At 40.6% G+C, this 72,089-nt stretch overlaps 3 protein-coding genes across 7 annotated transcripts in view; 2 read left to right on the forward strand and 1 right to left on the reverse strand.

Moving 5' to 3' along the window:
• Positions 1-19,235, reverse strand: part of sim2 (SIM bHLH transcription factor 2) — a 21,624-nt gene extending 2,389 nt beyond the window's left edge. For 2 of the 3 annotated variants that reach the window (XM_029449049.1, XM_029449047.1), the window contains exons 1-10: positions 18,486-19,235; positions 12,056-12,138; positions 9,238-9,327; positions 8,908-9,016; positions 7,959-8,044; positions 5,216-5,415; positions 4,765-4,871; positions 1,397-1,544; positions 1,158-1,311; positions 606-930 (exon numbers count right to left, since the gene is read on the reverse strand). In XM_029449049.1, the coding sequence (XP_029304909.1) occupies positions 606-930; positions 1,158-1,311; positions 1,397-1,544; positions 4,765-4,871; positions 5,216-5,415; positions 7,959-8,044; positions 8,908-9,016; positions 9,238-9,327; positions 12,056-12,138; positions 18,486-18,726 (1,543 nt within the window). In that variant the 5' untranslated portion in view covers positions 18,727-19,235. The remainder of the gene's footprint in view (positions 1-605; positions 931-1,157; positions 1,312-1,396; positions 1,545-4,764; positions 4,872-5,215; positions 5,416-7,958; positions 8,045-8,907; positions 9,017-9,237; positions 9,328-12,055; positions 12,139-18,485) is intronic. The other variant, XM_029449048.1, reaches the window with a different exon arrangement.
• A 6,487-nt stretch (positions 19,236-25,722) lies between these two features.
• On the forward strand, positions 25,723-38,454 carry riox2 (ribosomal oxygenase 2). 3 transcript variants are annotated; one of them, XM_029449058.1, is made up of 10 exons: positions 25,723-26,244; positions 30,791-31,243; positions 31,772-31,891; positions 32,565-32,693; positions 32,801-32,904; positions 33,200-33,302; positions 34,590-34,755; positions 36,069-36,157; positions 36,247-36,357; positions 38,176-38,328. In XM_029449058.1, exons 2-10 carry the CDS (start codon positions 30,797-30,799, stop codon positions 38,326-38,328), a joined length of 1,422 nt encoding a protein of 473 aa, XP_029304918.1. In that variant the 5' UTR covers positions 25,723-26,244; positions 30,791-30,796. The 3 variants fall into 3 exon arrangements, with proteins under 3 accessions (XP_029304918.1, XP_029304919.1, XP_029304920.1); XM_029449059.1 differs by lacking the exon at positions 25,723-26,244 and adding an exon at positions 30,587-30,678; XM_029449060.1 differs by lacking the exon at positions 25,723-26,244 and having other exon boundaries at positions 30,797-31,243; positions 38,176-38,454.
• A 7,862-nt stretch (positions 38,455-46,316) lies between these two features.
• bhlha9 (basic helix-loop-helix family, member a9) lies at positions 46,317-47,189 on the forward strand. The gene has a single exon (XM_029448808.1). It carries the CDS (start codon positions 46,317-46,319, stop codon positions 47,187-47,189), a length of 873 nt encoding a protein of 290 aa, XP_029304668.1.
• The last annotated feature ends 24,900 nt before the right edge of the window (positions 47,190-72,089 follow it).

Genomic DNA, 72,089 nt, shown 5'->3' on the forward strand with positions numbered 1-72,089 from the left:
CAAAATACTTTAAGCACTACTTGTTGGGGAAGGAGTTTATACTGTGTACTCACTGTAGCTCTCTCAGGTGGCTACACAACTGTCAGGGCTCAGAAGGACAGCTGACTAGGTGGGTTGAGCAGTTGGCTAGTTTCCAATATAAGATCATCCGTAGGCCTGGAAAAGCACATACCAATGCAGATGCTCTTTCTAGACTGCCCACTTTTGTAGGTAAAGTTGACATTCTGGGCCCTTTGCCAGAGATAGTTGGTAAGAATAAATATATTCTGGTGAAAGAGACTATTTTGCAAAATGGACAGAAGCTTTCCCCCTGCCCAACAGGAGGCCTTCACCATTGCTAATAGTGCAAAAGCCAACTTTCTGACTGCTGTGGTAGAAGGACATTATTTTCCTCCAGGCAGTTTGGAGTTGACCAGTGATTCTAAGATTCTAACAGATAGCGGCTAGTAGTTTTTTCGGTCACAGGTATCACCACCTTTGTGTAATGGAAATACCAGAGCTGTTTTGCAGTACAGGCAACAAACAAACACATCTACAGAATGTACAATTGGCTCTTAATGAGGTTTAATTGTGGTAACTTAAATTTAGTTAGATAAAGAGTGTACCTGTGTATTTGTTGGGTGCGGCGGGGCTGCTGATGTTCCACCCAACAGACCCTCTGCTGTGCAGGGAGCCAATGATCTGCTGAGCCAGCTGAGAGGACGGACCTGAGCTGGGCAGCTGGCTCTGAGCATCCAGATGCCGGTGATTGTAAGGGTAGTGCAGGGTCAGGTTGTAAGTGGGGCCACAGGATACCTGGCCTGCTTCAGGACTCAAGCTGGAGCTCTTCTCCCTGCAGGGGGTCAGTGGGTACTGGGATCTCTCCTTCCACACCCCCCTCTGTGGGGAGCAGTTTGAGCGGTCTGGCTGGAGGAGGCCAGCAGCCTGCTGCTATCCATAAACAAATACAAAACAGCATACAGATGGTTACTGAAACAAAACTACTGCTGCAAACACACTTCTGTGTTTGCAGCAGAACTTAGTTACATTCTCAAGATCTGAATTACATGCTTAAGATGATGTTATTTTCTTTAAGATGGGGCTCAAAACATTTTCCATCATAACTGTTTGAAAACATTCCCCTTTAGTTTAGTCAGTAAGCCAAGTGAAAGTCCCACCTCAGGATAGGGAGCTGCTCTTAGTTTGGTCTTCATCTTGACTGCTTTGGTTCTGAGTTGTTTACGGGGGTCCTGAGTGGAAGCAAGACTGAGAGCAGGCTTACTGGCTCGACTCTGGTCTTCAGATAACTGCAGCTCCCTGCATTCGGTGTCACTGTGTGCAAACAAGCAGGCACTGTGTATGTTTATACTGGTTTAACTGGAGGTTTCAAATCGACAGGGGGAAGGCACCTACTCACGTGAGGACGTAGTTCACACTGACAATACAGTGAGGTCTGGAGGAGCGGCTGTTGTGGACAATGGTGGCGTAACTCTGCACCCACACCCATCCTCCATGCTTTGATAACATGCGGTAGTATTTAGTGGTGACCTGCCCTTTCACCAGTACTACAGGAAACACAAAGTTCAGGATCAAACAGAAACATTGTCAAATCTGACCTCGGACCCTAAGAGTCACACAGGAAGGGCCTCTTTTTATAACCAGCATTATGCAACGGTCATTCAAAAAAAGAAAAAGAGAAATTCACAACGAACTGTAACTTGGGGGCAGCAGAAACAAGCTGTGAACAAAACATTGACATTTTATCTTTTTAGTTTATATGGCAAGCTTTAGAGATGCACTAATTTCGAACTATACACAAACCTTTTGTTACTTTTCTTTAGTGAAAAATTCAACTGTAGGTTCATACTGTATCTATCAGAGAAGAATCAGAGATAATATGATTACATATACTATGTGTATTTAGGCCTATTATAGAGAATCAACTGTTTATTATCTGACACTATGTATTTATTTATAAATAAATAAAAATCTTGGTCCTCAGTTCTTCCCGAAAAGGTCACAAAACTCTACTTTAAGGCAACTTGCAAATTTACTTTATCGGTCACAACATCAGCCAGTTCCTAGTATTCTGTTGCCTGCTCTGTTTTCCTTGCAATGTACAAACTAAAATGTACATTTCCATCACCCGACCATCCCTGTCCACCTTCTCACCTGTTACCCATTTCCTTCATTGGTCTTGCAGTATATATAACAGCAAATTTCCACTTTTTGCCAGATTGTCTAGTTTGCATAGACCCTAGCATTTCAACCTTTCTTCTCCCAGCTCACTGGTAGAGCTAGGGACTGGGCTACTGCGAATGGGAGTGAGAATGTGCCGTCTGTTCCTCAGAGAAGCTATTCACCTCCAAACTCAAGAACGTTTTTCGATTATGCCACTCCGTGAAGTGAGACAGCTCAAGGTCTGTTTAAACTGGTTCAAGGAGGGAGAAGCGTCACCGACCATTCCATTGGATTCCAAACAGTAGCAGCTGAGAGTAAATGGGATTCTCTTTCTCTCAACCATGCCTTCTATATTGGTCTAACTGACGTCATTGCAGATGAACTGGCGGCCTCCCTCGGACATGGACACTCTGATCGCCCTCGCCATACAGGAAAGTAACAGGCATGTCTGTCAGCCTCTGAGGTCTGCCACGCTTGCCACCCTCTTCCCCGGCTTTACTCCAGCCTTGCATCGACTATCGACGTCTCAATGACACCACAGTCAAGAACATGTACCCTCTCCCACTAATCTCTTCTGCCTTTGAATTGCTTCAAGGGGCTACCGTATTTGCAGACTTGACCTCAGAAACGCATATCATCTTTTATGTATCAGGGAGGGGGATAAATGGAAGACTGATGATTATGAGTATTTGGTCATGCTATTTGGGATTAAAGGAACGCACATTCTTTTTTCCAGTTTTTGGTGAATAACATCTTCAAAGACCTGCTCAATTCCTGTGTGTTTGTCTATCTCAATGATCTACTAATCTCCAAGTCCAAGCAGAATCATGTGCAGCATGTGCGATGCATTCTCCAGAGGCTTCTTAAGAGGCTGTCAAGGTCGAGAACTGTGAATTCCATGTCTCAGAGTTGTCATTCCTGGGGTTTGTCGTCAAATAAACAGTTTCCAGATGGATCCTGCCAAAGTCAAGGCAGTCTTATGGCCAATTCATACTTTCTGCGTCTGCATGTCCACAAGGCCACAAATGTATTTGTTGAACTCCTGGCAAACATCTTAACAACACCGTACCAACTGGAATGGAGTGTAGGACCGATGCAAACCCTCAATTGTAGTATGAATGGAATCTTAAGCACGTCTGCATTACCTTAGCTGTCCGCAGATGCGGAAGGTATGTATGAACCTTTGGACTGGCCCATCCCCTCCACTGACAAGTAGCTAAAGCGCTTCCTGAGCTTCACCAATTTTGGTTTATCTAGCGGTTTATCAGGAATTACAGCTATGTGGCCACTCCTTTCATGGCCCTCATCAACATCTCACTCTCCTTACGCCCAAAGTTCAAGAACGTCAAACCTGATGCCCTCTTTCACCACTTCCAATCTAAAAATTCTTCTCTTTTTTCTTCCACCTGCTTCGTAGGTTCCATCACCTAGGCAATAAAGGAAAAGGTAAAACAAGCTCAGTCTGGCTTTCCTGCTCCCAGTGCCCACTAACTGTCAATTTGGGCCAGCTAACCTCCACTCCCAGGTTCTGTAATGGGGTAACTCTTCTTGGCTGGCCTGCCATCCAAGTGTCACACCAATCCTGCGACAATGTTTCTGGTGGACCTCAATGGAGTAAGTCACCAGGGAGTTTGGTGCAGTTTATTTAATCTGCCCTAAGCACAAACACTCATGCCAGGCTTCCGGTTCCCTTCTCCAAATGAAGCAGCTTAATTTTTGTTGAACCATGTTTTTAGCATGCAGGGTGTCATTGTCTCTGAGGGCCCGCAATTACCTCTCGGTTCTGGAATAAGTTTTGTAGCCTCATTGGAGTCACCGTCAGCCTGTCCTACCAGCTTTCTACCCTCAATGTTCCAGACCGAACATTTGAACCAGAGACAGGTCTGTGTGGCCTCTCTTCTCTCAACCTATATGGAGAACCATTACACTCTTCTTCGAACCTCTGACGCTACCAAGAGAGCAGCAAACGTTGCTGTATTCTTGCTCCCTGGAACAGAACAACTGGTTCTCCACTTGGGACTTACTTTCTCAGAGTGGAGTCCAGGAAGTTGGCTCTACAGTCTTATTCGTCTTTTCCCTATCTCCAAGTTAATCAACCTAACTGCAGTCCGCCTCTGTTTTCCTCGCTCCATTGGGATCCACCCGACATTCCACGTCTCCCGGCTCAAGCCAATCAAGGAGAGCTTGCTTCATTCCTTTGTTTGCCTTTTCTGTTTTCCATATTATATTAACTCTCCTGTCATTTCAGATGCAGCCACTCCCCTGTCCTGCAGTAAACCCTTCTACTGCCAAACCCATCACCTGACCATCCCCACTGACTTGCTCTCCTGTTACTGTTCATCAGGATCCAATCTAATCTACACACACTCACACACCGATGGCTATGCCTTTGGGAGTAAGCGATTACTCGACGACCTGCTACCTCCTGAACCAAAGTTGTTGTAAACCCTGTTTAATTGTATCTTCTGCCTGTGAGTCATATTATGGGGTTCAAGCTTGCTGTTTTTCTGAACCATTACATTATTCATTTATTCATTGTTGATTTGTAACTGAACTTTGACTTACCCTCCCATCCAAGTCTGACTAAGGATTTTGAGAACTCACATAAATGGTGAGCATAGCGTAGATGGAAAACGTCACAGGCGTGGATGTGGTGGTAGAGAGTCTTCTCTATCAGGTCCTGAGGCTCATAGCCTGTCAGCTCTGCCACCCTAGCTCCAGCACACAGGACAGAGGGCACAAGCTAACAGTCAGTGGTCAATTTGGACATCAGTGTGCTCAAGTGCATTATAATGTTATGTTAACAATTCAACAGTCCACATATTATAAAACAGCTAACTATTTCATATTGTGTAGATATTTTTATATTCTTAGAACAAGTTATCGTATGCATGTGTTGTATAAAGGGTTTATTTGTTAATACAAATGATTCTTTTAGTTTGTTTTCTGATTATTTATGATAGTTTTTTAATCATTTTATATTCCATACGGGAATCATCATGATCTCATGGCTTTCATCTTTCTTTCCACCTGCTCGGTAAAGCGGCTCTGCTACCTTGTGTCCAAGAAAATTAGTTTTAAGTCCAGGCTGGCCCGGAACATGAACATGTTGCTGTGGAGTTTGATCTCGGTGATACCACTGGGGGGCAGGGAGTGACCGACTGCCACCAGACCCACAGTCTGATAACTGGATTCATACAGCGTCATGTCCATCATGTACTGACGCACTTTCAAGTAGCCGCTGCAGTGGATAACCTGGGAAACCACAGCATGACATAAATGTCATTACACATTTACATATTCAAAGGAATTCAGAGTGACATAAACAGTTAAAAGGGTTTGTACCAAAAACAAGATCCTGGTACTTTCCAAACCAGATTGCACTATATTCATATTAATTCATATTGCTTTACTATGCAACAACTGCTACCAATTGACCCTGGACTGTGCAGCTCTTGCTATATTATCCAACCATGATCACAATACACATTGGCAGATTCCTGTACACATTCCCAAATCTCAGTATGTATGTATATTTTTTTTTACACATTTACAAATCTGATTATGCAGATACGGATTAAGTAGTTAAGTATTAAATAGTTCTGCTAAAAAATGTCCCCATAGTCATGTCTTTGCTAAAGGCCCTGTCACACATATCTGTATGACAGAAACGTATGCCGGCGCATATGAAGATTTGAGTCCAAATACGTCCAACTTTTCATCGGATCGGAAAAGTGAACATATACAGATACAAGTACTTGTAAGTACAAGTACTTACAAGTACTTACAAGTACTACTTGTAAGGTACAAGTAGTATTCGTTAAGAACAGGTGGTGTTAGGCTGGGGTGCGTTGATATAAGGTAAGGTATAAGTAGTATTCGTTAAGAGCAGGCGGTGTTACACTGGGGTGCGTTGATATAAGGTAAGGTACAAGTAGTATTCGTTAAGAGCAGGCGGTGTTACGCTGGGGTGCGTTTATATAAGGTAAGGTATAAGTAGTATTCGTTAAGAGCTCACTGTGTTACACTGGGGTGCGTTGTTGAACGCTGATGTTTTGAGCATGTTCAAAATTACTGGACGTACCCGACGTGTGCTTCATAAGATATGCAGACGTTACGTTAGACATACGTGAATACGGAAGATGTACGTGAATATTTACCTACGTAAATATAGTACGTAAATACCTATGTGAATACCGACGTGACTACGTTAGAGGTACGTTAGGCTACGTCGGCTGACGGTGAATCCTTCAACCAATGTATTGATAACGAGTGGATACCCTATTCCTACCCTATGTTAACATGATGCCTGACGACGGAGTAACTTATTAAACGTGTTTCTACAGTACAGCTAGCGTTGAGCATTTTAGCCGTTCTCCAGCATCAGCATGACATGAACCAAATGGCACTTTTCCAGCTCCGTTGGCCAGACGCTCTGATACCTTTTAAATAAGTAAGTGATACTCTATCAATGTTTGACATACGTACAATAATTTGTTATGTATTCGCTATGTAAACGTCAGCTACAACACCGCTGTGGAAAAGTTGGACGTACTTGGACTGAATTCTGAGCTAATTTCCATATACGCCGGCATGTTTCTGCCATACGGAACTGTGTGACAGGGCCGTATGTCTGCCGTGTTCGTCGTATAGTCAGCGTCCTTCAAACGCTCATAACTTACCTTTAATTTATATCAACCTATTGCCAATATTTCGTATGTGCCGGCATACGTTTCTATCATACGGATATGTGTGACAGGGCCTTAAGATCCACGGTTTTGTGGTTAAGTGTTTCCCTCATAACATTGTGAAGCAGAAAGAGGTCATGTTTGTGTGCTCACCTGATATGTCAGCATGTTTTTAGAAGGCTTATTAGTGCAATCACGTTAGCTAGCTAACCTGTGCTAAATCACTGTGCGGCTACGTATTATTATTTTAAAAGCTTAGTAATGTATCCACCATACAAATATATGTTTATACGTGACACTTTATGCTGCCTTTCATAATATTAGAGGCCTAGTTTAATATGCAACTCAATCTTATACACATGTCGTAGGTCGGGGGTTCTTGCTTGTGTTCCGTTGGTTGTGTGCATGTATAAACAAGCAGCTATACTCCTTTACAGTAAAAGTACTTCCAATGCATTGATCTGTCTCATAGTGCAGAGGCAAAGCCACAGTCGGCGAAAGTCACTGATGTAGCTTGTTACCTGCAGCAAACCTCTATCTTCTGAATTAAGCAAAATAGGAATGTTTTGTTACTTAAGATATTAATTGCGTTTAGCAAATACTATTTATTTTTATGACAGAACGACGTTTGTGCGATGAGGAGACAGATGGTATTTTAGACTCGTACAGAGCTTCTACAATATAAATTATAAGAACTAAATTGTTTATTATATACTAGTAACATTACCCATATTAAGATATTAGTATGTATTTAACAGCTTTACAGTACACCAGCATATACAAAGCAATGAGCCAGATATTTTCACATCCTTCATGCATCCATTTTTCTACTGGTTTGTCATAAATATGTCATTTCAAACAAGCCAACATTATTTTCATACAGGAGTGCTCGCTCTGTCTTTCTAGTCTGTAGCTACTCTTTCACCTGTTGCACAGAACATCACATGTGTGTGCTTGTAATGATTTTGATGGGTTTTATTCATTGAAGTGATTGGACACACATCGGACCAATGACTTGTTTATGTACCACTTTATGAAATGAAATCACTTCCAGACCCCTAAGTAACCATAGTAACCATGAAGTCATAATGTGTGTGTTAGAGCACCTACCTTGTATCCCCCACATGTAAGTCCTGCATTCCGTTTAGCAAGAACACACTTCATCCTCAGGAAGAAGGAGCGCTCTATTTCATACTCTGTCACACAAACACCCATTACAGACGCATTACTCACATGTGATAGTACGTTGTGTTTTTACAATACAATATCCCAGTGCTGTGGCCAACAGTAACATTTCTTACTCTTAAAATTATCAAAAATGTAGCCTTTTGTTTTTACAGACCAATATAATCAAGTGTGCACCCTACCTAGCAGCAGTAACTTGTACTGGCGCAGTAAGAGGGACCAACAGAGACATCTCTTCTCACCCTGTTGCCACCACAAGCCAGACACAAATCAGTAGCTAAAACACTCCAGAACTTCCAGCACAGTGTGTCATCTAAAATACATCTCATGAACCTAACACATTGACATTTACATGTATTTATTTTGCAGACACACTAGTCCAAAGTAACCAACGAATGAGGTACAATCCAAGCCACAAGCACAAATGTAACACTGTAAAAAGCTGCTTTACTTAATGACGGATGGATGAAGTCTGTATCGCTCCTCCTGAGGTTGGACAATCAGCCAGAAACTTTTCTCCAGCACCAAGGCAAAAGCTGACTAGGATCATTTCACGTTATATGAAACACACCGTACAGCCCATATTTATAAAATGAAGACCTCTCACTCTGTCGACTAATCCAAGAACAATGTTTTTCAAGTGTATTAATGTAATGTATGAATATATGTCTGTTTTTATGCTTGTACGGAATGTTTCTAAATTGTAAAGATTAAATAAATTACATGCACTATTATTTTGCAGACAGACAGACATACATACATACAGACAGACAGACAGACAGACAGACAGACAGACAGACAGAGACTCCTTGTTACATGTGTGTTACACCATCACATGTTCATGAGGGCCTGGACACTGAGGATCTTTAAGTACCTGGAGAGAAGTGATGGTGTGGGGGCTGGCAAAGACCCAGCACTGCTGTCATCTCATCATGGTCTGATGGGTGGATGTACTCAAATATACTGTTTCCCGTTAGCTCCACCTGCAGCACACACACATTTCCAGCATGTGCTCTTAAATGTGCTGAGTTGAGTCGTGATCAGCTACTTCACAACATAGTAATGTGTTGAGTCCATTAAAAAAATTAAATACGATTCTATTTCTGCTACATCCCAAATGTGTGTGCACATTACTTGTTATATATTACATGCTCTTATTATACTTTATGTCTTATATAATTGAGGTCAAAGAGAAAGGTCTTACCTGGGACAAGCCAAGGTGGACTGATGCTGTTTCAGAGATGTACATTATTTTTCCATCAGAGGCAACAACAAACACGAAGCCATCCAGAGTCTGAAGGAGCGGTAACAAAGTCGTTACTGTTAAACACAAACTAGTAATGTTACATATTTGTTGTTATGTAGCTATTCTGCATTAGCAATTTAACAATTTAGTTTGTGTAGACTGTAGACATTTCTTTCTTCTTTATTTATTTATTACAAAATAAAACTGTATGTGACTAAATACATTTTTTAAAGTGGGTGCAACATTGATATAAATAATGCAAAAATCATGGTAAAAATGTATAATTGCCAGTGCAAACAAACTGTAATCAATAAGCAGCTCATTTGCATTTTCTTTCACCTTCTCTGCACGCTGAGTGGTACTCTTAACTGGAATAGTGGGGAATGTGCTTTCAGTTTTTGATGCATTTTAACATGACAGGAGAAATGTATTAAATCTACTATTATATCTACTTAATTGAAATAAAATAAATAAAAATGATGAGTCTGACTTATTCAACTATATTAAACTGAAAACTACGGGTAGTGAACATTTTGCAGATAATTTATAATTCTCACATGTGTGGCATATTAAATGCATTTCATTATTAGTATTATTAGTATTTAGAGAAAGATCAGTATAATTTATTAAATCCAATTCTTAAATTGGAATAAAGAAATGTGTCAGTAATCTAAACTAGCAGCCTGCATAGTGCATGCAGCACACAATGTGTGCAAGAATTCATTATTTGAGGGTACAAATAATTTGTAAAACAACATTTCTTTAATCTGCACAAATGATCAGAAATTAGGCTCAATACATGCCAAGCAGAACTCTAAACTCTTATTCAGCCACTTTCCACCTTAACTAGACCACATGTTGTACCTCATAGCAGCAGGCCTATTGTACTTTACACTTATAATTACACAATGAGCACCTACATTTATTAAAAAGTGACAGTACCGAGTAATATCTAACAGAACTCAACTGGACCATAACAATGTCATACTGCTGAGTACAGTAATGACCAGGTTTAAGCATTTAACTATCCATTTTATTTGTAGATGAATAATAATAATTAAAAATAATGTCAAAGAAAATGTATTTCCTGGAAATGCTGAAATGTAATTATTTCTAAAATAAAGGGGGTTAAATTCACATTTGGTGTGAAAGCAAACAAGTGGAAAATGAAATATAAAAGTATGAACAGAAGCGCTGGCAGAGGTAAAGCTTATCTGTAGCGTTTTAAAACCGAAAGAAGATAATTAGTTTTACTGTTACCATGTAATAATAACTTTATTATCAGCAGTAGTTTTAACCGTGGCTGGTGGTATCAGCATGAATACAATAGTACCAGAATGTATATTTAAAGGAGGTTCCAGGCTACAGAGGTGATACCAGTACAATGAGCAGCATTGGCAGTAAAAGTGAAGTAAGTGTAGCAGCAGTGAGTCAAGTGATGTGAATACAAAATACGCGAGAGCCTGGAGGATCAGAAAGAAAGCATGATCATTGGGGGGGTTTTAGAGGCCGATCATCCACTTCTCTCATCCCCTTTAACCTCCGGGCTCTCCACGTCATGACGAAACAACCCCGTCAAGAGTTTTCCTCAGAGGAAACCTTTTACTGTCCTGAAGAGTGTCAAAAATAAATACAGCAACTTAAATATCCTGCCAAGAGCAGCTGATGACTCCTTTAGAACTGACTTCACCTTTCTGAACATGCTGGAGACATTGTTTGCGTGCGTAATAGTTTTAAATGGAAGCTCAACGATCCATAGAGTAACACTCTGCACTTGATTACCACCGCAACGCCATACATAAAATGAAAGTAGAATTTAAAATGTGTTAAGAATCACTCGGAATCGGAATGAAACAACTGGCCAGATGGTTGAAATTAAAATGACCAAAATACTATGGAACACAAAGCGGGCGGCGGGCCGGCAGGACGCGCTCTCTCTCTCTTGGCACCCAGATTGGAGTATGCCGCTGGACTGGCATTGTTGCACCCCCCACAGAGCCACTCCTCCTACTGGGGCGTCACTAAAATACCAAACCAACGCAATTGTCGAAATAAATTCAGAGCCCCTCGGGAAAATGTCAGTTCGCGGAGCTGCGTTCCTCACCAGTGCACCATATCAGAGCCCACAGTGTACATGGTGACCTGTGTGATTACCCGCAATAGACCAAAACGTTGCAAGATAACCTAGCTACATTTAAATATATGTGATCTTATTAAACATATATCTTTCCCACTGCAGGAACTTGATGATTATTATAACATAACGTGTATCCGCTGTCACTGGTTCTGCTCTTGTTTCGGGGTCGACGCGCACGCAGAGCCCTGAGTACAGTTAACGGAATATTGGTAACCATATCAGCAGCATTTCTTTTTAGTATGGTTGGTCCAACTGCTGCCTTTTTACTTAAAATACAAAAAAAATGCAAAATACATACAGTAAAACACATTTTAGACAACTTAACACTGCCTGTGCTAAATTATTTACAGTATTTAATTGTAAAATACAGCATTTCATTGTTATTTTAATGGTGCAATAATGAAGGCCCAAAATCCTTGATTGTAATTGTGGGCCTTAATATTTTGGTGTAAGGCCAGATTTAGGCTATTTGCTGCTGTTTGCTGACCCCCACTCTCATGTTGCATCACATAGCAATAGCACAGCATGCACTAGCATACAGTGATAACATTTGGCATAGAGCAGCAGTTTCATGCAGCACATCGCAGCATCCCACAGAACAGTGCAGTGACTACAGTAGTGTATGTTTCCTGTACTGACTTGTAAAAGGTGGGAACCCAGTTCTTTAGCCATGCTGTCCAGAGGACTGAACCTTGATGACTGACCCCATCCTTCACCCAGACCTACAGAGAGAGAGAGACACGGCAAGACAGTCAGGGAGACAAAGACTGACACTCCATCTATCATGCAAGACACAAATACTAATAATAACTAATAATAATTAATTAAATTGATCTTTAACCCTAAATATTCCAACCTCCACACCGACCTAACGCACTTTGAACTTCCGGAGTTACGTATCTCGCTCAAAATATTTTACAAAAACATATCAGAATATATCACAGAGCAGGTGGTACCAGGTTTGAAATTTTATGTTGTTATAATTTACATATCTTAAAATGATTTTATTAAAATTTCACAATAAAAATAAGCAAACAAACATCAATCAATCCCAGGCCACACCCATTCCACAAATGCATACATACTATCCAAGCATGAAATAAAGAAGACAAAAATACACTTTAAAATTGAAAATACAAGAAAAGGTTGCTGTACTGTTATTTTATAAAATATCTTATTCTGGCTGAAAGAGTCGTCTGCTTTAGCTGTTGGAGTTTTGTTTGTTGGAGTGTTTGTGAGATGGTCTTTGACTCCACAAAGGTTTTATGTTTTAATACTGATCCAATACTTTTCATTTTAATGCTATTCACAGTACTGGGCTCACAGTATACACTTAACTTACAACATGCCAGCGTTAACATTAACAAAGCAATGTGTATGTAACAGACAAAAGAAAAGTTATTTCATGGTTTCCTGTAATGTTTTGAAAATGTTCTATAATACTTTGTATGAAGTCCACAAACACAACTGTTGTTTTCAACAGCAGCATTTCAGAAGTGTGGTTTCTCTGCAAAATGTCACTGAAATAGACGATCATTTTAGGATGTAGATCATCACAAACCTTATGATTGTAACTGATTAAGAGCCAGCAGCTTTAATAATGATATGACAGCAAGTAAAGTAGTCCGCCTGCAGACTCTTAAATTTAACGCAGTACCTAATTTAGACAGGAACATTTTTGTATTACCCACAAATGTACCTCTATGGGCACTCCCCACCTCCGTTGTAGAGATTAGGGCCAACAAGTATTTGCAAAAGCATCTCGCCCGGTTCCCTGTTCTGATGGCTTATCCAGAGACTGAAGCCTGACAAATCCCATTGGCTTTAGTGATGCCTGACTGAGTCTGTGTGTGTGTGTCATCACGGCAAAATGTGCTCCTGGAGACTCGTACTGTAGCAGGAACTATCATAGGAGGTTTTGAGTAAGTGTTTATGTTTCTGTGTGTCTGTCTGTCTGCCTGTGGATTTTGTCACCACAATAGCGCCACAATCATGCAAAATGCGATCACAAAACTTTACAGGTATATAGTTGAGATCAAAATGAAGGTTGAGTTCGAAGATGGGTGTGGTCCGAGCAAGGGGGCCAGAAGAAGAGAGGTAGGAAGTGGGGAAGGGCCCATTGGTGCTGCCACTTTACGCCCTTGGCCCGATTTGGAGTCACAGCTGGCGTGATCCCATCATACAATGGTCTCTAGTTTACAAATATGAGCAATTCTACATGCTAAAGTAAGATGGTGAACATGGTGTTCATTATACTAGATTAGCATCCGCATGTTCAAAGCACTGCTGTACCTATAATGGCTGGAATATCTCAAACATGTTCAAGTTCTACAAATGAATTTACATTTACCTCCTTTTTATTGGGAATACCTCTAAATGTCTCTAAACCTGGACTAAATATAAATCAGCATGCAGACACACAAACAGTGGTAAGTGAGAATTCATGTTTTTACGTCATTTATTTGATTTGAATTACTTATCAACCACACCAATACTTCATTGGTCAGACTTGCTGACAGATAGTTAGCCACCAATAAAACAGTCAAACATGCAAACAAGCTATTAAGCTAACGTTTAGCCTCTTCCCAGTCAGTGACAGTGTTGCCTGCTGTGTGTGAAGAAGGATCAGATGGATGAGGATCAGTTCATGGCAATTAAGACTCACAAATAAGCTTTTACAACATCTGTGCATTTTCACTATCGTAGAGTGACGGCTAAGAAAAGACCGTGATTACAGTTCTGAAAAGGCAAATACGCTCCAAGCATCCACCACCCCGTCCTCCACACCGTTACTTTCCTTTTCTCTACATATAAAGAACATTACTTAATGCATTGGAACTGAATGTTGCCATGTATATATATATATATACATATAGCTTGGATATAAAGTCTCATGTAAAATGTCATTGTTGAAATGTCTGCTTTGTATCTGTGTCCACATCCTTGTGTCCAAAGCAAGACACGCTCACTTTCTACTCTAAGTGTAGAAGTAGAAGTAAAGAAGGACAGTCATGGACGTGCACAGTCGGTAGTTATGAAGTCCACTGCTTGGGACACAGAACTGAGACATGCTTTGTGAAACATGCCAATAGACTGAATGGCATCTCTGTTTCTTGGGATACTTTCCAGTGTACCAACCCCACTTTGTGCTTCAGGCTGAGGTAAAATAAATATACAGGTATAAAGAAGGAAAATGTATGAGAAAACAATGGGTTCTGTCATAGCCTGACTGGGAAGGACCAACATGTTAATCTAAGTGGTTTTTTCCCCCCCACAATCCATGTTGACATTCAGAGACCTTCTGAGTGTCTCATCATTAATGGGACTTATCATGGCCCAGTTAGTTCTCAGTGCTTATTCTTTAAAACGCATGTGTCACCAATGTTTTAGGATCTGTACAAGGTGTTACGCTTGACTTCTCAGTGTCAAAAGCATTTTTTTGTTTCTGTTCTGTAGTCAGCTACTGGCTGTGTGTGAGTCCCTCGCTCACTGATTTTCCAAGACACAAATGATAAAATACAGTGATAACAGTCAAAGTGCTGAAAATAAATACTGATAATGTATCACATAATGGAATATTACCAGATTATTCTAGACAAAGTGTGAACTTCTTTAAAAGCTAAATAAACACATATGTGCACACATCTATAAAATTGCCCCACATTAGGACGGAGTTTATAAAGGCAGGATCAGTGTTTTTAAAGCTCTACGAGAATATAAAGTATTTCATTTCTACGGAATCATTTCCTGCAGAGAGTTGACAGAATTTCAGAACAGTGTTTCTGCGAGGTCAGTTTGTTAAATCAATTTAGCTTTTCACATAAATTGTAATATCATATCAGAGCTGCTGGAATATTCACACTGAATTTCTGGTTGCAAAGAAAAAGGACATGAAACCACTAAAGCTCAATTATTTTTCTATTTTAGTTGGAGTGAAATGGGTATGTCCTAAATGAGCATTTTAATGAAGCAAAAGTTCTAAAGTATTAGCAGTGAAAGTATTAAGAGTAGGGTACTTATACTCTGCCCTACACCTGAAACTCTTTTAATCATGTGTGGAGGTTTTGTAAAGCTGTGGCAGGTTCAGGCCTGACTTATTCATTAGACTGATGGATCATTTAAACTGCCGCGACACATCATTTAAATATAAAACCTTAACGCATAAAACGCGAAAAATATATATTTTTATGTAAAGTCTCTGATTGCAAACGTAACTAATAAGAACTGCAGCTCTAAGGGAGGTACATGGAAATATGCAACTAAAGCACTTGTACTAATACAGTGCTTTAGTAAATACTTTATTACATCTACGAGAATGACATTATTATGGCTATGACGTGTATGCAGAATTGTGACATATATTTCAATATGTACTTTTTTGTCTTTAGTATTAAAATAACTTTTTTGAAAACCTTATAGAAAATAACTTTTTCATCCGGGAAAAAACCAGCAGAAATGTTACTGAAACAGAAACTCTTCTTAACAATACAAATGAACACAAATTAATAATGTAAATCTAATTATTCTTATCAAAATGATGTTTTAGAGCTGCTAATGAGAGATTTGGCCCAACTCGTTTGGGAATATGCTGCATTCCTGACGTTCTTCTTCTCATAATAACTCCAACAGCTTTACCAGAAAAACAAAAGTCTAAAAACATTACCAGCATAAAGTAAAACGAAATGTAATATGCAAAGACTGAGAGTCTGCAGGCTTAAACTGAAGGCCCTTCAGTTTGTCGCCGTTCAGTCCATATTTCCACTAATAGCAGTTTTTATTAAGACTATTTTTTTGTTTTGTTCTTTGTTGTGTTTTTTTTGTGGAACCATGTGAATCAAATAGCAACGAAATCAGCAGCCGAGATACAGCTACACATCGCAACAGGCCGACTCCTGTGCTGCAGGCGGATGGATCCGCTTTTCGCTCGGCTGCAGTTAAACATATCCACAATAATAAAAGCTACATTTCAGGGTAATCACCTACTTTTCAAGTGATGAAATACCTTCAGTTGTAGGACATTCTGCTGTCCCCCTGGCGGTAATATTTCATGGACCAACCTGAGGGAAAGCGTCCTGAAACAGCATTCAGGTCAGTCAGTCAATAGATTCAAACCCTAATGACGCTTGATCCACTCCAGGCTAACAACGCTACTATAACATGCACAATATGTGCAGCTAGAGATCAACGAAATGTGTGCCTTGTGTCTGATCCTATCTGTATTATCACATATAGTGTTCTTCTTCTGAGCTTTAAAACAGACGGCGAAGTCCTAATGCTTTCAATTAAGTGCTTCCGCGCCTCGAGATAACTCCAAGTTTGTTTTAGTGATTTACAGACGTTCCCATATCCCGCGGCTCTGCATTATGGAGCTTTATTGGGATTACAGGGATACAAAATAATCCACCACAAATTGGATCTATGACATGCTGTGTTCTTGTGTTTATGATCATTTCACAGGCTAATGCAGTGAGGACATGTGCAGGCCTGGTGTCGCTGAGGCGGCGCGGAGTTAGAGGTTGTGATGACGGCTTCGCTGGACTCTAACGGGTGGCCCGGCCACAGAAGGCCGTGTGTTCACTCTGACTTTATGAATGATGACAGAGAGGAAAGGCTCTGTTTTCCTGCCCTCTAACCTGCCCCAGTGTAGCTGTATGCGGCCTAATGAAATAATTCACCTTGATGAATGAGTGAGGTGGTTAAACTAGACATCAGCTTTTAATCAGAGTGGGAAAACAACTTCAACACTTCGATGACACCTTAATTAACAAAATTGGTTTAACAGCCCAAAGATTATGATTGAGTGAAGGAGCAAACTTTCACTTTTACTACTGCGAGCAGGACCCAAAGTGATTCTGCGTCACGGAAAAGAAGGCTATTCATAAATAATAGGCTTTAAAAAATAAACCGATTATTATTATTATAAGATTATTATATTTCTGACCAAACTCATAATGGAGTACAACGGTTCCAATATTTTATAGCAAGCTCTCTCAGGGAAAAGGATCAGCAAAGTAGTGTAACACTGACATTTATTTGTTATGATTGTTAAATGTGTATTTTACCTTTATTTAAATAACAATACAACAGAGCGGTATTAATAAGGCACCCATTACAAAGGCCTTATACGATATGACTTGTGGCATTATAAATGGTTCATAAATCATTTACTTTAGAATCTATTGACAAGAAAAACGTCGACCTTATCAGGTTGTGAACAAAATTTTGCTTTCCATTTAGTAGTAATGCAGTTATTTGCGCTGATAAATTATTACATGGACGTCTCACTTATAAGCTGTATTAAGCAGTAGTAAAAAATATTTATTTAACATTATTAAAGCAATACGGTATTACATACGTTTCTCCCCATAGTCCACATTTTGATGTTTTACAAACTATTTAAAAGAGATAGTGTAAAAACTCCTCCCTATTAAATGTTTAAAGACACGGAACATCCTTATTCCTCTATGTACACATGGAAAACCACAACGGAACACTATATATATATATATATATATATATATATATATATATATATATATATATATATATATATATATATATATATATATATATATATATGCTGTAGGCTCTTACGAATATATATATATATATATATTTATACCAACAAAATAGATTATTGCATAAAAGTAAGTAAATATATAGTTATTTGTACCATTTTAATGTAGTGTGGTATAAAGCCTATGGCATTAAAATAATACTAATCAAAAATGCAATGGAATCAAAAATGCAATAAACTAAAGAATATTTGACATATTTCAGTTCCGATATATTTTAATTTAATTTAAATATTTGTAATCTGATTAAGTAAAAATGGTGAATTTTTTGAAGGGGTAATTTCTACAGAATCGCTATGAATTGACTACGACTATATGCACTGCTCTATATGAAGTGTATGTTTTTCACATAGAGTAAAGATTTATATATGTCACTTTACTGTAAATTACATGTTTGCTCGTGCTCGTCAGACTCTGACATTTCAATGACCTATGGATACAGTAATAATCCTGGTGCCTGAGCGCGCAGCTCTCTGCTCGCTCAGAGTTCCTACCGTCGGGGAAGACTGCCCTCATCTTGAGGTAGCTGCTGGTCAGGCGGATGATGGAGGCCTTGTCCAGCTGGGAGGTGATGGCGGCCGGCAGAGGCAGCAGCTTGGCCAGCTCATAAAACTCTCCGTTCTCTTTCTCTCTTCGCGTCTTCGCTGCGTTCTTGCATTTTTCCTTCATCTCTGGAAGTTTCAGATAAATGATTCCTGCATAAAAGTAATTCTCCGCTGAGCTTTTTAGACTCATGTAACAAATAGGCTACATGTGTGTTACTGAGCGATGGAAAAGTGCTCCTGTAGCATCCCTAACGTCCAGGTTCCTATAAAATAAAATACAACTTTAAATAACAAGCAGGATTGTGTTATCTGAATCCAGAGGACAGACCAGGCTGCATGTGCTTCGCCGCTCAGCGCACTCCGGAAACCAGAGAATTAAGAGCACATGTCCGAACCATCCTTAAAGCTCAGCTCCCCAGCTTCACCTGTCCAACAGCAGCAGACCGAGGCGCAGAAACCCTGGCGCTGCACGCCACGTCCACTTCCCGGTGTTCTCACGGTGCTGTCACTTCTCCCGGCGTCTATGCATCCATACACACATCCAGTTTCCTGCTCGTGCACATCGCACTGGACATCGTGCAGAGACTATTGTTGTCAATGAAAAACAAAAAGAGAACTGACAGAAGTTATAAGATGCGTGTTGTAACCCAAAGTACAGAGAGCAGAGCAGCAGAACGCTGCGAACTGGACTGCTCTGAAAACCCCTCGGACCAGTTCTGCACCAGGGGAGCGCGAGCGCGCGGGGACGCGCGGCAGAAAGAGGCGCGAGAGCGAGCGAGCGCGATCGCGAGAAGCTCGAGCGGCGAGCGCGAGAGAGAGAGAGTAGAGAGAAAAGTAGCAGAGAGAGATAGAGAGAGAAGAGATGAAGGAGAGAAAAAAGAGAGAGAGCGAGAGAGAGAGAGGAGAGAGAGAGAAGAGAGAGCGAGAGAGAGAGGAGAGAGAGAGAGAGAGAGAGAGAGAGAGAGAAAAAAGAGGGAGAGAGGAGAGAAACAAGAAAAAAAAGGAGAGAGAGAGGAGAGAGAGAGAAGAGAGGAGAGAGAGAGAGAGGAGAGAAAAACAAGAAAGAGAGAGAGAGAGAGAGAGAGAGAGAGCTGAGAGAGGAGAGAGGAGCCGAGAGAGAGAGAGAGAGAGAGAGAGAAAAAACAAAGAGAGAGAGAGAGAGAGAGAGAGAGAGTCAGAGAGAGAGAGAGAAAAAAAAGAGAGAGAGAGAGGAGGAGAGCGGAGAGAGAGAGAGAGAGAGAGAAAAGAGAGAGAGAGAGAGAGAGAGAGAGAGAGAAGGAGAGAGGAGAGCGAGGAGAGAGAGAGAGAGAGAGATCGATCGTCGATAGACAAGCTAGAGAGAGAGAGAGAGATAGAGAGAAGAGAGAGCGATAGAGAGCGAGCGAGATAGAAAAAAAACCAGAGAACAACCAACCACCACCCCCCCCCCCCCCCCCCCCCCCTCTCTCTCTCTCTCTCTCTCTCTCTCTCTCTCTCTCTCTCTCTCTCTCTCTCTCTCTCTCCCCCTCTCTCTTGGGTTACTGCTGCTTCTGTATGATATGTAAACTTAATTGAAGAAAGGCATTTAAAAAGGTCAGGTTTGGCTCCAACAGATCGAGTTAAGGAGAACTATGTTTTCAAGATATCACAGGTAAAAAGGGCTCCAATGGTTGTGAAGACCATTAAAAGGTAAAATACATACAAGCAAACAAACATAACTCCAAACATAAAATAATATATTTTATCACTATATATTGAAATCAGTCATCGTCTGTCTGACAACATGACGTTTAACTAAGTGAAGTTTTGTTAATCAGGCCTATGGTTTAGAATGTATGAGCTGGATAGTAACTGGAGCAAAAATGTTCCTCGCACTCCTGAAGGCAGCTTTCATAAGAGTGTAATCAGTCCATTTATTTGCATTGGCTTGTAATAGTATGGCTATCACTTTCTGCATGGCTGTCAGTGTTGATGGATGAACATTGCTCCGGCTGTAGAAGGAAAATCTTACTGCAGGACTCACTGTGGACTTTCAGATTCTCTGAGTGCTCTCAACTAGTGGAAGTACGACTGTTTTTGTTGTTGTTTTGGATATCAGTGCTGTATATTCCTCTCAATATAATGAAGTTCAACTAAACTGGACCTCACACTACAGCAGGGACACTCAACCATGTCATTATAAACAAGCTCTATAAGGGTTTTTTAATGATTTTTTTAATACAATCTGGCACCTTATTTACAATAAAAGTACAAAAAAAACAGTTTCCGATGAAGAACAGAAGGTTTATTGTAGCAGCACAAACAGTTTTTGCTAAAAGTGAGATATTCTCTACCAACTCCTGACTAAATGCTCCACTGTGTTCCCCAGCGAGTCTCTAGCTGTGTCTGCCTGCTGTTTGCTGCTGAGCAGGTAGTTCACAGTGTGTTTATTCATCTTTTTATCTGAAAACAAACCAAAACTTTGCTATGAGAGTCAACCAGAACAACACATTTGTGGGCCGGAGAGCTAAACAATAAGCTGAAACAGATTCAGGTGATAATTATTTGTGTGACTCGTCATTCATTGCTATTATAAAAATAAAGTAATTTTCTGTATGTCATATAGATAAGAGTTTCTTTTCGATGTCAACCTGAATCTATTTCTAAACGTCAACTGATTGAATATTATGAGGTTTGTTGTATTACACCAAGTTATTAACTTTGTTGGTAAAATTACATATTGTCCTAATTCCTTTACTCAAACTCTGGTTTATGTTTAACACATGTATCTGTGTTTTACTTGTGTAGACTGTGAGATTATTGTTCATCACCATTGTGTCGAGCAGAGAGCTGTGCATTGTGTGCAGGATACAGAACGACCAAAGATTTGGGCTCCTTTAAGAACTGGTAAGTATTTTAGCGATACATTCAGAAGGGGATATCGGCCTATACGAGGAATGTACAGTGTAAATCACACGCTGTACATTTTGCATTGGGAGGGGGCTTGTGTGTGGTGCTGTATGCAAATAACATATTGGCAAAACTCTGTGAACAACTCTCAACATATTACTCTAATGGAGATGCATGTAATGGTAACTTTTCATCAGCAAAAGTGTAATAAGGGAGGTGTAATAGGACCTGCTAAAACTGTGCAAGAAAAACATTTAGTCTTTACTCTGTATATTTGGTAGCTCCTCTGGTGTTGCTCGACCAGGTCTCAAGTGAAAACACAACTGCTGTTGAGAGCTAACATTTATTACCAATAACCACAACTGTCCACAGGGTCAACATGTTGTTGTTGAAGTAGGTTGGTGTCTGTGAGTGTGCATGAGAGGAAGGAGGGTTCAGGTTAGACCTTTATATGAGTCTGCAGTGCTGAACAGCGGGCAGTAAAGTGTTCAGTAGCCTGTGGGAGAAAGCTGTTAGACAGTCTTGTGGTTCTGGCCCAAACGCTGCTAAACCCAGTTCCAGATGGCAGCGGGGTGAACAGTCCATTGGAGCGGAGCAGTCTGATAATGATGATGCGCTGCTGCTGCGGCGTTTTTAGCAATTCAAGGCAGCCAGTGATCTTGTCTGCTGTCCTCTCCAGCTGCTGTAGGCTCTTACAGTCAGAGGTGCCATACCAACAGAAATGCAACTTGCAGCACTTTCTATAGTGCGCCTGTAGAATGTGGTAAAGGTGTGTGTGGTGTTGAGAGATTAGCATCTTAGGTTGTTTGTGATATAAACCTCCAGGAATGGGCTGCTATGAACCATCTTTACTGCAGTGTCATGGATGAGAAGTGGGCTGTGATCAGTATTGTTCTGAAGTCATTTACTGTCCAACATTAAGAAACAGATTATTGTACTCATTAATACATATTTCATGTCACTATGCATATCCACTATGTGGTACAGATTCAGTGTCAAATGTGATGCACATTGGCTCAATGACGGGACACAATCACAAGTTCTCAAACTATGATGTTTATTTGTACTCTAATGGTGCCCTCTGGTGGAGTGCCTGCAGTTGCATATGTCTGTCTCTATTTTGACAAGGTCACCACAGATTACCATTTACACTGAGTTTACCTCCGGCTTTTAAAAACTCTCATTGATGTGTGTTTGCACATTTGATTGTGGGTTCGTGCCCCAGACGTTATGGCTCAATTAAGGGTCTATATTCATTTTGAGTAAGGGATGGCGGATGCATCCGTGTTTTGCATCAGCTGTGCACCACAGTCCTCTACCATTGTCGTGAGGTTGTTAACTGCTAATGTAAGAACAGCAGATATTCCTTCTGAGATGAAGACACATCTGGTTTCAAAAGGTTTCTTGGAGGGAAACTGTGACATTACGGTCACTGTACCCATTGAAAAATAATAATAATACAAACACATTTAATATGTGTTTATATATATGATATTCCAAATGTTTTAACTGGATGTGTTTGACCAGTGGTGGGCCGTCAGGGCCAGTAAGGCCTTCTCTGCTGGCCTAAACATAATCAGAATATGCATTTAATTTTTATATATTCTTTCCACAAATATGTATTAAATTATTCCCCATACGCTATCCTCTTCATTTCATAGCTTTTCTCTTGGTTGCGCCAGCTAGCAGGCGTACGATAACTTCAGCATGTGCACGTCTTTGATTGGATACGCACTATTGAGAGGCAGAGCTATGCAGAGCTAGCAAACTTTGAACGAGCTAATTTGTGTAGATTTCTATAAGCTGTTTTTTTTCAACCCACAATGGCTGAAGGAGGAGAAGAGATCGATGTGGTCGCAGATATAATTACAACGGCATTTTCAAGACAAACTTTCCAAGAAAAGATAGACATCGTGAGAAGAGAACGGCCTTGGCCGGGTTTGTCCGCCACTTTCAAATCACTAACTACGAGCGGTACCCCCGGCTCACAGCCTCCGAGAGGCACTGAACATTGTACTGCTGGGAATGCCTTCTATTTACAATTAAATGTTTCGTAAATATTAATATAACTCTGTTGTTAGGGTGATGCAACACCCGGTTATACTGCGTTTCTGTCTAAATGTATAGTTTCTAGAGCCATGGCGTCATAATGATGGTATTAAGAGGGGGAATAATTCAGGTAGGACTGTGTAGGACATCACTGAAGGCCTAGGTGTGAAATGCACGGCCCGCCACTGTGTTTGACTATACCAGTAACTATATGAATGACTGTATTAATAAACTAAATAGAAGAAGAGTTTTGATTTGGTGACATCACAAATAATTTGGAGCTCATTCTGGTCCAGTATTGAACAAAAGTGTGCGGTGGAAACTTGAAGCCTGCAGGTCACATACACTGAGACCTTTCAGTGAAATACATCTTGTGTGAAGCAGTTTAACTTTTGAAATGAAAAATATGTTCATATTTATAGATGGATCTGTCAGTGAAGGAATTTAAATTTGTAATGAGAGCCAGACAAGCATGTTTGTGTGCTCGTGCTCCGAGGGAATATCTATTGTTTGTCATAAACTGATGATTGATGTGTTTCGGACCAACAGTTTTTGAGAAAAGTCAGGATAAGTAAAGCCCTCCGCCTGTGTACAGAAGATCATAAGACTGAACGGTGTTCTGTACAGACGATTAACATGATTTCAATGGCGATGAATTACATTAAAACATTTAATATATTCAACTGATTAACCCAGTTATTAACCCTTCTTTAAACAACGGGTGTAACATCACCATTGCGTGCAGGATTACGTGCAAACAGTGTTCACAGACTTGCTGCTGGCGCCAAGCAGTCGTTTCACAGCATTGAAAAGTTTAACCAAAATTTAACCAAACTGCTGAAACTCGCTATTTTATCATGTTCATGTGTGGCCTCAGCTTATGTTAGCCGTCTGTGTGTGTGCCACTATCCGGGCTGTGAAGTCTGAATACGCTTTGATAGTTTGTTTAAAAGATTCAATCCAAAGTGGCCGAAACGTAAAATACAGCACCATCATTAGGTTTAACCAGCGCTGGGGTTTATGCTGGCTCCCTCTGTACTGAGGCAGACTGCAGCAACACTGACTCACTATCACCTCTAGAGGAACAAGTGGTATTACAGATTGGACGGAGCGCAGCTAGCTGTTAGCATGCTAACTTCACTAGATAATTCTGAACACAACACAGAGACGTCTTTGATATAACGTCGTCACTGTTACCTCTTCACACTCTGTTGATAATGTTAGTTCATGTTTTGGAATGATATAAACACATTCTGGCAGATCTCACACACTGCAGCTTTAAAGGTTTTGGCACATCCACATTCATTTGATTGTATCATCATAACCTGCTGAGGAATTCTTTAAGGATTCAATGATTTCTATAATGTGATTGTTTAGAAGGATCACATTAATTGAAGGATGAGTAATTGTCTTTTATGAAATCTAGCTGTGTTTGTAATTGTGTTTGCCATGGAATGACAAAATGTTAACAAAAAACATAATAAACAGTCATGGCAGTGGGAATTTTAAGCGATTTCGTTCTCTCTGTAATAACTGAACTGATAGTTGTCCAAGTTGTTCTAATATTATTCTGTGATACAACAAATCTATTAATATAACATTTGAGCATTATTTATCTGTATGAAAGAATGTGTGTAAGGCTACATTAAGGTGCAAGCCCCCTACAGCCATCGCTAACACATCACAGATGCAGGCATGACCTCCATGAAAAGAGTGTCCTTTGCAGACACTCCACCAGAGGACAGCATCAGACAGCATCTATAATTATATATATATATATATATATATATATATATATATATATATATATATATATATAGTATGTAAATTAATTATGAGTTTCACTTATAAGACAAATTATCTTGAAAAACATTTTTTACCTACCTACCTGGTTTCTAACTTACGAATATATTGACATTTATTTCAGTATGATTGCTGTGCAACTTATTTGAGCTTATTTGCATTTTAAACGTTGCAGTTCATTGTAGATCAGTTGAGCTGGAAAGTCTACATTGGAAAAAAGTAGGTTGGAGTTGCCAGGGCTATTGTTGATGATGTTAGAGTAGAAAAGTGACCGTGTGTCTCTGAGGGACTTTGCGTATGCCTGTCTGTGAACAGTGAGTCCTGAAGCCTTGAGGCGCCGCTCGAGGACACGCCCCGCTGTCTTCATCTTCCGCAGCTCGCAGGTGTACCAGGGGGCTGAGCGTGAGAATGTGACTGTTCTGGTTTTGACAGGGGCGTGGAGATCCAGGAGACTGCTCAGAGATTTGTTGTAAAAGTCCACAGATTCATTGACTGATGTGAGATTTATAGTGGAGAGATGCTGGAGATCCGAGGTCATGGTGTCCGGGTTGATGTTTTTCAGATTTCTGAAATCGATTTGACGTTTTGGTTTGGTGTAGGGAAGCAGGAGTGGCCTTGTGATCCGACACACCCAGATCGTAAACAGATAGATTACGGATGGGGGCAAAGTTCTGCATTTAAAATATTTTTGCATAAAAATGTATCAAAGATACAAAGAAGCCTACTCATTGTGCAGAATGGTCAGGGTTATATGCATTAGTCTATATATTATTTGATTACTATTACTTATACATTAATGTGTAGGCAGCAGCATATTAAAGTGAAATAAAGCTTATTTTTACTACTTTATATACTATTGGGTATGTTCATCCGTAACATATGACACACTTTACTTTTCTATGCTGGTACCCGCTGGTAGGAGTTTCCCGTCGGACATATTTATTGAAACACAACTCTGTTCACGTGGGATACAGTGCCGCTGTAGAAGGTGAGTTGTTAATGTCTAACACAAACATCACATAACGAACTGTATCAGTTAAACTGTGACTGCTTCAGGTGCTGAGAGTTGCATATGAAGCTACACTGTCGGACATCTTTACTTGTTTATAATGCGAAATACTGACAACACAATCTTCATTGTCCGGTTCACCGGTCACGACAGCCGATCTATAGTTTATTTCTATTTAGATCTATTTGTTTTTCTACTCTGTTCATGAACGAACTTTTATTTATTAGACTCGTTAGAAATAGAGATCCCCCTGTTAGTCAGAAAAGACCAAGGGTTGCTTAATAATCCCGAACTCTTTCGTTGATATTATCAGACGTAGACTACATTTCAGACAAACGTTATAACTTAATAGATTTTACATACAGAGCAGACAAATGAACGTTACAAGTATCAAATTCACACTGTCAAGTCAAAGTCTCCCTAAATAAAGTCTGTTGACAACACCATTTACGAAATTTTGAAGGGGGTGCATTATTTGGCAGAGCTAATTTCTGATACCAGAGCCATTCAAAATGTGGGTTGTGTGTTGACTTTTATGAAATTAAAGAATTAAAGTAATAAAGAATAAAATATATTTGATCGGTAGAGTCACGTTGCTATTATAGGCTTTCCATTTCCAAGCCATCACCATTTACGCCATATTGAAGGGGGTGCATTATTTGGCAGAACTGATTTTGCAGCCAAGATGAATGTAAGTGAAAATGTTATCAAAATATGTTCTGGTGAGAACATTTGATCCTAAAGCATCTAATTTAAGGTGGAGTTCTGTAAACAAGATCAACATCCCGACCACCATCAGATCACTGGAAGAATAGAGTCATAATTCCTAGATGGACTAAAGTACTGCTTTTAGAACAGAGCTACTGGACAGTGAGTTACTGGAAGTGAAAATCACATTCATATTCTGAATCGAGGATTTTGATTATTAGCCATAATGTCGTAACCATCCACAGTAGAGTTACATGCTCCTGTAGAAGCCACACTTCCGTTTGATATCAACCTTGTTGTAATTAACATGTTTTATTTGTTTTATGTTATGGAGAAGTAAGTACCGGTACTAAAGTACACCATAGCACTAACCTGAAGTGTAACAGCGACGTCTCTGATTGGTGGAGCTCACTGTTACCATGGACGTTTGACGTGCTTGAGAACGGCTTGTTTGGAAACTTTCTTTTATGACATTTGAGCAGAGAAATAAGTCATGTAGTTGTTGAATCTGTCTTCATTTTAAATGGACAACCGTTAGTGTAAATGTTTTTCGGGAGTTTCCAGAGGCACTGAGGCCCCATTCACAATGGTTTATGCGATGTGCAGTTTCTGCACCCTTAAAATAATTATGTACAGTCCTTTGCCTTTTTTTCTGTTTTTTGCTCCCAATCAAATGTTTTATGTTCACTTTTCATTTCGAAGTTGGTTGGCTTACTTACTTACTTGCTTTAAATGTTTTATATAAGGATTTTCTGAAATGTCAACGGAGTAAAATTAATGGAAAATAATTTCTGATACCGTTCAAAATGTGGGCTGTGTGTTGAGTTTTATGAAATTAAAGTAATGAAGAACAAAATATATTTGATCAATAGAATCACATTGCTATTAAGAGTCTTTCCATTTCCACTGCGGTTCAGAGCCTCTAACATGGGGAATAGCTAACCACAGTAAATGCATGCGTTTTATTTTCATTCACAAGTAATTCCTGACAGATGCGTTTACGCTCATTCCATTACTGCAGCTCAGAATAGCATGAGGTAACTTTGAAGATATTGGAAACATAAACTTAACCCTCTGCTGTCTTGTTATTACAAAATAGTTTTGCGAAGTCGGTTTTTTAATATGATCGAGGGTTGAGGAAGAAGATCCAAATGCAAGAAATTTGAATTTGATGTGCTTTAACCAGGCAAACATGAAGAGCGTTCTCCCTCAGTTCCATCAGCATGTGGATTTTGCAACCAGAGGCTTAAATACACTGGATCTGGCCTACACAAACATTAAGAAGGCATTCAAGGCAGCCCTCCGCCCCCACCTCGGCTCCTCAGACCATCTCTCTGTTATGCTAATTCCTGCATACAGGCTCCTGCTCATCAGAGAAAAGCCCACGGTGAAGCAGGTGAGGATTTGGCCTGAAGGAGCCATGTCAGCGTTGCAGAATTGCTTTGAATGCACAGACTGGGACATGTTTAAGGAAAACCACCGAATTAATGTGGAGGAGTATGCTGTGACTGTACCTGCATACATCCAGAAGTGCATGGAAGATCCCTCTGTCACCAAGTACATCACTACACGTGCCAATGAGAAACCCTGGATGACTACGGAGGTGCGTGACTTGCTGAAGGCACGGAACGCCGCTTACAAATCTGGTGACGTGGTTGCTCTGAGATCAGCAAGAGCCAACCTGGACCGTGCCATCAGAGAAGCTAAGCACACCCATGGTCAAAAAATCCAGAGTTTCTTTAATGACGCCATGAATACCAGGCGCATGTGGCAGGGAATTCAGACCATCACTGGATACAAGGCTGCTCCACCACCCTGTGAGGACAACACAATCTTTCTCAACAACCTCAATAACCACTTTGGACGCTTTCAGGCACTAAACAACACAACTGCAATAAAAGCTGTTCCCAAGCATGATGAACAATCACTGATCCTCGACACAGCTGATGTCCGGAGGATGCTGAAGAAAGTTAACCCCCGGAAGGCGGCGGGCCCGGACAGTATTCCAGGACGGCTGCTCAGGGACTGTGCCGACCAGCTGGCCCATGTCCTCACAGACATCTTCAACACCTCGCTGGACCAGGCTATTGTTCCATCATGTTTCCAGTCAGCAGCCATTGTTCCAGTGCCTAAAAAATCCCCAATCACTTGTCTGAATGATTACTGGCCGGTAGCACTCACCCCCATCATGATGAAGTGCTTCGAGAGGCTGGTCAAGGACCATATCATCTCCATACTTCCCCCCAATCTCGACCAGTTCCAGTTTGCTTACCGCCCAAACCGCTCCACAGAGGACGCCATCTCCTCTGCACTCCACCTGAGCCTGGCCCACCTGGAGGAGAAGAACACCCATGTGCGAATGCTGTTCCTGGATTTCAGCTCGGCATTCAACACAATCATCCCCCAGCATCTGGTAAGCAAACTGGGACCCCTCTGCCTCAACACCCCCCTGTGTAACTGGCTGCTGGATTTCCTCACCAACAGACCCCAGCATGTGCGGATTGGAAACAGCACCTCCAGCACCATTTCTCTGAGCACCGGCTCCCCACAGGGCTGCGTTCTGAGTCCACTGCTGTTCACCCTGATGACCCACGACTGTTGTGCCAGGTTCAGTACGAACCACATCCTGAAGTACGCGGACGACACAACTGTGGTGGGACTCATCAGGGACAACAACGAACTGGCCTACAGGGAGGAGGTGAAGCATCTGACAGAGTGGTGTCACACCAACAACCTGATCCTGAATGTTGACAAAACAAAAGAGATCATTGTTGACTTCAGGAAAAAGCAGCACTGTCACACACCACTCCTCCTCAACGGCACAGCTGTCAAAACTACAGACAGCACAAAGTTCTTGGGGGTGCAACTCACAAACAGTCTGACCTGGTCCCTTCACACCTCCTCACTGGTGAAAAAGGCACAGCAGCGCCTGCACTTTCTGCACAGGTTGAAAAGAGCACAGCTCCCCCCTCCCATGCTCACCACGTTCTACAGAGGCACCATAGAGAGCATACTGGCCAGTTGCATCTCTACCTGGTCTGGAAACTGCAACACCTCAGACTGGAAGTCTCTGCAGAGAGTGGTGAGGACAGCGGAGAGGATCATCGGGACGTCTCTTCCTTCCATCAGAGACACTGCTAATAAACGCTGCCTCACCAGAGCCCAGTACATTATAAAAGACCCCACTCACCCCCACCACGGCCTGTTCTCCCTGCTGCCCTCTGGCAAGAGGTTCCGCAGCATAAAGAGCAGAACAACCAGATTCTGCAACAGTTTCTTTCCCCAAACCGTCAGACTGTTGAACCAAAAATAACTTTTTCTCCTGAGCAATGTGATGTGAACTCCACTCTAAGAACTCTTAAATGTATATATTTAGAGTGTATATATGTTATTTATATAAAGTATATTTATATATTAAGTACACATTTTATTTAATATTTATGCATCAGCACCACGACACTTTTAAATATTTATGACCAATTACTCAGTCACTTTTACAGTAAGCCAGGACAACAAAATTTCATTTGAATTGTACATTGTATAATCTCAAAATGACAATAACATTTTTTGATTGATTGCTGCAGATATTATAGAAAGTCTTTAGTTGAGGGGACTGGCTGTCCCCTGCTGGGAGGCTGTAGTGAAGCATGTCATCAAGGCTTCACTTTGCACACAACCTGATATGTTACGGCCTGTTAGTAGCAGGTACTGTAAAGCTGTAGCTTAGTGGTAATTGCTTCCCGAATAAAAGATGAAGTCTGATTTTAGTTCACTATCTCATTGATCATGTTCTTTGAATTTTGTTTCCATTTCTCAGATTAAAATGCCTAAGAAAAGCAAAGCAAAGACTGTAAAGAGACGGAGCAGCGATGATGAGCAGCTCCCTCCGAAACAAAGCAGGATAGCAGAGCATAGCAACACTTCCATATCCCCTCTGTGCTTCAACAGCCCCGTCAGCCTGTTCGAGAGCCTCATCCAGCCCATTGGGACAGAGCAGTTCTTCAGGGAGTACTGGGAGAAGAAACCCCTCCATCTGCAGAGGTCTGATCCCGACACAGCCTCCTACTACCAGTCTTTGTTCCAGCTTTCCGACCTGCAGAGCCTGTGTTCTCACGATCTGGAATACTGCAGCGACGTCAACGTTGTCCGCTGCATCAACGGCAAGAAAAAAGTGTTCAACAAGCAGGGGCAAGTTAAGAACAGTGATCTCAATAAGAACTTTGTTCGAAATAAGGCCACCATCCAGTTCCACCAGCCGCAGAGGTTCAAGGTGAGAGTCCTTACAGCAAAGAGGAAATCGTGGCTTTGATGTCTTTGGGAGGAATGATGCTAATGTTAATGTTAGTCCATCTGTCAGTTACTCATTTCTAACACCAGATCACTTGACTGTGTCATGTGATCTGGGTCATTTCACACAGCTTCTCTTGAAAATAGCCAGTTATCAGCTATGTTATGTGAGGCTGTTGCTGTTTGCTCATTCAGACCAGACCGCATAGTGCTCACTGTACACAGCTGGTACGTAGTGTGGAATTGAGGCACGGCTTGTTGTGAAGTTCTGCAGTCTCAAAGTGGTAATCACTTCTGAATGCAGCTGTCCAGTTTTCAGATGCTACTCTGGAGTGTAACCATTTCAGATTGATTGGAACAACAACAGCAACTTGATGTGGATTTCTCATTGAGAGGAGTTTTATGTGACCTTTGTTATCGTTAATACCAGATAAATCTAAAGGAATCTGAACAGTTGAGTGAGCGTCTGTCAGGAGCAGCTCTCATGTCATTTTTTTCTGTGTGTTGTCAGGATGAGTTGTGGAGGATTCAGGAGAAGTTGGAGTGCTTCTTTGGAGCCTTGGTGGGATCTAACGTCTACATCACACCGGAGGAGTCCCAGGGCCTTCCAGCTCACTATGACGACATTGAGGTAAAACAGCAGTAAAAGCCTCTTCATATTAATATCACACCCTTATTCCACAAAATATTTATGACTGAACCACTAAAATTCAAGGATGCACAGATTATAATATGATGAAAAGAGATCAAAATAACAATTTGGCCGTTAACGATGTTTTTGTGGTTATTTATTCCCCTTTTGTGCCAGGGAAACAAAACAATCTCAATTATAAAATAATGATAATAATAATGGGGAAGTGATGACCTAGTGGTCTAGTGGTACGGTTAGTGGTGCAGCTACCACATACAACACTAGAAGGTTGTGAGTTCAACACCAGGCTTCCACCATTGTGCCCCTGAGCAAGGTACTTACCCCTGAGCTGCTCCAGGGAGATCGTCCCTGTAGTTAGTTCACTGTAAGTCTCTCTGGATAAGAGCGTCTGATAAATGGCCTGTAATAAAAAAAAGAAGAAATATTAACAATCTGTCAGCATTTGAATGAGCACAAATTAAATCATACAAATATATGAAACAGCCTTCTTTCAAATAAAAAAGCCTTTTTAGCTGCGACCTACTCAATGAGCAGAAGAGGGAGCGAGCTTGCTGTAAAATTGTAAATAGGAACTTATCAGCAGACAGCAGAGCAGGTACAGTGTCAGCAACATGCATTTTCCCCCGATGCTGATTGGGTGCTCTTTGTCCAGGTATTTGTTCTGCAGCTGGAGGGACAGAAACGTTGGCTTCTCTACACTCCTACTGTCCCGCTGGCATCAGAGTACAGCGTGGAGTCAGAGGAGAGGATCGGCAGCCCCACCCATGATATTATACTGAAGGTACAGAGCTAGATATTCAAACACAAAAAATGAACCAAATAACATTTAGCTGTATAAAACCGAGTTACGTGTTGTCTGTATGAGTGAGTCGTCTTCTCCCTCCACAGGCGGGAGATCTTCTGTACTTTCCCAGAGGAACCATCCATCAAGCCAGCACACCCGCAGGAGTGGACCACTCCACCCACTTGACTCTCAGCACTTACCAGAGAATGTATGAGAATTCCTTCACTTTAACACTGTGTCCACACAGTATTGAACTGTAGTTGCACGTATGTGCACGTATGTGTAGACGGCTGTATTGATTAAAATAGCATAAGGCAAATGTGTTCCACCTCCTGTTCAGAAACGGTCTAACTCTTTGCTCCGAGTATGCCATTAAATCAAGTTTCGGTAAAGACAATTAACTAAAACAAACTCTGGGAAATCTTTGTGTATTTCTCCGTCTTTGATTTGGTAATAAAGAATGTCTCTCACCTTGCCTTTCCTCTCTCCTGTCCTTTCCTCAGGTCATGGGGAGATTTGCTGTTGGACATATTTCCCAGATTGCTGTGTGACCGCAGCAAGACTGAAGTCAGTCTGAGAGAGGGCATGCCCAGAAGACTCTTACTGGTAAAACTGTTTGTTTGGATTACTGTGACACAACTAAACTTTGTTTAGCCTAAAGGGTTTGTGTGACGGAAAGTTTGCCATCTGCCCCAGTTCACGACAGATCGACAGACTCAGAACTAAGACTGGTGGATTTTTCACTCTCAAATTGACTGACAGATGTTTTATTGTCTGACCAAACACTGAAGAACAGCTTAATCCAAGATGTTGTTGTTTTTTATGTTAATTGTGTACATCACGATGTTTTGTGAAAAACGGAAATAAGAGAAGTTTTTAGTTGCTTATCACTTGGGGCTGGATTCAGAATTGACGACCTGTGGAGTTTTGGAAACTTGTGGCACTGCAGAGGAATGTTTTGATGAGCAGGTACTTGTATTCTTACTATCTTGTGTTCTACCAGCGTGGGCAAGACATGGTCTCTGTCTTCAGGCCACCACAAAGACGACGATACGTGAAAACAGTCACAATGCTATATATATATATTTTTTTTATATATATATATATGCTATATATATATGCTATATATATATATGCTATATATATATATATATATGCTATATATATATATATATATATATATATATATATCTTGTTTGCTACAATTATCTTAGACAACACAGACCATCAGGTTGACATAAAGTGCAATTTCAAATCTGGCATAACATCTTTCATTGCACAATAAACAATATGTTTAAAAGTTGTGTAATCTGACGCCATGTGTAAAGCCTCCGTTAACCCCCTGTCCTCTACCACCTGCAGTCCATTGCAATACATTTCTTGATGGAGTTGTTAATGTGTCTCAGGTAGACCGACTCATTCTGCGTCTGAACGCCTGATCGAGAGATGACGAGACGGGTCGCTCACTTTAGCATCAGCGGCGGTGCTAGCTAGCTCCGAGCTAGCTGCTAAGTGCTTTGCGTTGAGCTGATATTTCACCTTGAAGTTCTCAGATGGTTCGAACATTCTTTGCTGCAGGAATCTCACAGAACGGAGCATCAACAGTTACATCCGGGAGTTTATTAAATGTAAACTTTACATTCACTGGGCCAAGTAACGTTTTTTCAGTGTGTCCATGTATCGGTCTTGCCCGTTTGTTAATTTCCTGAGTCCAAACAAACCAACTCATATGGAGGTGGGTGAAGTGGAGCCACTGAGATATGCAGATCAGGCAGAATGTTGGGAGTCATATTTCCATGCAACCAGTAGCGCAAACAGCCATTTTTACAGCATTTATTCACATCTTCAGCAACTGACTGTCTGGATTTGGCGGCTGTGTATTTGTGTGTGCAGGGTAACAGTGAAGGCCTGGACACCGGCATGCAGATGGCCTCTCGTCTCAGATCTCTGGCTGATGAGATGGAAACAGGGAAGCAGGAAGTCCACTCCACCCACATGAAGAGAGACTTCATCATGAACAGACTGCCCCCATACAGCCAGCAGGACCTGCTTACACCATGTGAGCTTGTGTTCAAACTAGGGGTGTCAATCGATTACAAAATTTAATCAAATTAATACATGATAATCTGATTAATTAAACAAATTAATTGCTATTAATCGCATATATCAATATTTTCTTGGAAAAGGCCCTTAAATGAAGATATTTCAACTAAAAAAACATTTAACATGAGTAAATCATTGAATAGAAAAATCAAGAGGGAGTTGGAAATCAATAAAAAAAATGATTTCCTATTAAACTATTCAACATGTGCAAGTCACCGGTTACAGTTGGTGACGCTGTCAGACAGGTGTGTTGATAATTTCCCTCTGATGGTGTCAGTGCTCTCGTGTCATCTTAGAAAATAAGAACGCTGCTCGCAGAGGCCGAGCCGACCGTCCGCTCCAGCTGACGGGCCGGTTTATGTCTGAACCCGTCAGTGTGGCCACATGCCACAGTCGGCTTATTTGGCAATATAGGTAGTGTTATTCAACATGCAGCAACTTACAGTAATAATCATTTTAATAATAAATTTTATTTATTGAATGCTTTTAATAATAATCAAAGACACTTTATATTTACAAGTTAAAATGATCATATTAACGACACGCTAAAAAAGCACATTAGAAATGACTTTTAAACACAATAAACGCAGTCACTCCAGGTCCTGAGTGGTGGAGACGAGAGGTTGCCATCAGAGGAACGGAGGCTGCAGGAAGGAGTGTGGTGGTGGAGCAGATCCATGAGGAAGGAGGGGGCCTGGTTATGGAGGGATTTGAGTGAGGAGAAGGACTTTGAAATGGATCCATTGTTGAACAGGGAGCCAGTAGAAGTTCTGGATGTACTGCAGTTTATTAAGGATTTTGGATTATGTGCCATAAAGAATGCTGTTGCAATAGTCGACTCTGGATGTGATGAAGGCATTGATGAAAATGTTTGAGAATTGTGTTTTTGTGGAAAAGAGAGTCTTGTGTTGGTGCAGCCAGAGTGTTTAAGGTGGAGCTGTGCTGAGAGCGTCTTTGTATTGTTGAAGATAGTCTGTGTAGAATTGGAGACACACTCTGAAACCTCTTGGAGAGTTTTTCAAGCTGGCACTTACAAACTTTCATTTGGTGGATTTCCGGAGTATAACAGGGAACAGTAACATCGATATATCAATTTATTAACGTCAACATTACATGATATGATTTGCTGATTAATTAATCGAAATGAAAATGTTAGTTTGACAGCTCAAGTTCCAACATGTACAGTGGACTGTATACTATGTGCACATTAATACAATTTGCTTAGCCATTTTGTGCATATGTACATGTAAGTGTGTGTTTGTGTCACAGCAGGAAGGATTCCTGCCTTGGAGGATATGGTATGTTTGAGGTTTAAAGACCATATGGTGATAACAGTGGAGCCCAGCCAAGAGAGAACGGTAAGTCTGACACTAGTCCGATATCCTGACTAACACAAGATATAAAAACTCAGTGACGTGTGTGTGTGTGTGTGTGTGTTTTTTTTTAGGATGAGGCCACAGAGCTGGTCGTCTTTGTCTTACATTCTTTGAAGAACCAGAGGGAGAGCCACATGATGGGTGAAAGTTGCGATGAAGAGGAGGAAGAGGACATCTCCAGGGTAAGCTGTGACTCACTCAACCCTGTTCTCCTCACTGCGTGTAGTTTTCATTCTTCACTCCTTTTTAAAGGCTAACGGTGCCCACTGTACGCCTACTGTCCCCTGACCTGCCGGTCGCTCTCCGCTCTGGGGATGGGACTGAGATTGTACCTTGTGGGTGTCTCTGTGAGTTGGGCTTTGGAGTGTGGTCATGCTCTCTGCCTCTTTTGGTTTGGGTGGGTGCCTACGGCTTCTGCATGTTTCTATAACTATTTAGAAATCTGGGTAAATCACTAAAAGGCTGAGTGTAATGCAACATTATTTGAGAAAACAATATACTGTATAAATGATCCTGTTAGTATGTATATGTACTCATACATTTGGATTTATTTTATTTTCTTATTACATTACAGCTCATTTAGCTGATGCTTTTGTCCAAAGCGACGTACAATAAGTGCAAACAATCAAGAGGATACAACTCTGAACAGTGAGAATCTTACAAGTACATTAGATTCAAACAGGTTCACTCCTTTAAGTGCAGAACAGCTGAAAATAAGCCAAACAAAAGTAAGTGCAACATACAAAGAACAGTTTTTTTATTCTTATTTTTTTCATTTGTTGATGTGCAGTTGAAACAGGTGAGTTTTCAGTCTGAGACTGAAGGTGTGTAGACTGTCTGCTGTCCTCACATCAATGGGGAGGTCGTTCCACCATTTAGGAGCCAGGATAACAAACAAACGGGTTTTGTTTGAGGGGAATCTGGGTCCCACTCGTAGTGAGGGAGTGGCGAGCCGATGGCCGATGCAGAGCGTAGTGAATGTGCTGGGGTGTATGGTTCGACCATGGCCTGGATGTAGGAAGGGGCTGATCCATTCACAGCACGGTGGACCAGCACCAGAGTCTTGAAGCAGATTCGGGCCACCACTGGTAGCCAATGAAGGGAGCGGAGAAGTGGTGTAGTGTGGGAGAACTTGGGCTGCTGTATTCTGGATGAGCTGTAGAGGTCGGATGGCACATGTAGGCAGTCCAGCAGTCCCAGGCGGGGAAACAACTGAGGTGCCGATGTTGATGGTAAGGTCTTGGATGGGAGAGCCCTTTCCCTGAAGGAAAAGGAGCTCGGTCTTGTCAACGTTGAGTTTCAAGTGATGTGCAACCATCCACCGAGAGATATCAGCCAGACAAGCCGAGATCCGTGCTTCCATCTGGGTTTCAGATCTGGGAAAGGACAGAATCAGTTGAGTGTCATCTGTATTGCTGTGGTAGGAGAAGCCATGAGAGTGAATGACAGAGCCAATTGAGTTGGTTTACAGAGAAAAGAGGAGGGGACCCAGGACTGAGCCGTGAAGTACCCCGGTGGTGAGTTGACAAGGGTCCGACAGAGCCCCTCTCCAAGTACTTATCCATTATTGACAGTTTGGAGGAATTGATTTCTGATGCTGTTTGTATTGATTGTATTGTACACCTCAAAGGGCATGATCCTGCTTAGAACATGGTGACTTGCCAAAGAAAATAAATGTGGACCATTCATTTATATTTTCATGCGTTTTGCAATCAAGGTTTTCATAAGCCATAATAAATAACAAATGATTGGTCACGAATTGAATGTGAGATGATCGCTGTTATGTGATACAACATATCAGTAAGTTCAGAGTCTTGCAGCTTGTGTGTTACTGTTGTCATCCTGTGGTGTTCAGTTTAAAAACTAAATATCTAAAATAGCAGCTGATAGCACCTATAAAGCACTCTGCCTTGCACATATAGTACTGTACTAGCAATGCACAGTCCTTGATGTATGTATAAATATGTTTGTTGAGTCCACGGTTGTCTTTGTCTCTGCAGGGACTGCAGTTCCCTCTGTCCCACCTGCCGGCCCTGCAGCAGCTCCAGCAGGCGGAGCAGCTGGCTGTGGCTCAGCTCCAGCTGCCCACTGAGGAGGCCAAACGCAGTCTGGTCCTGGCTCTCTGGAGTGAGAGTCTGCTGGTTGTGCTATAGCGAACCACTACGTCAAAGTATCACTGAAGTGATGTATTAAATCCACATCTGTTGATATTTAGGAATACTTCTAAATATTTCTCTTTGTCTTAATGTGATTTTATGAATAAAGCTTTCACACCTCCAGGAGTGCAGATGTAGCTTTTTGTCCCTGTAGAAATACTATGTAGATTAATATACATATTCTATACTGCTGCTCGAAACAGTCAGTAGGTCCTTACTAGCATTTGCGATAGAGAGCCGAAGTCTTGATGATAAGTCCGGGCTAGCGTCTGTTCCACCGGCTTCTGTAACTCCTTACAGTCTCTACTTCAGTTAGCAACCATGCTAAATACACCCTGAGTCCCTTGGCAGGTAACAAAGACTGAAACATTACAAGTGACGATATAATAATATACAATACTCTGCCGTAACACCTTAACGCAGGAATATGGATCCAACTTAAGCAGTGATGGTCTTGGGAAATGGTGTTAATTTAAACGCTAAAACCAGAAGTATTGAATAAACAACCATATTTAATAGTTTAATGCAATCCATATCTATATATATATATAGTTAACCACACAACATGTTGTTTAGAAAAGTTTGGTTCTAAGCCTGGAGTTTGTGTTATTTGCTTTATTATAAATGTCAATGGGTTTTAAGTGAGGGTTTGTTACTTCTGAAACAGAAACTGTTCTGGTTTCACTTCTCTCTAAATCAGTGGTTCTCAACCTTTTTTGGGCCAGCACCCCCCTATCCATTATCCAGGTCCCTAACCGCCCCCCATCAAATAAAATGTAGGCCAATTGTATTTTAATGTTGATTATTATTATTAGTATTATTATTCTTAGTATTTATTATTTATATTACAATTTTGCTGTTGTTTTTACCTTCAATTGCCCTAATACACCATGTACCCAAGGAGCAAACAAAGGTGGGAATGTGGGGGCTGCAGCTCCCCCTGCTGGCCACAGTGACATGCTGGAAATATAATTTTTCATTTTTAAATATTATTATTATTATTATTATTATATTATTATTATTATTATTATTATTATTATTATTATTGTGACTCAAGAATGGCAAATATGTTCGTCTACATTCTAGTTTACATAACATACAGTATTTCTTCACTTAAAATATTCCAAATTCCGGCCCACGGCACCGCTTTGGTATCTGAACAACTGAAGGTCGTGGCCATGCCAATCCAGTTGCGCACAGAGACATGGTTGAGCACTGCGCAATGTGGTGCCAACAGTGAAGTGGGGTGAAGTTCATGGCTGGGGAGGCACTGACTCAGTCAGATTTACAAATATATAAACCCAACTGAGTAGCTTATTCGCCATTTTCTTGGCAGCATGAACATTGACTACTGGTTATTTTTCATATCTCATATCAGCATTCTTTATACACACACAGTAAGGTACATATTTGGCCAAAAAAGAAGCTACATATATAGCGGCTCAGAGAGGTACATGTATTTGCTCTGCACCCTCCATAGCGTTTTAAGTCTGATGCTTTGATTAATTTTTAATACAGACTGCACTATTAACTAAATATTTTATTTAAAGTCAAAATGTAGTTTTTAATTTAAATATTGGATTGTTTTCTCTTAGTCAGATCTCGTTTTCAATACAATTGTGATCTTACCTTTACATGTAAAATCTTCCATTTTTGGCCGTCAGTCGGAGAAAAAAACTAAAGTAAACGGTGCTACAGTGCACGTGACTCTGATGTTAGCTAGCAGTAGCTTGTTGGTGCTACAGTTCACCTGACTGTGACGTTAACTAGAAGTAGCTTGTTGGCGCTACCGTCTAGTAGAAGAAGAGCAGCAACACGAACCTGTGGGCTCACGTGCGCCCTCTTCACTGAGTACTGTCTGCCTCACCTGGTGTCTTCTCACTGTGGTTTTATGTCACATCAGCAAAACTAAATATGTTACACACATATATTACATACATTAACTGGACTATGCAAAGTCAGGACGCATAATAAAAGTGTCAGTAAACATTATATTGGCGACATACAGAGAGATAGCAACAGGCACGCGCCAAATGCATGCGCTCAACCTAGTTTGCGAGGGATTGCGCAATCCGAGGTGAGGCTTAGCTCGTCGCTGCCTCAGCTCGCAGTTCTCCTGTATCTGAACAGAGAATACGCAAATTCAGCGATTTTGACTTTAAAATCATTTAATTACTTCAAAATTATTGGAATCATACAGAAAATGCATTTATAGCACAGACCAGTGCACAAATATACATTTATATTTATTTTATTTGTTTTTTTTACTTTTCATGAGGCTCTGCCTCCCCTGCACCCCCCCTCCCCCATTGGAGCCCGCTTACGTTTTGTGCAGCCTGCATCAGACTGCTGTGAAATACTCCATCATCAGTCCGGTGTGACTCGGTGGTGTACGTCATCTTTATTTAACGAGTCTGGCCTGAAGCTCAACATTTAAATCACATTTTATTATAATATAACCTACGTGTGGCTGTGATGAGACTTTTATAGCGGTGTTCCCAGAAACAAAAGACCGTTATTATAAAAAAAAATAACTAATGTACTTGTGGATCATAACCATGATCAGGTTAATGTGTATATGAAGACAGAGCTTCAATGATAACTTCTTCATCCATCAAACCACTGACTTCTGACAACTGTCAATCAACCTGTCTCCCTGGGAGCAACACTTCACACACTCAAGAGAGTGCTGTGAACTATTTCTCCTGAGTATTGCTGTGATGCTTTGGTACACTGTGCGGTCAGAGGGCATCACTTTAACGGCTGTGGGTTGTGTGGGAACTAGCCTACAGACAGTTAACCTTGACCACATGTTCCAACACTCTAAATGGACCCTGTAATAATAACCCGGCGTAATGACTGACTTCTCTTTGGAAGGAATGCACTATGAATATATGCCGCTGTCTTTTTTTTTTACTCTGTGCATTTTTTACATTAACTTCAACTTGAGCATAAATGACTTGGGTTTAAATGAACAGTTTCATGCAACTGCTCTGAGCAACAACTACACTTCTTTTTCAGCAACACCTTCAGTTTGCAGCTCATATGATCCAAGCGTAAATACTGTGCTGTAAAAACAAGTGATTCATATCATGATTCAAGTATTTAGGGCAGGGGAGGAAGTATACTGACATTCCTTTGTTGAGGAAACTGTTAGACATGTCATGACATCAGTACTGACAGATTTGCATGGTTTTGTTACGAGGTATAAATCACTAAGAAGGGAGGTTATAGTAATGGCTAAATTAGAGAGTGCAGCATTTTTAGTGACCCAAACTTTAAATGTGCTGTTTTTCTCTATATGACTTGACTGAAACAAAGATGTCTCATTGATTTGTTGCTATTACAATGAAGGTAGGGTTAACATTTAGCAAACATGTAGACCTAAACTTAAACGGATATTTATATGACTGCACATATTGATTAATACATCGTAAAGAGGTCGCTGAACACTGTGTTTTGCCAGTAAAATGCATCCTGTTATGATTAACTGCTTGATAAAAAAAGATGATAACATTTATTGGCCTTCATCACAATATCCTTTTTTTTTTTTTATACGCAACCATCTACTTTACTAGTTCTTTCCCTTCCTATAAATCACAATGCTTTCAAGTCCTCAGAGCAGTAAACTACTGGAAACATCTCTAATGCTGCAGAATAAACTTCAGCACACCTCTATGATTAATAGCCAACATTGTGACAGATATTCTGTGAATAACACTTTCAATGTTGAGCTGTGTCTGCTGAAAGACCCGAGGCATTGTTGCAACCCAACAACTGAGATTTTATAGCTGGCGTGCACACCGAAAGGGATTACAGCAGCCAACTGCACGTAATTGCCAGTAATTTCAGACAGAATGATTCACAATTGTTGTGTCAGTAGACTTGCTGTTTTGACTTTTTTTTTTTACTTGTACAAAATCTGTGATGTAGACACTCTCTCACCATGTTTCCAAAACACAAGAAGTGTGTTTGACTTGTCTCTGTGGTACATGTTGACAGATGATAACAGCTCATACTAAACTTGACTATAGCTCAGATCAAACTGACTGAAGTTCTTTTTGTGTGTTAATGTTCGAATGATTCTTAAAGACTTCATGTCTTACTCTGCTCCTCCACCCCAGAGGGAGGTGTGACTCAGAGGCCCGAGTAGCTCCTTCTCTGGTGGGTCTTTGGTGTCTCTGACACACGCGACAGGCAGCATTCTGTGCAGACAGCAGAGAGGAAGATAAATGGACAGAGAACTGCTCGGCAGCTCCGCGAGTCACCCAGTACACAAAAGATAAAAGTGCATTCAAGGAATTATTGTACTTAAGTTCAATTATGAGGTGCTCGTATGAGTATTTTTAGTTGCTGTTGCTGTTACTTGTACTTCACTACATTTCAGAGACAAATATTGTACTTTTTACTCCATAACATTTATTTACAACAGTTAAGTCAATTTATAAAACATGATGCATCGTTATGAATTCAAGTACCCCACCATATAGAACATAATACAAATGAGCTGCACGTCAACAAGCTGTGACATTAAAATGCTACTTACGTGTTAATGTGTAATACTATTTAATATAAAATATGTCTTTAGACAACACTGACAGGTCCACGCTGTACATACAGTCTGTAGTACATTCTTCTGATAATACTTTCTACTTTTACTTAAGTAAATATTTGAATTCAGGAGTTTTCCTTGTAACAGAGTATTGTTACTGAGTGGTATTGCTACTTTTACTGAAGTAAACAATATGAGCACTTCTTTCATCTCTGCATTTAATGAATTGTCTTTGCAACAAAAATCAATCGTTATACTGTCACATGTAAACATGAGTCACAAAGAATTGGAAAGGATGAGGTCATATGCTGTGGCATTTCTCGTACATGAACACATCATTTTCACTCAAAATAAAATGATGTTTTAAGTTTTCTTTTTCAACCAAAATATAAATTCCTTTTTTGACCAAAAAAGCAACACCGCTTGTTTTTTGCAATAAAATAGATTTGAGTATTGCAAATAAAATAACTTTTGGCAGATTGGCAGTGTACAGTTGATGACATTTTACAAGCATTAACTATCCTAAGGACAAATAGTGGAGCGGCAGAGATAACCTGCAACATAGATTCTTTTTTTTGACTAGAGGCTTTTTATTGAGGTGAGAAAATTCCATGGCAGATACCAAAAACATGCATTAACATACCACTGCAAAGCCAAGGTTAGCAAACCTGGACCTTACTCACTTATTACCCCTAACTACCCCTTTGGAAATGCACATCCATAACGTTTGGCACACAGACCTCTAATAACAACCGGCTAACAACCAGTCATTATGGGGGCTTGAGCAGGAGATTTACAAATCTTAGGTTCAGCGCCGTTGGACAGGTTCCCTTTGCTTGAAAATGGTTATTCCACCAGGGGCATGGCGAGCTGCGTGATAAAATCTTGTGATTTATTCCCGGCGGGTGATAATTACTGGTGTCTTGTCACCTGTCAAAAATGAATGGCTAGGGAGAGTCCGAGGTTGTAGTTTTCATGCTCTTTACACCACAGCAGTAAATCTGACATGTTTGTGAAACCATAAATCACAGCTTGTGATAAAGCCTACACACTGTTTAGAGCTGAGCGGCGTGGGCTGAACATTTCAAACAGTTTTAGCTATAAAGGTATGCAAAAGATCAGCAGGGTTATTTAAAAGGCGTGGTAAGTGCAGTGGTTACTTAAAAGATTTGAACGGAAAACAAAGACAAAAATGAGTAAAATGCTTCAACATCATCGTGAGGCTTTAGCCTCTATAAGATGTTACACATCGATACGCTAAAGTTTGGACTCTGTTTTGCACAATTTGTTGCGCTGCTCAATGATTTTAAGATCGTGTCTTTTGCATGTAAGAAAGTAAGTATTTTATGGAAGTTATTGTATGAGCGCACCGTGTATCTTCAGGGCTTCATTTAGTCAGTGATAAACATTTGTTACTTAGAATGTTCAGGTGTCATATATTCAGGTTGGAATAAGCGCTTGTGAACATTGTGAACACGACTCTTACCTTACTCTCTAACCCTAACCCTTTTAACTAATAAAAGATCTTAGTGGAATTAACTGTGTAGACTAGATTTGAATTAGAAGACATCAGCAAAGTGTAGAATACCAGGTTGAGCTGAATAGCTTTAGGGTCCAGGTCTTCATGTTTCAAAGAAAAAAAAGATCTCCTTACATAATAAAAAATGCAAGTGTAATAGAAAACACTACACATAATTAAAATATGTTCATTTTGCACAAATTCTGTAACAAAGAAAATTTCACAAAACTGGAGAAACATTTACACTGCTGTTGTATGTGGGGGTATATGAATTAAACAAACGTTATAATGAATCAGTAATGAGTCCAATCTGTGCTGATCTCCCGGACACAACACGACAGACTAAACATTCTAACCTCAAATCAATAGCTGTGGTTTTGAAACTGTGGGCTGTAAAGGTTGGCATCTCAGAGCTGCAAAATGTACAATTAAAAAAGAGGACAGGAAGGAAGCAATGCTTCTCAACGACCCCCAGTTCAGTGTCTCAGGGCCTACCCTTTAGTTACCTGACCCGTTGCACTTGGCCAGAAGCCTAGCTAAACTTCAGTGCAATCACCTTTCACTGTCCACCACAACATCTGACTCAGACATGTTTCATGTGGATGCAGGTCTTTCCCCTTTTCCACTGTTCAGCTCCAGACAGGTTTGTGCCAAGAGAAAGAGAAAGAGGAGTGAATAAAAGATACAAGTCCGTTTCTATTCTGTATCTAGTAGTTTAGTTCTTAGTTTCAAAAATGATATCTAGTATCTAGCAGTAATTAATATAAAACTATTTCTAAAATATGTTACTGGTGCAACTGTCTAAATCTCATCAAAATGTAATCACATCTTCACTAGCAAAAGGTTGTGAAAGATCGATAGCCTCACCAGCAACAATTGCAGGTTCTAATTGTAAAATATTTGCCCTTCGTTCTTCCGTCTTTGAAGTCTAGGGCTAACTCTGCTCTTGTCCTCAGGTGCTGGCCGGGTCTGATTTATGGCGATGGGTTCCAGGGAAGCTACTCTAAATTACATGGCCCTTAAATCTGAGCAGAGAGAGACAGAGAGAGGCACAATCGCCACTCCACAGACAACTAATTGCTAGGACAAATTTAACCTATGCTAGATAAGAAGGTTCCTCTCTTCCCAGACCTGAGAGAAGGGGAAATGTGTATAGCAGATTAGGCCACTTGGATAAATGTGCAATTTGTCCCCTAATAATCATGGAACACATATTTAGATGAATATCATTCAAAGCTTGGGATGGTGAAAAGTAAGAGGCACACATGGTATCGTGCAGAGAAAGAAATACTCATTGAATGATACAATGCTGTGACTAGCAGTGACTTAGATTTTCAAAACTTTACAGCTTCATGGAAAGTCTCAAGTAAAAACATGTAACTTGAGTCGGGGATTTTAGGAACAATAAACAGTGGCATCAAACCTCTGTTAAGGTGTTAAAGGAAGTGTGGAGTTAACTGCTATCCAAATAATTAGTATGTTTTGCGTATGCTTAACACTGACGTGGAGTGTTGAAACTCCTCTGTAAGATCCTGTAAGGGATGTGAGGGAGAGTCAAAGTAGGAGGAGGAGGTGACAGTGCCATTTGCCTGGAGGGCGTCCATAAACCTGGAGAGGGAGAGAGAGTGCCTCACAGGTGACTGTACCATGTGACTTCAAGAGCTTTAAAAAGCAGGTCAACCTGTCTTGTCGAGGTACAAGTAATCACAAGGCACCAGAGGAGTCAGAGGAGGAGAATACCTGGGCTGTCGGCACAGCAGCAAATACCGACAGCCCCGCAAAACAAGTCAAGGAGCACAGGGAGCGTGTCAAGGAGTCCGCAAACACAGCATTCCATGCAGACTCTTCACTACAACTACAATACAAGTAGGAAGATTTTACTAACACTCGCTCAGTGTCCAGGTTATTGACACAATGAGCTGCAGCAGTGTTGAAGGATCAGAGTTCTCTGAAGAAGAGCTGGAACTTGGCGTGTTGGGCCAAGAGGAGGACGAGGGAAGTCTCAAGGAATCTTTCCAAGACAGCGAGAGCTCGACCGGCAGCCCAAGCGACCTAGAGGAAGGCCAGACCAAGAAGCGTAATCGACCAGTCCGCTCAAAAGCTCGAAGAATGGCCGCCAACGTCCGTGAACGAAAACGCATCATGGACTACAACCAGGCGTTCAATGCCCTACGTGTTGCTCTGAACCATGACCTCAGCGGCAAGCGGCTCTCCAAGATTGCAACACTACAAAGGGCCATCAACCGCATCTCTGCTCTTTCAGTTTTCTTGAACTCCAACCCCCCGAGCAAGCCCTGCATCCACCGGGAGTGCAACAGATCATCTGCAGAGCCAACTGCGATGGGAGCATCTCGACTTGAGCAGACCAGGGTAACGGTTCCTCGTCTGGAGCATCAGAGTTACGTCCCCTGGCACGCATCCATCTCTCACCAGATGCAGCCTCAACAAGGGCCTCATGTGCACAGGCTGCCCATGGAGCCTCACGTCTACATGGATAACACTGCGTCATCATGTCCCCCGTCACCACACTACCCTTGTTATCCCACTGAGGGACAGCTTTATACCTCATATGGACACTGCGGCAGCCCCCACGACCATCCGACGAGCCCTCTGCGATACCCTCAGGTGGGCGAGGGGTTGGGGTACCAGCCGGGCATGTGGGCCTCCTGCACTCAGAAATACATGGACACTTTTGTGGAGCCCACTCCAGCTCTGGGGCTTCCCTGGCAGGTGAGCTACCTGCAGGAGCCGGAGCACAGCCTCTCTATGGGCTCTGACATACTATAACAGGCTTATCCCCCCACTGGGAGACTGCTGATAACACCAGTGGACTGATGACTGACCTCAGGGAGAAAACGTTTTTTTTGGTTTCTGCTGTTGCAATCAACTCAGTATTACGGACCAGTAACACTCTTTTTTAAAGCAGAGTCAGCGTAATAAACGCAGATATAAATACAAATGCAATGGCAATGGAGACTGCAGAAGGTTGTATGCATCGGTACATGTATTTTAATCTGACATTTCAAAATGTTAAATATAAAGAATGTGTCACTGTCTGATGTGGATGATTCACCCACACAATTGTATTCTAGTTATTGTCATTGTTTGGTCTTCTGCAGAGGCTGAGAAGCTGGAAATGATGTTACATTACTAAATATGTGATATTAAAAAGTCAAATTGACACTTACAGCTAAGGGAGTGTCAAGATCCATTAGCACAATAAACATGGGACAGCTTGCGTACTGTATGTGCAACACTGTTATGTAACTTGTGCTCACATTATGTTTTCTTTCAAGTAATGTGGCTAAGATTTGAACCCAAATGTATTTATACTCTGTTTTGTTAAAAAGTCATATCTGTTTGTAAAGTTGTAAAGAGTTTGTATATAATTTTCTAACCTTCAAAATTAAATGTTGGAATGATGATTCCTGTTATGCCTCCTTCCTTATGTAAGTGCCTTGATTCTGAGGACTTATATAACCCTAACACAACATTTTGCTTTACAAATGTGTCTGCATGCTTGTCCGTGTGTGTGTGTGTGTGTGTTTGATTATAGCCTAAGGTCAGTAGCCTCTCAGAGGTCCTTCACTTAGTTGAAAAATGTCCTTACAAGTTCATTCTTGTCATTTTAAGAAGAGTCAAGGTGCTATTTAAACACAGCAAAATAAAAACATGGGCCAACAGGGAAAATGACAACACTGACAATGTGAGCCTAAACATCGATAAGTAATTCAGGGCTATGAAAAGTGCAAGCACTGCATCTTACACGACAGTTTATGCCGTTCTTGCTTCCTACACAGAAGTACATTTCAGTTAAAACTACTTCTCTGAAACAACAGCAAGAGAGAGACCATTACCACTAATAGCTCAGTTGTTTGTACAGATCAAGAAGAGTAAATTCTAAGCACAATTTTGCCTCTCATTTTACCAGCTCATATTAGTCAACAACAGCTGCCCTCCCCCCTGCTGAGCAATATGTCATGGAAAACAGCTTTAATATTAGACTATAGGACTGAGCCCACCGACAGATTTATGTGGGCTCAGGAAGGAAGACTGTGCCCCGTCATCAGCGCAGTGAAATCCCCTGTCGGGCTGCACTGGCCCGCGGGTGGAATTGGGTGTGTGAGAGTTTTTTGAACATCCTGGAGGTCTCCCAAAAAGGCCCCCAAGACGCTGCTGAAAAGAGTTGGCCCGGGGAGAACTACTGCAGGCTGGGTGGAGAAATAAATGGTGTGGTACAACAACAATTAGCGGGCAGGAAGGAAAGGGAATACGGACAAAGAGATGAATGGAGAGGAGGAGTGAAATAATAGGAAGAGGAGGATATGTGTGGTGACTACACTTTCGTCGTTGATCTTCTTCACAGACGTGAATCACTAGAAAACCTTGACTCACCAGTGAGAGACGAGTGTGGCTGAAGCACTCAGTGACGGCATGTCTCTTCCTCCTCCCTTTCTGGCACACACATCTCCACTCACTACAGTGCCAGTTTATTTACTTGTCTGGGTCCTCGTGAGACTCCAGAGTGAAAGTGGGCTGATAGTACCACGCAATCCTACTGAGACCACACATGTTTCTAGTCACTGGTTTATTTTACAGAAAGAAAATCACACTCCATAGCAGGTAAATAAGAGTACAAAAAGCCTGGCGCTTTGTTTCCTTAGAAAATAAATTGGCAACAGAACGGGAGGAATGACAAGAGTTTGAAGTATTTTCAATGTAAATTTACAAAGACCAAAAAAACATTTAATTAGAACTGTTTATCAAATTAAGAGATTATTTAGTCATTTAGATTTATAATAAATGTTGCGTAAATGTTGTGTCAGTTTAATGTCGACATTTGCACCGTGAAACAGAGGGGAAAATAAGTTGTTTAATCAGTTACTCGATTAATCTGGGTTCAGAAGTTATCTTCACGTCACATAAGACTCTGGGAAACAGTGACATTTCTGAAATTTTTCACAATGAATCAAGAAAAAAAACGGAGAAATTAATCAATAATAAATGAGTTGTACTGTCAAATGTATCAACACGGTACATGTGTAGCTTATTTACCACAATCAGTTTGTGATTCATGACATTATCCAACATTGTGACTCACCTGAAGATTTACCTCACTTCTCCGACATGTGAGCCTGTCATCTTTTATTCAGACTGTTCGGCCTCCTTCACACCCTCCGCTGCCAAGCTGATGGAAAACAAAGCAAGCAAACACGAGAGAAATGATTCCAAGACACGAGGGTGTGTTTGTGTGATATATGGGGATGAGTCAGCCTTCAGAGTGAAGATGCATGTTGATGCTCTACATACTGAGCCCACCCCTGCACCTCAAGCACACACACACCCACACGCACCCACACACACACACACTCACATACACACACACACACACACACACGCACCCACACGCACCCGCACGCACCCACCCACACACACTCACACACACACACGCACCCACGCACCCACCTACACACACCCACACACACACACGCACCCACACGCACCCGCACGCACCCACCCACACACACTCACACACACACACACACACGCACCCACACACACACACACACACACACACACTCACACACACGCACCCACCCACACACACTCACACACACACACACACACACACACACACACACACACCCACACACACACACTCACACACACACACGCACCCGCACGCACCCACCCACACACACTCACACACACACACACACACACACACACACACCGTGTAGGTGTCAGAGGACATGATGTGACATTTTCAAACAAACACATTAAACCTGAATTATTACTTCCTGTCTAAGACACCAAAGTGTGGCAGGACTTTAAAGCTTGGTGAGGTAACATTGGAGAAGCCAGCAAGAGTAAACTAGATTTTTTTAATTATCCAACCTAAAAACCCAGCTGAATGTTGCCAACTCTTTTCCAATGAAAGGAGCTAGAATCTAGCCAGAAAGTCTCCAATTTGGCAACACTGACAGCCTGTCCCGTCAGGCCTCCCTCCAAAGCCACTTCCCCAAAATGATCATAGTGAACGTGAACATGGCTAGTGTTAGTATCCACAGCTGTCAAGCTAGCAGCGTGTGGAAGACTAGCAGGTAGACAGGCAGGCCACAGATTCAGGGTTTTTCTCTTTTTTTTGTCAGAGCTTTTGATTTATTGATTACTGTCGAGTTCTAAAGCGTATTTCAACAAATATAACAAGACATGTTTCTAAAATACACCACCCATCCTAGCTTACAGTAAAAATAAGTTATATACATCAGTTAAGTCACCAAGTGAGGTTTATTTTGAAAAACGATGCTTACTCAAACAAATGTTCAGAAATTCGCTGAGGACCTTTGTCCTCTCTCGCTTGTCAACTTGTCCAAGAACATATAAGATGATATCATCACAATATGGATCCACTGAAAGTTACCAATTGGATCAGTGACCCTACAACCCACTCACTACATTATGAAGTTTTAGTTTTAGATTATCAAGGTCCTTGATAATTGTTTCCAGAGTTTCTTGAAGAAATGTAAAAGAATTTGCACTCAGCTGTTCTGTGTTAGGGGCTGATCCCACTCATTCTCTGTCAGGCTAAACATTCACATGTGGTCACAGCTTAGCTGTTCACAAGCTGTACATATGAACTTCTTCATATTTTCTTGTAGGTTTTCTCTTTTATACTGGACTCTACTTTTATTTTATTATTTGACAGATTGGTATCCTTGTTAAATATAGACCTTTGCCCCACTTATTCATGAAGCGTTATCTCTTTTGACAGATGAGACAAGATGCAGCTTGTTTTATCGATTTGTTTGAATTCACAGAGCAGTTTCACTGCTGAACACTAGAGGGAGGCAAGACAACAGAGCTGCTGTAAGTGGTCTGTGTAGAACCAGGGGCCGGAGCTCCACAGATATTCAGAAATAATGAATTCAGCCAAACAACTAATAAAAGACACTACAGATACACTCATTCACATTCATAAAGATCTGACTGTTGTGAGTTCATTATCATATCTGAATGTATGCACACATCTGTGTCTCCTGTCGAGAGAACACATAACATTTTCCCTGTAACACTTTGTCTCAAACTGAACACTTTAAAAATGGAATGTATTATGTAATTAACAGTGTGCCAGTGCAGTACGTACTGGTAGGTACAAGGAAACAAGACATTAGGGAATAAGGGGGTAATAATCTGGGAATTCAAAAACAATCTATACTAGCAATTCTGAAGTACTTTATAAATCAGCTGTGATTTATTTCAAAATGACTTACCAACACTGGAGGGTACAGACAATAACTAAAAAAGGCAAACTACATAGCTCCTTTATTTTATTTATTTTTCTGTCTTTCTTATCTTCATTGGGGTACGTACTACACCTGTGTTTTTACTAAGGGACACACAGGTCCAGGTAAAACAGTATTGTAAGGAACACACTGGCCTGTAGCCCACATGATACTGTGTAGGCTGTAAAGTAGCCTGATTTACAGCCTGGGGTACAACAATGTTTGTTAGATTAAACATAGGCAAACTTGTACTCCAGTTATAAGAAAGATGTTTAAGATGTCTGTTTGACTACAATTTCATTAGGGTTGCTCCGACATAGAAGAAGAAGGCAGGATGGCTATCTATTTCTATCCTAGCGTGACAAAAGAGGAAGAAGAAGAATACAAATATAGTTGCTGTTCCAACAGAACAACGGGAGATAACGGGTACCACGACGTTGGACATCAACTGTCTTTGTTAACCCAGGTTTTCTTCTTCAGGCTCTGTGCACGTTCTCATGAAAGGGGGAGTTTGGTGCATCATTTAACTCTTCTACTGCACAATATGGATCGATCACCGCCTACCTCTGCCTTATAAGAATAATACAAAAGTGATTACAGCATAAGAAAACCTGTTGCTGCAAATAAGAGAGGAAAACAACTAATCGTGTAACTTCAAAAGTAATATATTTATTTTGCCACTCCATGCTCTCTCAGTGCTTCCTGTTTATCTCTGAAGTGACAACATCACACTCTACAGCTGTTACACTTGATGCAGCAGATTTAAACGTTTTACTCGTATTTAGGCGTGTGAATGAAGGACATGTGGAAATCACTTTAGTTTTTGGCCAAATAAAATGAAAGTGAAATGAAACGTATTGATTGAATTTAATCGATATTCTATTACCTGCACTATACCAGCAGTGTAAAACAGACTTCAGCAAATCAGGACGAAGCATAACAACATAATGTAAAGCGGTGACATTATGGTTTGAAGGAACATTTCATACTGATGAATAATTTAGGAAACCATAAATGAATGCTCCCTGCAAATTTATAGGAGGCTTATTTTAGAGCCAGCGTGGGCAAATGTCCAGAGATCACTACGAACATAATCATTATTCAGTAAGGTTAGCTCTGCAGCACAAGTTGCCATGGCGATCTAGCCAGGTTAAAAGAGAGCCACCTTCGAAACTCTTTTTTTTTGTCTCAACATACCTCGTTAACTCTTCTAATGTAGTAGCCTACAGCCTTCTGGTGAAATGCTGGTTATTTGGCTCATTAAAGGCAGCTCCAAGGATTGTGAGGCTCATGCGAACACACTGAACATGCTTCACTTCACTGACTTTGAAGTGCAGTTTTGATGTATTACAGTAAGCACTCACAGATGAAAGGTAGTTATGTTATGCTGTCTTCAGCATCTTGAAAAGAATAAAAAAGGGGGCAAGCGAATACAAAGGAACAGATAACCTTGCGATGTATAAGGCCTTCAGCAGACAGTGGCAGAAGAGCACAAAGGTGACACAACTCTCAATCCACTGTGGATAACTTGGCTGGCTGACATTGAGGTTACACACACACACACGGGGATAAACTGAGAATTGAGTGTGGCAGCTCCGGCTCTGGGATCAGAGGAGCTGTATTCAGCTTTGAGGTGAAGAGGCCTTTGGTTTGAGAGTTTAAAATAGTGACGCCAATGCGTAATATAGTTTCTAGCATTGAATTTGTGACCTGCATCTTTGCCTATTCATTAAATTCAGGCTCTCTTTATGTTGCTAATACAAGTTGTTTATCTTCTTTAAGATGGAAAAAAGCTATTCAGCCCTGTTGATATGCAGCATGATACACACACACACACAAACCCACCCATCCACATACACACACACACAAATCCCACCCACCCACACACACACCCACACACACACCCACCCACCCACCCACACACACACACACACACACACACACACACACACACACACACACACACACACACACACACACACACACACACACACACACACACCATGTTTGGTCTATTTATCCAGTTCTGGCTGTATATTTTTATACAGTATGTAAACACATTTTTACTCTCCCCCTTCTTTCTGTTTGCTGTCTTCAGCTTGCTCATTGATTCCTCTTCACATTCAGCTCTGAGGACAGACTGTTCCAATTAAGCCTGCATCATGAAAGAAAGCGGAGAATCTTACAGAAATACAGTCTGAAAAACATCTGGGGCGTCTTTCAAAATGTCTGAGTCCAGACTGGAACTCCTTAGATCTCTGAGCCTCAGCAAAAGCTGTAACTGCTTGTAAAGAAATTATTATTATTCACAACTGTCAGCATAGAATGGGCACATTGATTTGGCTGTAGTGTGGACAGCGTCCCTGAGACCTCAATACACTGAAACTTATGAAAACATGCAAATGGAGAAAATATCTTCACCAATTTCCCAACACACAAGCAGCATTTAGAGAACATGCTGAGAAGAAATTGAACAAAGGAAAATTAACACATTCACTAATTTCACAACATCACACAAACTGTGCTAAAACATCCTGCTTTTGCTTGTTTTCTTTATTGTCCTGTTTTTCTCTAATTGCATGTTTCTGTATTTGTGCATATATGTACATGTATTATGCTCCATGTGTGTTCTCAATTAGGTGAAGATATGTTCTTCTTTGTGTTCTTCTTAGTGCCTGTTCACTACGTAGAAACAAAGTAGTTCTGTTGGAGCTTCACATATGTGATGAAGATGTGTAAAGACAACCTTTGGGGCCTGTCACTGGAAACCCTCCACTGCTTCTACTGGTGGTGAAAGTGTGAAACACACACATGTGTAGTCAACTTTATTTTCCCCAGTGCACAATAAGTGGGTGAAAAGAAAATCCCATATGTCTGCCCTGAACCGTCAGGCTTCAGTTTTGGTATCACGCTGTGGTTTGTCCATATTGGCCTGTGCTCTGTTCATTAGGCTTTGATTTGTCCAGATCCCAGTTGGCTTGAACTCTGTTCACTTGGCTTCAATTAGATGTAGTATAAAGAGGCTGCATGGACTTCAGAGCCTGTGGGGTTCTTGTTTTGACACACAGTATATGTGTGCTATTCTAAAAAAGTATTAAGAAGTTACTGCTTTCACTTAAAACACCTTACTCAAATGTATCTATATTATTGTAAGTATTATTACTATAATCAATAGTAGTAGTATTGTTGTTTTACAGGCGTATGTTACGGAGTTAGTAAAAACTACCGCGGCAAGCACACAATAACTGTTTGGCTTACAGACACGTACAAGTGGACAAAAAACACAAAAGAGCAAGATTTCTGATTTAGTTCTGCTTCACTTGAAGAATGACAAGATGGGTGTCATTTCTTCAGATGCAAGTGATGTCAATGACGCGAAGTATACCTTTGATGTGAGTGTGTTCAGTTCAGTTCTTGTCTTCCTTCTGTCATTAATATATACAAATGTGTACAACAGGTTACAGACTACACAAGGTAGGCTTCTTAATAATACAACCAACTGAGGAGAACTTCAATTTCACAAGCTAACCTCCCCCGCAGACAGCTATGTGCCCCTTTCCTACAATCCACTGCCTATTAACTCAAAGGTCAATAAATACAAGCCCACACTGAACGGATTTTCAGATGCTGTCAGTTACTGGAATCTTCCATTAAGTACTTTAATTTCACTCAATTAACTAACATAAAATAATTTCAGTTATTTATTGTCTTGTTTAATTTCAACACACACATTTGTATTTATAGCAGATTAAGTAATAATATTTTTGCAAGGAAGTTACTTTTCCTTTTCAAATTCAAAGTTTGGCTAATTATTGCAAAAGGTAAGCATCTTTCCAATACGTCCACTTTAAGGTGAACTCATTGGCATGCAGTGTAGCCCTGTGTAGCCTAACAACTTAAGGGGGCACAGAGGCTAGATCACTTAAAGTTGGTAATTTAGTTAATAGAGTGGGTCTACATAATTGTGAAAAGTAATTGCTCTTTTAAAAGGTTATCTATACTCTGACACAGGGCCGCCTCTCAGGAATATAAAACAACACCTTGTTAAGTGATTGGACAGGCTCATTTCAGCAGCTATTTTCACTGCTACACCCTTAATTATTTAATTTTCGCCTCCCCTTGGAATCCACCCTTTTAATGGATTGATTTTTTTCCAGAGGAATTGGATTACAGAACCTCTATGAGATATAGAGTGGCAGTAAAGTGTCAGAGGCGAGTGAGCTGCGGAGAGGAAGGATGAAAGTAAAGTGTCAGTGAAGAAGTGAAGAGAGGACAATGTGGTAAACAAGCTGAAATCCATGTGCCAAAATAGACTCTCCACGCTCTTACAGCTTCTTGTATTCCATATTCTCCCTCTACGGATTTGTTTGAAAGCATCATCACAGTCACAAGACAGACAATTAACATCACTGATTGAACTTCAACAACCTGAGGTCAAATATTGGACCTGAGCTGATGTCTTCCGAGGCAACATACAGGACTGTCTCAGAAAATTAGAATATTGTGATAAAGTTCTTTATTTTCTGCAATGCAATTAAAAAAACAAAAATGTCATGCATTCTGGATTCATTACAAATCAACTGAAATATTGCAAGCCTTTTATTATTTTAATATTGCTGATTATGGCTTACAGCTTAAGAAAACTCAAAAATCCTATCTCTAAATATTAGAATATCATGAAAAAGTATACTAGTAGGGTGTTCAACGAATCACTTGAATCGTCTAATTAACTCGAAACACCTGCAAGGGTTTCCTGAGCCTTGAAAAACACTCAGCTTGGTTCAGTAAACTAAATCACAAGTATGGGGAAGACTGCTGATCTGACTGCTGTCCAGAGGACCATCATTGACACCCTCCATCAGGAGGGTAAGACACAAAAAGAAATTTCTCAAAGAGCAAGCTGTGCACAGAGTGCAGTTTCAAAGCACATCCACAAAAAGTCTGTTGGAAGGGGGAAAGGTGGCAGGAAACGCTGCACAACCAAGAGAGATGACCGCAGCCTTAACAGCATTGTGAAGAAGAGTCGCTTCCAGAATTTGGGGGAGCTTCAAAGACAGTGGACTGAAGCTGGAGTCCAGGTATCAAAAGCCACTGTTCACAGACGTGTCCGGGAAATGGGCTACAATAGCCGTATTCCCATGGTCAAGCCACTTCTGAACTCAAGACAACGGAAGAAGCGTCTGACTTGGGCTATGGAAAAGAAGCACTGGACAGTTGCAGAGTGGTCCAAAGTCCTCTTTTCAGACGAAAGCAAGTTTTGTATTTTATTTGGAAGTCAAGGCGCCAGAGTCTGGAGAAAGGCTGGAGAGGAGCAAAATCCAAGTTGCTTGAAATCCAGTGTGAAGTTCCCACAGTCAGCGATGGTTTGGGGAGCCATGTCAGCTGCTGATGTTGGTCCACTGTGTTTCATCAAGCCCAGAGTAAATGCAGCTGTGTACCAAGAGATTTTAGAGCACTACATGCTTCCGTCTGCTGAAAAGCTCTATGGAGATGAGGAATTCATTTTCCAGCATGATCTGGCACCTGCCCACAGTGCCAAAACCACCAGTAACTGGTGTACTGACCATGGCATTACTGTCCTCGATTGGCCTGCCAATTCCCCTGACCTGAACCCCATAGAGAATATGTGGGGTATTGTGAAGAAGAAGCTGAAAGACACCAGACCCAACAATGCTAATGAGCTAAAGGCCGCTATTGAAGCATCCTGGGCATCCATAACACCTCAGCAATGCCACAGGCTGATTGCTTCCATGCCACGCCGCATTGATGCAGTAATCCGTGCAAAAGGATTCCCAACCAAGTACTGAGTGCATTAATGGACATTTTCAAATGTTTGATTTTGTTTTGCTGTTATAAATCTTTTTTTTTACTTGGTCTGAGGAACTATTCTAATTTTTTGAGATAGGATTTTTGAGTTTTCTTAAGCTGTAAGCCATAATCAGCAATATTAAAATAATAAAAGGCTTGCAATATTTCAGTTGATTTGTAATGAATCCAGAATGCATGACATTTTTGTTTTTTTAATTGCATTACAGAAAATAAAGAACTTTATCACAATATTCTAATTTTCTGAGACAGTCCTGTAAATTTGTATATCCTTTGTACAATCTCATTTAAATGAGTGTCCTCTGGGAGAGACAGCAACGGTCTCAGCTGTAATGACAATACCAAAGATGTTGTGTCATTAGTCACAGATAAAGATACATTATATTCCAGACTTACTTGGCCTCTGGGGCTTTACTGTCTTTTTCTTTTTTTCCCTCTCTGCCACTGACTCACAATTTCATCAATTCCCTTTTCTGAGCCTGAGAAATATAAAGAAAAGGCAATTATTGAAGGGTAAAGAATTGAACCCCAACTGTCAAAGAAGATGGATTAGTGTTGTTCAGATTGGTTAGTCAACCAAGCTTTATATTTACTGTGTGGTTAAGGAAAATGAAACGCAAACATCATAACTTCAAGATTTTATTTATATAGAGCTGTGTCTACAGGGAATTAATCTATGATTGTGTGAGACAATCAGTGAAATCAACAATCTAATGTAAATATACATACAGTATGAAAGCAAATGCCACTTTGAAAAACGGCTTAATAATGGATAGCATGTTTCTTGAACATCACCTACCATCGGCTATAATTAAGGTTCATGAAATACTTTTATTTTTAATAAACAGCAACAGAAAGTGCCCTTTTTGTTCTTCCTGAAAATTACCATTCATCAATGGAAAATACACAATTTGAATTGTCATTGAGTTACATTTTTTAAAACACATTTTAAACCATTTTTTCCCCTCTATGTATTAATTAATTTAAATAGTGCTTTTCTAGACAATTCAAAGTACTTTTACAACACAGTTCAACATTCATACACTGGAAGAAGAAGCTGCCCAACAAGGTGCTGTCTGGAGAGATTAACATTCACACACCATTGGCGCTACACGTTGACCGCAGGGGTTGAGGATTGGTAACCATTTTACCTCCTGAGCCACAGTTGCCCCATAAAATGTTATAAATTATTTTGCACTATATAGTGCCTATAGAAAGTCATCATACCCCTTTGAAATAGTTACTTTATTTGCCGTACAGCATGAAATCAAAATCCAATTAAAAAAAATACTTTTTCCAGTTTTATTTACAAATGTAGCCTTACAACATCAAACTAATGAAAAAAAGTTGACAGTTCTCAAAATTAATAAACAATGAAAAACTAGAATAACAGGGTTGTAAAAGTCATCAGTCCCCTGATTTAATACTTCGTAGAGCCACTTTTTGCTGCAATTACAGCCATCAATCTATTTGGATATGTCTCCACATTATTTGTTGCAGAATTGTTTGAGTTCAGTCAAATTCCGTGGTGAGCGGCAATGGACTGCTCTCTTCAAGTCCATCCACAGATGTTCTATTGGATTTAAGTCAGGGACATTCACCTTCCTATCCTTAAGCCACTGCGTTGTTCTTTTGGTGGTATGTTTAGGATCGTTGTCGTGTTGGAAGGTGAATGACCTGCCCATCTTCAACTGTCTAACAGAAGGACACAGGTTTTCCTCAAGAATGTGAGTGAACTTGGCAGCAACTCTTTTCCCTTTAATCCTGACCAAGTGCCCCTGCTGAAGAGAAACATCCCCACAACATAATGTTGCCACCATAAACATAGCGTTTGGAATTCAGTCCACAAAGTTCAATCTTAGTCTCATCTGACCATAGAACCTTTTTCCACAAGGCAACAGAGTCTTCCAGGTGTGTTTTTGCACAAACAAGACTGAGTGTGGCACATTTTCAGAAAAGGCTTCTTTCTTGCCACCCTGCCATATAGGTCAGCTTTGTTGTCACATGCACAGACCGACCAGTCCCAGCCATAAAGACTTGTAAGTCTTTCAAAGTTGCCTTCGGCCTCTTGGTAGCTTCTCTGATCAATTTCCTCGTAGTTCGGTCATCCAGTTTGGATGGACGGCCTGATCTAGGCAAGGTGTTGGTGGTGCCATACGCTTTCCACTTCTTAATGATGCTCTGAACAGTACAGAGGGATAGCTAAAGCCTTCAAATCATTTTTGTAGCCTTCACCTAACTTGTGCCTTCCTACAACTTTATCCCGAAGACCTTTTGAAAGCACTTTTCCAACCATGGGGAATTCTTTGCAGAACCATGCACTACTAGTAGTGGAATCCTCAAGAAACAGCTGGTTTGATTCTGAAGTAATCAAAATCACTTGAATGGATGTCCGGTGGGGGGCAGTTAGCCTGCTGTTTGATCTGGAAGTTGATTGGTTGCACGTGAGCAAGTTTATAATGGTATACTCTAAGGGGCTGATCACTTATCCAAACCAGGTATTTCACTAATTCATTTTTAATAAGTGTCCAGAATTGTTTTTAAAAATGTTTTGCTTTGATGATGAAGGTTATAATGTATATTATAAAACGGACATGTCAAATCAAGCAATCCGATTGGTTCTTAGCCGTGGTATAATGAGCGTATATCACGGGTAGAATTGTAGTTACTCTTCACAACAAGTCAGTATCCCTCCACGTCTGAGAAAAAGCTACACCGTTACAGCTGTTAAATTACGTCCGTTAAGAAACAAACTTACAAAGCTTTACTATGGAGGAGTGGATTGATCAGTGCCTATCTCCAGAGAAAAAAGCTCCTAAAAGACGGCAACATACAAATTAATGTAAATAAATAACCAAATAATCGATCAATGTTGTCTGTCTAATATGTTCGCTAGCTGTTAGTGTTGTTGCATAGCAACCACCTCGCACTATGTTTTGTGCAGAAGGCAACGGAGGGATTATTTTATTTTGAACATCATTATTTAATAATAATATATTTAATATTGGAGTGTGTATTTTTCTTTCATATTGCCACACTTGGTAACCGTTTTATAAAAGCAATAGCTCACTTCAGACCGTGATATATGGTTATTATAAGTTAAGGGGGTTGTCGACCCTCCACGAACCACGCCCCTTAACTGATATAATGAGCATATACCACGGCCTGTCGTGAGCTATTGCTTAAATGTATAATGCAGCTCAAAAATGTCTGATTTAATTGATTGTAGTTTCCAGGGTGTAATATGACAAAAGGTAAAGGTTTTCACAGGGTATGATGACTTTCTATAGGCACTGTATCTAACCCCCAACCTTAGCTACTAGCTAACTAGCTAATATACACTACATATACAACATTTTAGTGAGGCACTTAAGCTAACATTGTTAGCTAACACTAGGTGACAAGTTTTGAGAATCACACAAATATTTATTTCCACAAAGTCTGCTGCCTCAGTTTTTATGATGGCAATTTGCATATACTCCAGAATGTTATGAAGAGTGATCAGATGAATTGCAATTAATTGCAAAGTCCCTCTTTGCCATGAAAATTAACCAAAACATTTACAATTGTTGTGTAGAAGGCTTCAGGGCACCCAAGAAAGTCCAGAAAGCGCCAGGACCGTCTCCTAAAGTTGCTCCAGCTGCACAACCAGTGCAGAGCTTGCTCAGGAATGGCAGTAGGTAGGTGTGAGTGCACAGTGAGGCGACTACTTTTGGAGGATGGCCTGGTGTCAAGAAGGATAGCAAAGAAGCCACTTCTCTCCAGGAGACACATCAGGGACATACTGATATTCTACAAAAGGTTCAGGGATTGGACTGGTGAGGACTGGGGTAAAGTCATTTTCTCTGATGAATCCCCTTTCCAATTATTTGGGGTATCCGGAAAAAAGCTTGTCCCGAGAAAAAAAGGAGAGCGCTGCCATCAGTCCTATGTCATGCCAACAGTAAAGCATCCTGAGACCATTCATGTGTGGGGTTGCTTCTCAGCCAAGGGAGCGGGCTCACTCACAATTTAGCCTAAGAACACAGCCATGAATAAAGAATGGTACCAAAACTGAATTTAAAGAAAATACACCGCCAGAATTTCTTTGTTGAAAAAGATGTCTGAAGATGGGTATAGCTGGTAGTCCCGAGCTGAAATTCACAATAGAAACATAGAACCAAGTGTTATCAAGTTCACCAACAAATTTCAGATAAAAAGGGATAAAAACTTAATTTATTAGACAGGTTTGTCTAAGAGTAACACCAGGCGTACACCAACTGTGCAATATGTACATGTACTGTACATATTCTAATATTTATTAATTAATGTTATTGTTTATCTATTTATAAATAACAAGTATATACCCTTATTCCCTGTTAGTAGTAATTACACAGAGTAAGTGAAGTATAAAGACATTTTTTTCTAATATTTGTATGTTTTTTTGTGTACAATAAATAATAAATATTATTTTGGAAATACATTTTATTTTGAAAAAACAACCCAAGGGAAGTGACGCATATAACGAAAGAGGCGCACATTTCCTTTACGATGTGCGAACCACCAGTACGCTGAGCTGGTCCAGGGTCAGTCTGTAACAAAAGAAGTGGGTGGGCACTTTCTTATCAAGTTGACACTCATTGGCTCATGAAGGTTGTAAAATACCCATCGAAGTTCCGATTGGCTCAAATGAAGTGTCAATCTAATGCTGAGAGCCCGCGCTAAAACCAGGACGTGTCTGAACCGTGATGAGCGCACGAGATATTCGTTATGACTGTTTATGATCACCATACCTGTCAACATTGGAATTTCAAAATAAGGGAAATGTTTTGCTGGACTCCGCCCATACCTTAACAGCTCTCAGTCACCAATGTAAACGTAAACACATAAGGGACGGGTATATACATTCAGGAAATACATGTTTATTTAAAGTATGTATTACTTGTACAGACATGTTTATAAGATTTATGTATTTTATTTATTAGTTATTATCTGACTTCCTGGCGATGTCAGAGTCGGGAAACATGTTCACTACACTGCGACTGAAATCATCGCAGAAGCTGAAGGCTACATTATTTTTGGCGCAAAGCATCGACATCTTTCCCTCAGCTTTGATCACTTGTTTTGCGCCCGACAAGATATGTTTGTGACTCTTGGCGTGCTTGTGCTTAGACGATTGTTCATGCTGGCGAACATCGCTTATTCCGTCGTGTGCGATGCTAACATCTGAATGGCACACTTTACAAAAAGCACGAGTTTGCCCGACTCTGCTTTTAATGAATAAGGGAAGGTCTCCTCCCATTTGTTCAGGTACTTACATACAGTTTTAACTTGTTTGGCAGGTACAACTGCGTCTCCATCTATCTCCCGTTCACTGTGACTCTCATCCATATGTTTTGTCTTCTTCTTCTGTGTTATTGTTCCTGTTTTCTTCTTCTGTGTGTTTACTGGCGGATAACGTTTTTCAGCTAAAGTTAAACATAATACTGCCATCTGCTCTACCGGAGGCCACTTTACACTTTTTTTAATTAGGCCTTTTTAAATTTATTTTTGAAAGGTTAAAAATACGGGATAATTACGGGAAAAACGGGAGGGTTGACAGGTATGATGATCACACAATGTAAAAATCGATCAGCTGATTTCAAAGATTGCAACACCTGTTCATGGACTTTTATCGATGTTCACAGTGGATATCTTTTTACCGGAAACGAACGTGTGGACCTCTGGCAATGCCTTAGGAGCGTCTCTTTCAAAATATTGCTGAAAAGAGGATATTTATGAGGCTTTATAGGTAAGTGGGCTCAAAGTTATGATTTTGATCTTGAGTGTACTTGCTAGTTTGAGGAGCTGATTGTACAGCTGTTGTGATTTTCATCTCCATATTAGAATAGACGAGATTCTAAGCTTTCCAAAAATATAATTATTATTATTTTATTTTCAGAATTCAAAAATGTACATGTACAGGCACAATAAAACTCCTGCTGGGCCCGCCGGCGGGCCGCACACTCTGAGAGGATAATTATCCTGTAAATCAGGGGTATGGAACCTTTTTCCTATCAAGGGCCATTTTATTTTTTATAACATCCTTCGAGGGCCATACTAATTATTGAACTCTTTTTTAGACAACCCATTAATTTCACTTTTCTTTTATGCTGTGCAAAAAAGCAACTTTTTTATCCATGTATCTTTCTGTTTTATCAGAAATCCGAAATCCTTTATTAGTCCCACAATGGGGAAATGTTTCTTGTCACAGCAAAAGAACATATGAAGTAAAAAGGCAGTACACAATAATTAAATAGAATAAAAAATAATATAAGTACCAAGAGGTTGATAGAAAATAAAGTGAATATTGCACATGGCAGTGATAATTGCACAGCAGTGGTGGAATAATCTGTTCTTGGTGTGGTGGTCTACCTCTCTATCTTTCCATGTTTTCATGTTACACTCTGGAGAGAGCTGCTTGTTGGGCCAAACTCCGCCGAAGAGCGTTAACTTTATCCAAATGCACTCGTCCTTTCAGCTCATGCAGTTTGGCAGGTCTCGTGCTGTAATGACGCTCGAGATTATTTTTCAAGCACATCCACATAAACTAGACACACTGGCCTTTTACTTCCACATAGAAATAATCGTTCGTCCATTTCTCCTGGAAAGTGCGACATTCCGCCTCCACCTTTCTCTTGTTTACACTCGCCACGCTGCGTTCACTGATGTCAATGTTGTCAAAGTTTTTTGACATGACGTGACCACGTGATGACACGTTCCGCTCGTGTTGCATGCGTCGGAGGTTCCCCACCCCTGCTGTAAATCATGCATATTATTAAAACATAGGCCAAATACATTTTGTATTACTATATTAATTTGAGAAATTCACTCACATGCATGTTTTTAGAGAGTTCCCTTGTGGAGGCTATAGTGTGCAGTAGTTTGTATCTATATACATTTTTTAATTTCTTGTCAGTTTCTAGTTTTTTCAGTATGTATCGGGGTGTTTGTGTTGATGGACAGTTAATTACAGCAGGCCTTTTTCACAGCAGACATTTTGTATATAGAATATATAGAATCAGAATCAGAAATCCTTTATTTGTCCCACGACGGGGAAATTTACGTTGTTATAGCAAAGAGAGTAAAGTGACAAGTAACAATCAAATAGAATAAAAATACAGTAACAGTAACATAAGTAATATAAGTACAGTCATTGAAGTAAAAGAAAGTGTAGGAGGGAATATTACACATGATAGTGTAATTGCAAAAAGTTAGAAAAAGTGAACATAGCACATGACAGTGGTAATTGCACAATGTCGGAATAGACTTTTGTTGGTGTGGTGGTCTACCAGGGGCCGTGGTGATGGTACAGTCTGACCGCTGCAGGAAGAAAGGACCTATGGTATCTCTCCGTGAGACACCGCTGGTGAAGCAGTCTGTCACTGAAGGAGCTGCACAGTGTGGACAAAGTGTCCTGGAGGGGGGGACATGTTGTCCAATAGAGATGACAGCTTGGCCGTCATTCTCCTGTCTCCCACCACCTCCACAGTGACAGGACAGAGCTGGCCTTCTTAACCAGTAGGCCAGGGAAAAACATGGGTGTAATAACATCAACAATGTATTTGTATCTCAATAAGCCATGACAGAGTCAGTGAGCACGCACAATACTCAGAAACTGAAGCAGCTAAATGGAATTCATCCACCATTCGTGTCTTTAGTGCTGTTCATACTGTGACATGGAAAACTATCTGCAGTGAAATAGGCCTACTGTTGCACAGGTGTTTCCCCTGTACACCTAAATTGGAAGTTGTCATCATGAAGATCTGTTTATAGGCCTTTCTCACAGCTAACAGCTGCAAGTTAACATCCAGGGACTCTGCCTTACTGGGACATTTAAATAGAACAGGGCCATTATTATTGTTATTAATTACACATAATCTTTTCCAGCTATGGGAACAAAAAATATCTACTAAGAAAGGTGCATTGAAACAAACAAACCACTGCATTAACTCTGCTATCAGGGGCCTCTTTGTTGGTCTTTTTTTAGGGGAGAAAAGCCTCACATAGAATACAACAATTCTCTGAGGTGAAGTCACATAAAACACTTTATAATAATTTTTTTGTGCATTAAAAAAGAAAACCAAAAATTACTGTTCATACTCAATAACAAAGCAACACTGTCCCATGTCTGTGAAGAGTACAGCTTCAACAATACTTAACATGCTATATTTACCATTTCAAAAGGAAAAGATTTCCTGCTTCATCACTTTACTTTTCGCCTCTGTAATTCTGTAATTGCCTTTGAACGTGTACATGCTGCAGAACTAATGTTCTTTGCTTTCTTGAAACAATTGAAATGTCAGCTTGTTTTCCCTGAGAAAGAGTAAGCTTGCTAGTCAATGATCCTGAAAGACAATTCAGATGTATTGCTAAGTAAAAGGAGAGTTTCAAGTCTTCTCTTTGAAAAGAGGATGTTTCCGAGAAAATAAATCTGGGATTTTCAAAAAGATAAATAGTCACCTTTCTGAAATTTAATTTCCTTTAACAAGACAAACACTATATATAAAACATTTGATTTTATGTGATTTATTAATTTGATTTCAGGATGAACATCAAATAAATAGAATATCTCAGAGCTAAACTATGGAGCTAAATCTGAGTCAAAGGTTTTGATAACTACCCAGTCAGTCAAGCTCCTCCTCGCTATGGCATTGTCATGATATTCACTGTTGGAGTGACTTGAACTGGGACCAAGTGACTTGAGTCACAGGGCTGCTTTTAATACCTTAGTAGAACTATGTGGATAGTTTTACTGTTGAGAAATGAACATAAAGAAAGATGGTAACTGAAAGAAACACCCCTGCATCACCAAACAGGTTCCTTCAGCACACCATGCTAATGAGGCTACTGAAACCTCTCTAGATAATAGATTGCTCATGACAATATAGTGCATAACTGGCTCATTACCACAAGGGCAAGTTACTGTGTTATCAGGCACTGCAAGCTTCATTTGGCTTAAAATAGAACATTAGCTCATGTCAGCAAAGTGACACGCTTGATAAATGTTTAAAAAGAGAGTGAGCTGAAAAACTACAAGACAAGATAGTGGGGAAAAAGGTCAATATACAGCCCGCTGTATTGAACACATGTTAAACTACAGAAGTGCAAACAAGAGATTACATTAATATGTGAATACGTTGATCCATAATCACAATCCTAAATGATTTAGTGGGACAGAGCTAGGATAAGAAAGAAATGATACAGTGCATGTTTGTGATGCTAACAGTGTTGTTGAGCTGTTGTCAAGGGACCGGAAATCTAATAGCAGATAACAACGAATGTAAGATTTGAATGTAAATACCTGTACACCCCTGTTTTTTAGACTAAACTGCTAAATATGTTTGAAGCAAAGCAGAGCTTTCCAAATGTCACAGATTCATTTTATATATTCAAATAAAATTTCACCTACACCTCATTCTCTGCAGAAAGATACATACTGGCTATTCTGAACAGTAGTGGGTACAGTGACAGGTCTCAGTGTTAGATCATTTGCATCCACTGACCAGCATAAATACACAGTGTGCAGTTTATTAGCATTGTATCACATGCATAGTGGCTCTCAAGCATTCAAATAGCATCATTATCAAATCATTCCAACACGTTGTGCCCTCACTGTCATATTCTGACTGCAGATGAACAAAGTTGCCCAGCAGAGCTTTGAAAGGATTAATCTCGTATTAAGTCCAATAAGTGAAATGTCAGGTATCAACACACGCCGCTGTTATGATAAGGGATTTGTCTGATGAGCACGGAGATCCAACCCGCGGATGGTACACAGCAGAGATAGTGACAATCCTAAATTAATTATATATGTGTGTGGGAAAAAACTTCAAGTTAATCATGCAAAACATCAATTAGACTTTGAAACAACAATCAGCAGCGGTCAGATTACATCAGTTAACATCATACCGGAAACAGTGGAGGAAGTAACGGACATGGTTGTTGTGAAAATGTAGCAGATGAGGAGCCGGATATCTCTGCAGGAGTATATTTAATTTACATTAACCAGTCGGGCTGATAATATGTCATGTCAAAAACAAACTGATGCTGTCAGGCACATGTCACTTCAATATGAAGGATGTGGGGAGGCTGAACTTTCTTTGCATCATAGTGCAGAAATACACAAGATGTGTAAAACAACTGTTAAGTATCAAATATGACGCCAGCCCATACCTGTCAACCCTCCCGTTTTCCCTGGGATTATCCCGTATTTTTACTTCTATCCCGATGGCAGTATTATGTTTAACTTTAGCTGAAAAACGTTATCCGCCAGTAAACACACAGAAGAAGAAAACAGGAACAATAACACAGAAGAAGAAGACAAAACATATGGATGAGTCACAGTGAACGGGAGATAGATGGAGACGCAGTTGTACCTGCCAAACAAGTTACAACTTTATGTAAGTACCTGAACAAATGGGAGGAGACCTTCCCTTATTCATTAAAAGCAGAGTCGGGGAAACTCGTGCTTTTTGTAAAGTGTGCCATTCAGATGTTAGCATCGCACACGGTGGAATAAGCGATGTTCGCCAGCATGAACAATCGTCCAAGCACAAGCACGAGGCACAAAACATACACTGTCAATGACTTCATGTGGGACAAGAACTGTGTCGGAGGCAGATCAAGTGACCAAAGCTGAGGGAAAGATGTCGATGCTTTGCGCCAAAAATAATGTAGCCTTCAGCTTCTGCGATGATTTCAGTCGCAGTGTAGCGATATGTTCCCCGACTCTGACATCGCAAGGAAGTCCTCGTGGGGGAAAACAAAAGACACACAACTCATCAATCATCAAATAAATTGATGATAATAACTAATAAATAAAATACATACATCTTATAAACATGTCTGTACAATAATACATACTTTAAATAAACATGTATTTCCTGAATGTATATACCCGTCCCTTATGTGTTTACGTTTACATTGGTGACTGAGAGCTGTTAAGGTATGGGCGGAGTCCAGCAAAACATTTCCCTTATTTTGAAATTCCAATGTTGACAGGTATGTCCCAGCCTGTTAATGTATTTTGTAAAAAGATTATCAAATCATTTGCATTTTTCTCAACCTCTTACAGAGTGGGTGAATTTACCCGAAAATACCTAAAAACGACATATCCAAAGTTTAAGCTCTCTATCAGGTGGTTTATGCAACTTGATTTGTAAAAGTGACACAGCCTTCATGTGGTGGAAAACACATGATATTAAAAATGGCAGCAAATTATTATTATTTTTTATTATGAAACGTATTGATTAGATTTCATTTCTGTAACGTCTTCTAACTTCCTAAACAACAAATATTTTATAAATATGGAATATCATAAAACCTTTTTTTTAAGGTGATATGCTGTTCACAGTGCATCAAAGAGGAAATGTCGCGAGAGGAACTTCAGAGAAAACACTGTTTCAGTGTGACAGATGGATTGTAACAGCCTGAGGTGAAGCTAAGCCTGAAAGTACGCTGACCAGGACCAGGCTCGTCTGCGATACACTCCCATGGTAACTTGGGTCACACTTATTTAAACCTGATTAACTGAGGGAAGCCTGGCTTTACTGGTAAACTTTCTTTATGAAACTATACACAGGTGAGTTTGGGCTAAAATTCAATTAAGGAAATAAATGTTTATGAGCGTCAGTGCAGACTCTTGTTGGCCCTAGCTTCATTTTGTAACACTATAGGATCTCTGAGCATGAGGAATTGCTGGCTATTAAAAACCATTATTGGTCTGTTTATCCAATAAAACATAAGACTTCCTGTTGTTTCTTTAGATTATATTCTTTCTTCTAGAACTGCACTGCAGTACTCCTAGGGGAGGACTGACACTCATATTTTCAGACATCTCTATTTGATGAAGTGTATCAAATAAACAACGCCACAAGTGAGCAAATCCCCTTAGACAATTTTCCAATAATAATTGATATATAATTATCATGAGAGTGAGAGTGTGTCTTGTAGCTAGGAAAGAGATACAAGTATACTTTTAAAAGAGGCAACATATTTAAAAGTTTAAGTTGTAATTGCTGTCCCCCAAAGTCCTCCAAATGCTCTGGTTGTAGATGAAATGACCATCCTTAAAGTCAGTCCTGTTTCAAGGATGTTATCAAAAGTGGCACAGACAGTATCCACAGGGGCCAAAAGGAAGTTGTCATTTTGGGCAGCTAAGAGTCAGCCTTAAAGCAAAAAAGCCTGAAAAAGTCTGAACAGTTGCCAGAGGGTAAAGTTGGCCTCTATTAGCCCACACAGTGGGCTGTGCTGCAGTAGAGGCCTGTGACAGCTATACAGTTGATCTTAGAGCTTCAGAGCTGCCGTAGAATAACAGCAGGGAAGGGGATCAGTGCTTCAAAGATGAATGGAACACCAAAGGCATGTCGTAACCAGAAGGTCCTCCAAGCTCCATTAAAACTGTTTAATATGCAGACAGAAACACTCCAGGCACATATTATAGCCTGGAACAGCAGAATCATTGCAGTCAATGGGGACAGAAGGTCAGAAGGGACTGTGGCCCCCCATGCTTAAATACACACAAACTGTTTTCCTGTGCTCAACTTAATGTCCACTAGGGAGCCTACAACATTTCAATATAACTAACTGGATAGCCATTCTCCCCAAAAAGGTGATTCAATTATTTAACTTCATATCTAGTTTAAAGAGGCAAACAACAAAGAAAATAAATACCAATCATATTATTAGGAGAATTACATTCATCTATTATTACAAACCTAATTTGACCAATACGGTGACTGATTACCAGCCACGGCTGTCTGTCTGTCTGTCTGTCTGTCTGTCTGTCTGTCTGTCTGTCTGTCTGTCTGTCTGTCTGTCTGTCTGTCTGTCTGTCTGTCTGTCTGTGGTCAATAGCGTTGCAACCGAAACTTAACAGGTGTGTAGTCGAGATCAAAATAAATGTCTAATCCAAAAATGGCCGTGATCCGAGCTTGGGTGGTGAAGGGTCTCCACAACTTTACATCCCTCGCCCAATTTGGCATCGCAGCTGGTGTGATCCAATCGCAAGATAGTCTCAAGTTTAGGCAGTGGTGGGCCGTGCATTTCACACCTAGGCCTTCAGTGATGTCCTACACAGTCCTGCCTGAATTATTCCGCCTCATAATACCATCATTATGACACCATGGCTCTAGAAACTATACATTTAGACAGAAACACAGTATAACCAAGCGTTGCATCACCTTAAGATAGTCAAGTACAACAGAGTTATATTAATATTTCCCAAACATTTAGTTGTAAATAGCAGACATTCCCAGCAGTACAATGTGCAGTGCCTCTCGGAGGCTGTGAGCCAGGGTTACCGCTCGTAGTTAATGATTTGAAAGTGGCGGACAAACCCTTTTCCCGGGTGTGATAGGCTCACTAGCGTCGGGGTTGGCCGTTCTCTTCTCATGATGTCTATCTGTTCTTGAAAGGTTAGTCTTGAAAATGCCGTTGTAATTATATCTGCGACCACATCGATCTCTTCTCCTCCTTCAGCCATTGTGGGTTGAAAAAAAACAGCTTATAGAAATCTACACAAATTAGCTCGTTCAAGTTTGCTAGCTCTGCATAGCTCTGCCTCTCAATAGTGCGTATCCAATCAAAAGACGTGCACGTGCTGACGTTATCGTACGCCTGCTAGCTGGCCCCGGTGTCGCCAACTTGAAATCTGATTGGTTAACGCTACGGTTTTGTCTCCGTTCACTTTAAGCTACAGGCACCCACACTGTTGATTCTGAAGGCCTAAGGGCAGATTTCTTGGACCCTGGCAACACATTATGGCTGAAATATGATTGGATAAAAGCTCTAACATAAAGGCCAGCCCTCCAAATCTCGATCTGAGGCTGGAAGTAGCGCAACCAAGAGGAAAGCTATGAAATGAAGAGAATAGACTATGGGTAATAATTTAATACATATTTGTGGAAAAAATTTATCAAAATTAAATTTATATTCTGATGATGTTTAGGCCAGCAGAGAAGGCTTTAGGCTTCTCTGGGAAAGTTCAAGTGATACCCCTAACACAGCCGGTCCCAATGCTAATAGCAGGGAAAACTATGGTAGCACCCCTGCTCAAATAATACACCAATCATCCTGCTAGGAAGAGACATTTTATGTCCCCTAAAGGCCAACATTATGTGCACTCAAGATGGCCTCTATGCACACTTCCCAGATGATTCATCTGCAACAATGATGCCAGTGCACACACAACAGGAAGCTATCAATCAAGTCCAATTTGGTGTATTGGCTCCAACTAATGCCAAAATCTAGACTGCTCCTAGAATGGCCCGCCAGTAGTACAGGCCACTGAGCCACAGCTGCCACTCCATTGTACTCTCATGTATGAAGAACAACAAGAGCAGATTATAAGAAATGTTGAGAAGATCTAACAGAAAACCATACTTTATGGTTGGCCAAGATGTGTACACAGGAGCAAGAAGGCTTTAAGGCTCTCCTCCGAATTAAAAGACCGGTTTCAAGTCCAAAATTTCACTCATTCCTCATGTCATGCTGCTGGTGGCAGAAGGACACAAATCTCACAAACTCGGTCCAATGGTAAAAGCAGCGTTGCAAA

This window comes from Cottoperca gobio, chromosome 14 (genome assembly GCF_900634415.1).
Source record: "Cottoperca gobio chromosome 14, fCotGob3.1, whole genome shotgun sequence".
NCBI lineage: Eukaryota > Metazoa > Chordata > Actinopteri > Perciformes > Bovichtidae > Cottoperca > Cottoperca gobio.

Excerpts from the sequence above, each read along its gene's own strand:
- bhlha9 (XM_029448808.1), top strand. The coding sequence starts at position 46,317 with ATGAGCTGCAGCAGTGTTGAAGGATCAGAGTTCTCTGAAGAAGAGCTG.
- riox2 (XM_029449058.1), top strand. The coding sequence starts at position 30,797 with ATGCCTAAGAAAAGCAAAGCAAAGACTGTAAAGAGACGGAGCAGCGAT. Across the intron at positions 31,244-31,771 it reads ACCAGCCGCAGAGGTTCAAG|GATGAGTTGTGGAGGATTCA; the intron begins GTGAGAGTCCTT and ends GTGTGTTGTCAG. Across the intron at positions 32,905-33,199 it reads CTCAGCACTTACCAGAGAAT|GTCATGGGGAGATTTGCTGT; the intron begins GTATGAGAATTC and ends TCCTTTCCTCAG.